Source organism: Pinus tabuliformis, chromosome 4_2, assembly GCF_031772625.1.
Source record: "Pinus tabuliformis cultivar Carrire ecotype Pingquan chromosome 4_2, CPIR1, whole genome shotgun sequence".
NCBI classification, from domain to species: Eukaryota; Viridiplantae; Streptophyta; class Pinopsida; order Pinales; family Pinaceae; genus Pinus; species Pinus tabuliformis.
Genome location: NC_142304.1, coordinates 1119217461 through 1119289549, shown reverse-complemented (window position 1 = coordinate 1119289549; position 72089 = coordinate 1119217461).

The window sequence follows — 72089 nt, the reverse complement described above, 5'->3', positions numbered from 1 at the left end:
GAGCCGAGATCACATTCCAGGTTTTCCGAATAAAATTCCGAAGGTAGATTGGTCAAGGAATCTGCCTACATTTAATGATGATGGTAAGAAGGATGCTGCTCTTCATCTAGTTAGATTTCATATGCATATTCGCAAGTTGAAGGTGGATTTTCCTGAAGATTGTTTGATGAAGGTATTCTTGGCCACTCTGGAAGGTAAAGCCCAATCATGGTATGAAAGTTTGCCGCCTGCTTGTATTTACTGTTTCAAGGGTTTTCATGCTATGTTCATTGAACGATATAAGGACTCTTATCCATCATTAAATTTAGTTCAAGACTGTTGCAAGCATGCTTATAGTTTTATTGAAAGCCTTGAGACATACTATGAAGATGATAATTTTATGGATGTTGAGATCATGGAGGCTCTGTATGAGAATCCATTTCAGCAACATGAAGAGAACCTAGTGGATACCCATCAAGATGATCAGGAAATTTTGCAGTAGAATCAAGATCAGCAGGTTGAAGATGGCCATATGGCTGAAAATGATGAAAGAGAGGGTTCTATTTCAGATCTTCCCACAGAAGAAGACAGCGTGCAGGGTAGTCAAGGTTCAATTTCAGAATGTGATGCAGTCAAGTCAGCTATTTCAGATCAACATTCAGATCATGATGACCAAGAATACCTCGTGCTGAATCCTGAAAAGGAGAATTTTGTTGTTGAGATAATAGACAACGGTATGGATTCAAATGTTCTCAGTCGTGCTGCCAGTCTGTCATTAGAACCGAGTCTTCATGAGGAGGTCATTCAGTCAGCTCATGAACAACAAGGTGAGATCTTTGCTCAAGCAAGTGAAAAAGTTTCTTTGAGTAAATTTGTGGCAGACGATGTAAATGATAATACTGTGCTTGATAATATTGAAGAATGTAATAAGGAACTTGATAATTTGGTTGTGATATCATATGAAGATGACCTACAACACATTCACACCATAGAAGAACAAAACATTCAGGATTTCCATTCAGATTCCTCTTCATATGTTTCATGTGCTGAAATGTTTTTCCAAGAAGAGATCTGCTCATCCATTTGTTCGGAGTTTTTTGAAGCTTATGAGCATACTTTTACTCAAGCACATGATGAAGGCAGATCAGAATTTGAAACAAAGGACACCTTGTTCTTTCAGCAGGAGGTGGCAGTGGCAAAACTTCATGTTTTTCAAGATCCAATGGCAGTCCTATTGCAGTCAACAGTGAAGATGATTATTGCAGTATTCAGTGATGAAGGAAAATATGGTTGACTATATTTTTGGATGCCCAGTTACCAGTATTCATTGTTGACCAGAAGATCTGATCAGGAGAATCAATCAAGAAGGCATCTGCTTGATTGGTTGCATTGGCATTTTGATATAGTTTGATGGTATATTGTTTTGTAAGAAACACAGGTGGTTGTCATCATGATTTCAAATCTTGATGGGCTGCTGCCATTCAATAAGCTTTGTAAGATCTTGTTTTAGTTAAGTCAGTCATGAGTCATTTGTGAGTCAGTTTTCAGTCATGTAGGTTTCATAATTGAGTCGGTTTGAATCAAGTTTCAGTCAATAAATGAGTCAAAGTCTTGTATTGTTTGTCAAATAATGACTCCATTGCCCAATGATGATAAAGCACTGGTCTGCTCTCCCAGAGGTCTAAGGTTCTTGGTACCTCCAAGGAGCTACCATCCCCATTGGAGCCAATGTTAGAGTCGGTCTTGTAGTCCTCCATCAGCGATCAAAGCTCTTTGCATTTGCAGAAGTAGGTGTCTCATCAGTGTCAATTTTTGCATCCCATTAGGCATGCCATAACCCTGATGGAGGAGCTGGTGTCTTTGTTCGCCTCTTGGCATTGCTGGATCAAGTCATTTCAGTCCTTAGTCACTTTCAAGCTTGTCTTGTCTTGGCTTGAGGTCAAATTCCTAGGTCTAGGGTTTTGGTCAAGTTTGTTTACAAGGTCATGTCTCTGAAGGTCAATAAGTGCTCAACAAGCCAGAGGGATGATTTTAAAGGTGTTTCTTCGCAAATTTCTATCTTGTACAGTTAATTTTCACCTTGGATTTAAAAACCCTGTTTTTAAAGCCAAGGTCATTTTTCAAATTTTTGTAAAAAGTGATGAAATTTCAAAAAGCTTCCAAGGACAGCATGTAACCCTGGCTCCCTTGCCAAGATCCCTTAGATGATATCCCTGCAAAAAGTATCGAGCAAAAGCATTAAATGAGTCAATTTCAGGACAAAGGAAACCAAAATGGTCAATTTTATAAAGTGTCAAAGAAAAACATTATAAAGTGGGTTTGGGCATGAAATTATTTCAAATCAAAGTTATAAAAGCCCAATCTCCCTCCATTTACCCTCATTGTGCATCTAACTCACTTGCAAGAGAGATTGGGCGAGGGTTGGAGCGAAATTGTGAGCAGACCAGACGCGCGATTCGTCAGACCAGGCGCGCGACCCGTCAGAGGCACGCGACCCATCAAGCGCCTTCCAGCAATGTTATTTTCTAACGGGCGCGACCCGTTGGGTGAGGCGCGCGACCCGTTAGCGCCCTCCTTACCAAATCACCTGCAAATTCATCCAAGGAGCCAACAAAATTGCTAAATTGCCTAAGGTAGGCCCTCCAACTTACAAATTGCTGCTTGTTATGGTTAAAGACATCATGAATACGTGTTTTAAAGATCTCATTGTGCAAGAGAAAAAGCTTTATATGGCTGTGGTTTAAAATTGTAAAATATGCCTAGGGTTTTATGCTATTTTAAGGTTTTTCCCTTGTAAATCATTTTTCCCATTTCCCATGTCATTTTCCTTGTCTTTCTATATAAATTTCCCTTTTAAATTTGTAAAGAAAACCTAAACCCTACCCCTTTTCCCTAAAAAATGAAAAATCAAGCCCTAACCCTACCTCTCATTATACCCATGTAAACAATGTATATAATGATGCATATGCAATGATTTTTGCAATGTTTTTTCCCTTAAATCCCTGTTTTGTATATTTATTCCCATTTCCCCTTTAAATATGTCCCTCCCCTAACATTCCCCTCGTGCTCCTTGTCCCCTTGAAACAACGTATAAATCAACATTTTACAAGGTAGAAACAACAGCACATTTTGGCCACTCTGCTCCTTAAACAATGTCAGAAACCGAAACCTATGAGCAGATTGATGACCAGGCATCAGCTTCAGAGATTGAGGTACAAAGGAGGCCTCATAAGGGTGGAAAGGGCGGTCATCATAGGTGAGAGGAGCCCACCTCTTTGACAGATTTACAAGCTTGTCCTATGGCAGTCTCATGTTTCCAGTACATGTCTTGCTATGAGTTTTGCGAGAGGATCTCTCGGATTCAGCACCACAGAGAGTTGGCTCGCCTATTTGTTTTACACTTGCATGATGGACATGTCAACCTTGCCGGGGTGGACTTTACATTGACACCCGAGATGATTGCACAGGCCACAGGGATACCTAATGTCGGAGAAGTATGGAATAAGCGCAAGGTGTTGGACAGTGTTCGTTTTGAGCCTTTCGTTAGACCAGCACTCATGAGACACTTAACGGGAGTGTTTCCCTTCAGATTTGTTAGGAGTGAGTATGCTCCCATGATGAGGCTCATCATGCTCTATTTTACCTGTGAGGGCAGATTTTCACAAGTATATTCATACCATATTCGCCTATTGATGCACTTCACACGGGTACGGATGATGAACATCCCTATTTTCTTCTATCAGAACATTGAGAGGATGGTGTCCATGATGCAGAAGAAGAGCCCGACACAGCAGTATAGGAGCCTTTACCATTATGGTTTGATTCAGATTGTGGTATTACATCAGTTGGCTCAGCAGGGCATCTCATGGGAGGAGTTCATCTCTCGTGAGCTTTTCACAGCACCACCACCGCCACATCCTGAGGTTATTCACGAGGAGGGAGGACCATCACAGCAGCATGACATCCCCGTCACTAGACATGTCAGCTCCTCACCTTTGGTTACTTATCAGAGAAGCCAGAGGGCCTTATTTGCAGCAGCTCGACGAGTACTTTCTCCACATCAGGTGGAAGGGGTCTCGCCTTCTTCATCAGCTCAGCGAGTGTTATCTCCACATCAGGTGGAAGGGGCCTCGCTTTCTTCAGCAGCACAGGAAGCATAGAGGGGCAAGCAGCCCAAGATTGATGAGGGACCATCAGGTGTTCCAGATATAAAGCTTATTGATCTTGATGTCAGTTCTCCTAGCCTAGAGTCGAAGGAGATCATTCAGCACCTTAGAGCTGAAAATGATGCATTGCAGAGGAGATTAGAGGGGGCACAATGGACAATCTCATATCTAGAGTAGCGCAACAAACAGTTGGAGGATGAGCAAGCTCTTGATGAGTTGTGGAGGATTCGTAGTGACTGCAACTTGAATCGAAGAAGACCCGGTGATCTATTGCCCGCTGAGCGAGAGTCCATGCTTATCCAGCTCAATGTTCACTTGGAGAGGCTGTTGGCTAAGGGAAACCAAGATGAAAAATTGTTGAGAAACATGAAGAACCATTATTGGGCGAGAATGCATGTGTGCAAGGCAAAGATGAAGATGTTCCAAAGGCGGTTGGCCAAGGCACAAAAAAGGAGAAAGAGGCTCGATCCCCTCCATATCTTGGCTGAGGCTTCACTGAAGGACCAAGGCACTAAATAGCCTAGACACAGCACAAATCCCAAGAAATTTTGAGCATTTTGGGTAAATTTTGGTTTTTTCAGGCAATTTACAGGTTTTCTCCATTAACGGGTCTCACCCCCCGCGCGACCCTTCATCCTGGCAACTCCGTTTTGAAAAAACTCAGAATTTCCAGATTTTTCATGAGAAGTTACATATGCTCATCCATGTCCAAGAGATTTTATGAAGTTTTGGGCCTCCAGAAAGTCAAAAAACAAGCAAAACATGACTTTCTGCCACATTTTTGAGACACAGAAAGCAGTCTTGGGAGATTGCAATTTTGGAGGGGCAAATGACCACCAAATTCAGAAATTCCAGTTGGGTTGGAAAGTAGACTCACATACCTTTCCACAAAGCCTACGCTTTCTCAATTTGGACACCTGGAAGTGCCCCAAAAGTGGTCCCAAAGGCGCGCGACCCGTCAGGCAAATTTCTCCAAATTTCAGTGTACAGCTCAGAAAAACGCAGTTTGACCCTGTTTGACTTTTTGGGGTGGATTATTATCCTCTTTGATGTAATTAATGCACTTTTATGACACTTTTACACTTATGTACCTCTTCTAGAATATTCATTCATAAAAAAGGTGAAAATTAAATGAATGAATTGGTTTCCTAGCTTATAGAGGCAAGTTGTTTTGACTACCTAGTTTGTAGTGCTTAGTTTAGAAGTGGTTGAAACAACTCCTAGGATAGTGAGCACGACCCATGGAGGCAGGGAAAGAGGTTAGATGATCTATATTATGTACTTTCTTACTCATTTTCATGGTTGGACTCTGGAGGGAAAAGCTATCATTGTATTATTCATTGTATCTCTGCAATTTTTGGCTAAGGAAGACCAGGGTTTTGCAGTGCTTTTTGGGATTCTTGTGGTTACATGTATTGATGGTGTGTTTCTCTATGTACTTGTAAGTGTGTTATGTGAATAATTTCCTTTCTTTTCCTTCTGCACATTAAACAAATGAAGTGTTAAAGTAGAATTCATGACTGTCATGCTCTGCTTTTAAGTTTGTTTAATTTCAATGTTTTCTACTGTTTAAGGAGAATTCAAAGTTATTGTTTGCTCTCCTTAGCTCCTCACCTGTCTTTCTCATCCATTCACCTCAATCTAAGGCATCAATACTGTATCCTATCTCACCCCAAAGAACCCCCTGCAGAAACTGTGTCCTATCCCCACACCCAAAATTGCCACTCCTCAATTTGCCACCAAAAACCCTAAAAATCCCAAATCAACCCTTTGATCAGTTTACTAGCCTAAAATCAGTGTTACCCTATTGGTTATCTCGCCCATTGAAGATCTTTATTGAGATAGATCAGAGAGAGCCCTCTCCCGCCCCGTAGGGCTAGCTACGAGGCTAAGTGGTTTGATGTTGCCTTGAGGTTTACCTTTCTTAGCCTGAGGTGAAATTTCAAGCGCTAACAGTCTCTATTATGATTTCACGCTCGACGCCCACAAATCGGGGAGTCTTTACAATGGAATTGGTCAATACTTGGGCTTTAAGCCCCAAAACATGACTTAGGGGGGATTCCACGCCCAATAGACCCCCAACACAAACATCGTGACTCGCCCCCGAGTCACTCTCTCGGTGCAAAGATCTTCGTGCAGAGTCCCTCCAACTCTGCTCGAACAGCTGCAAGGTTGGTAGCACAGTGAGCGGCTGCCTGTTGAATCTCCTGTACACGTTGTTTCGAGACTGCGGTCGAAACTGCTTCCTTGGATCTATTCCTACGTCCCCTGCATATTTTTATAGTCCCGCGCCTTCTTCCGGCTGCTTGGAGCGTGAAGACTGTGCTTTTGTCGATTAGTCAGATAGCCGAGCCACCTGTGTATGGCTTCAATCGACTGCCATTCACTTTGCCTTGGAAAGGTTATTCATTTAGCTTTATCAGCTGCACTGCACCTCTGTTTGTGACCTCCTTAACAACATATGATCCCGGCCAATGCATTATGAACTTTCCAAGGAATTTATCAAACTTACTATCATACAGTAACACTAAATTGTTTACCTTGAAGGTGCGAAACTTAGTATGGTGATGATGCCAGGCATTTTCGCACTACTTTTGTACCTGTTGATGGAAGCCAGCCAAGAACTGTTCCTCTTCCAGTTCTTTCAACTACGCGAGCCTCTCTTCCAGGGCTCTGTGGTCCGTCATATATGTGTAGGTCATAACCCTATACAGAAATTACCTGCATATGAATTCTAAAACATAGAAAATAAGAAATGCAAGAGCATAACACATAAAACACATATACACAGATATTTTCCCCTGGATCCCAAAACTAGGACTACCAGCTTGATTTTTCACTATGTTCCTTTCAATGTTACAATACATATTTATATATGTCGAAGCATCCAATACCATGGACCGAAAACCATCACATCCAAAACCATGTGTGGAAATCATGCACAAAACCATAGGTAGGTCTGCCCAACTTAATATAGGGTCCAAAAACAAAATTTTCCGGATGTTGTTTCGAGACCGCGGTGTTAGAACTGCTTCCCTAGATCTGTTCTTGCATCCCCTACATATTTTTATAATCCCGCACCTTCTTCTGGCTACTTGGAGCGCAAAGATTGTGCTTCTGTCGATTAGTCAGATAGTCGGGCCACTCGTGTATGGCTTCAATCGACAGCCATTCGCTTTGCCTTGGAAAGGTTCTCCATTTAGCTTTACTAGCTACACCGCGCCTCTCTCTGTGACCTCCTTAAAAACATACGTTCCCAGCCAATGCATTCTGAACTTTCCTGGGAATTTATCAAACTTATTGTCATACAGTAACACTAAATCGTTTACCTTGAAGGTGTGTAACTTAATATGGCGATCGTGCCAGGCCTTTTCACGCTACTTTTGTACTTGCTAATGGAAGCCTGCCAGGAACCGTTCCTCTTCCAGTTCTTTCAACTACACAAGCCTCTCTTCTAGGGCTTCGCGGTCTGTCATACCTGTGTAGATTTTAACCCCGTACAGAAATTACCTGCATACAAATTCTAAAACACAAAAAATAAGCAATGCGAGAGCATAACACATATACACATAGATTTTCCCCTGGATCCCAAAACCGGTACTACCAGCTTATTTTTCATTACGTTACTTTCAATGTTACAATACATATTTATATATGCCGAAGCATCCAATACTATGGACCAAAAACCATCGCATCCAAAACCATGTGTGAAAATCATGCACAAAACCATAGGTAGGTCCACCCAGCCTAATATAGGGTCCAAAACCAAAATTTTCCGGGGCACTGCCCCGAACCCCATAGATAGGGGTTACCTGCACCCCTCAAACCCCCTGTGACCCTCCTACTACGCAATCAACACAACAAAAGGGGGGCTCCACCCTCCCCCTTAAACCCCCGGTTAACTACGTGGGCTAGTCGTGAAAAGAATATAACACAACCCAACATTCTCCCACTTGTTGTTTTCTTTCCATAGGGGGCCACAAGAGAGCTTAGTCATTTATCCAACCCTGTAATGCCCATTATTTCTTATGATGTTTCTTGATCTTTTTCTTTCTCCTCTTCATAATCTATGAAAAATTAATTCTTCTCAGCACACTTATGACCTTTTGTGCATTTTCTATCACAATTGTAACAAAGCCCTTTTTCTCTTTTTTCTTCCAAATGTCGTGGTGTCACCCTTGTAGGTTGTGGAAGGCTAGGAGAAACAACACTTCCATGTTTATAGTTGTGAGGGGTAGAATTCATTGTTTCCATAATTTTGCTTTCCACTTTTCTTGCCAACCTGAATGCCTTCTCCAATGAATCAGGTTCCCAAAGATGAACTTCATGTTGAATGTTATCTTTTAAAGTCCCTGTGGAGACATCAATCCTCTGCTTCTCTGGAATATCATTTTCCCTTATATACAATTTTTGAAATTCCTCAATGTTCTCTTCCATTGAACACTTTTGTTTGAGATTTATCAATTGGCTAAAGAAGGTGTTTCTCTTTGTATCCTCATAATGTGCTATCATTTCCTTTGTGAAAATTGACCATGTGAAAAGTGGTTTATGAGAACAAAGCCCTTTATACCATAAAAATTGATTTACTTCTAAATAATTAGATGCAATACATACCTTTTGTAACAGTTGTACACGATGTAGATCAAAATATTTCTCCATCTGTAGTATCCAATTTACAGGATCCTTACCATCAAACTTCCTCATCTCGCTTTTTCTTGATTTTAAGAGCTTGATCTTGAAATGACTGTAACTCTGTAATTTCAGATCTTCTAGTTCTGAAATCATGACCTACAGTATCCCTCTGTGTCCTCTTTCCAATGCCACTACTTTGATCCAAATTGGATTCTACAAGGAAGAGTTATGCCAAATCTCCCACAGTGACCTGATTATATACTAGTTCAATAGAGCTAACTTGTACGACGTGCCACATGTCACTGTTTCGACCTTTGGATCTGAAAAATGTATACAAGAAACTACAGTCCGTCCTCGTTCTGTAACTTCTTACTAAATTTCAATCTGATGCTCAAAACAAAATTTGTGAATATTTTCCCTAGGTCACTATTTGGAATGTAATTCAGAAATCTGTAAAAAGGCCAACTTCCTCAGAGCATATCTCCACAAATATAGCGTGAAAAGCTTTGAAATTAGGACCCGAGGTTTAGAATGATTTCAACCCAAATAGTTTTTTTTTTAGCGTCTGAAACGTCACAGAAAAAAAGTTATAGCACAAATTCCACGATGACCTATTTGGAGCAGCGAAACCCTAAAATCCAAAGCTCTAATACCAAATGCTATGAAATCAACCCACAAAAAGATAGAAAAGATAGATCAATGCCTTAGAAATAAGCCTATTCGATGGGGTAACCTCCTTTACATTACACAAATGAACAATTCTTAGATGATACAAATGACAAGACCTCCTTTCTATATATAAGAGTCTAAGGGGTCATAATATAATCAAAGCTGACATAACAATAATAATGTAAGTGCACAATAATAACAATAGTGGGCTTCTATGGGGCACAATAGTAACAATATGAGGACTACATGGGTACAACAATATAATAAGGGGGTTGTACTAATAACAATAAGGGGTTACACTAGTAGTAGAGGGGCCTAACATTTTTGTCGTCTATCATATCCCTCACAAAGTGATATTGAACATCAATGTGCTTTGTCTTTGAATGATATGCAGGGTTATTTGCCAAGAAAATAGCACTTCGACTGTCATAGTTTATCGTTATAGGTCGCTGTACTAACCCCATACTTGAACACAATCTCTGCAACCAAACTGCTTCCTTGCTTGCATGAGTGTCTGCCATGTATTCTGCCTCTGTGGTTGATAATTCCATTACATATTGTTTCTTACTCATCCAACTGACTGCACCTCCAAATAGGTTAAACACATACCCACTTGTAGATCTTCTTTGATCCAGATCTCTAGCCTAGTATGCATCAACAAAGCCATGAATATCCAACACTCTATCCAATTCTAGTCTTCCTTAGTAGCACAAACCATAATCAGTAGTGCCACGTAAATACTTGAAAACCCGCTTCACTGTTATCTAGTGCTCCTTCCTTGGTTTTGACATAAACCCGCTCAATACTCCCACTGCATGTGCAATGTCTGGTCTAGTACAAACCATTGCATACATTAGGCTACCGACTGCACTTGCATATGGAACACGGGACATGTCCTCTTCCTTTTCTTGTGTCTTTGGATACTGTTCAGCAGATAACTTCACACCTACAGGAATAGAAACCTTCACCGGTTTACTATCCTGCATATTAAACCTCTGCAGTATTGTCTCGACATACTTCCTTTGGTTTAACCAAAGCTTCCTCTTTGCCCGATCTCTTTTAATTTCCATGTCCAAAATATAGTTTGCAGCACCAAGATCTTTCATGTCGAATTTGGAGGACAATTGGGTCTTCAAATCATGGATAATTTCTTTGTCATTTCCAACCAGAAACATATCATCCACATACAAGATGAGATAAATGACACGATCACCAATTAATTTAAAATACACACAGTGATCTGCTTCACTTCTGGTGAAGCCAAGTCCCCGTATAAATGTATCAAATTTCTGATATCACAGCCTTGGTGACTGTTTTAACCCATACAGAGACTTCTTCAACTTGCATACCAGTTCTTTCTTACCCTTCACTGCAAAGCCTTCAGGTTGCTTCATGTAGATTTCCTCTTCCAGATCCTTGTGAAGAAATGTTGTCTTCACATCCATTTGTTCTACCTCAAAATCAAAAGCAGCAACAACGGATAAAAGTAATCTAATAAAAGTTACCTTGGAAACAGGGGAAAAAATATCACCAAAATCAATTCCTGGCACTTGGGAATAACCTTTTTCTACCAACCAAGCTCTGTATTTCTCCAGCTTTCCCTCTGCATTTGTCTTCTTCTTGAATACCCATTCGCTGCCAATGGGTTTCCTTCCAGTCGACAACTCCGCTAGATCCCAAGGCTCATTTTTGTGCAAAGATGCCATTTCATCAACCATGGCCTCTTTTTCAGAGTTTGCCATCCTTTGAATCTACTTCTTCCTTCACAGTTCTAGGATCATCATCAGTAACAGATAAAGAAAAATTTGAACAGAAAGCAGATAGACTATACCTTTCTAGTTTCCTTCTTTCTCGAACTGATCTTCTCACACCTAGAGTTTGTGGCTCTTCATTTTATGATTCCTCCTCTGTTATAGAGTCTGATTCTTCTTCCTTAAGCTCAAACTCTATCTTCTCAGGTTCCTTTGGTTGGCCTTCATGTTTAATAACATATTTTACCTCTCTGAATACCACATCTCGGTTGTACACAACCTTCCTTGTTACTGGGTTCCAAATCTTATAACCCTGTAAACCATCCTTATACCCAATAAAGATGCACTTTTCAGATTTACTATCCAACTTGTTTCGTTTCTCCTTTGGAACATGTACATATGCATCACATCCAAATACCATCATTTGTGAAAGAGAGGGTTTCTTACTAGTCCATACCTCTTGTGGAGTCTTATCCTCCAACGCTAATGAAGGTGATCTATTGACCAGGTAACATGTTGTCTCCAGCACCTCTGCCCATAATTCTTGTCCTAACCCGACACCACTGAGCATTCTTCTTGCCCTTTCCATCAACGTCTTGTTCATTCTTTCTGCAACTCCATTTTTCTCAGGTGTGTATGGAGTATTATTTTGCCGTGCTATACCACACTTTTTACAGAATTCTTCAAATTCCTTACTACAAAACTCTCCACCGTTATCTGTCCTCAACACCTTTATCTTCTTCTCTTTCTGGTTTTCCACCAGAGCCTTAAATTCTTTAAACCTGTCAAAGACTTCAGATTTCTTCTTACGGAAATATATCCATGTATTCCTTGAGAAGTCGTCTATAAATGATACATAGTACATAGACTTACCCAGTGATGGAACCTTCACAAGTCCAAACACATCACTATGCACAAGTTCTAATATATGTTTCGCCCTTTTACCACCAGAGGAGAAACTCACCCGATTCTTCTTCCCATATACATAATATTCATAGAAATCAAAATCCAGAGAGCTATTACTCATACCTTCTACCATACCTTTACAATGAAGTATTCAAAGGCCCTTCTCTCCAGTATGTCCAAGCCTTTGATGCCATAGCATGGTCTTCTCTCCAAAGAACACTAGATTTTCTGCTCCACTTTCAGGAACCACAACATTGTTGCACCCATAAACAACAGTGCTACCTTGCAACTTGTACAGAGATCCAATTCGAACTCCCCACATCAATACCAGTGCCCCCCGAACCATCTTGCAAGTAACCTTCTCGAACACTATTTTTGCACCTGCATTAGCCAGCTTGCTTATAGAAATCAGATTTCTGGGCTAATGCAGGAATATGCAGAACACCTGGAAGTGTTCTAACCCTTCCACCTTGCAACTTCAACTTTACTTTTCTGTGAACAATGATTATAGCCTTCCTGTCATCCCCCAAGAAGACATCACCACTGTCATATTTCTCATACTCGCAGAACCACTCTCGATGGGGAGTGAAGTGAAAGGATGCACCTGAGTCAATCAACCATGCCTCATGATCAACATGTGTACTTGAAGAAGCCAAGTACACATCCCCATCTTCATCTGAGGTGGTTTTCGCCTCTACAGAAGGAGCATCATCAGATCCCTTTCCTTTATCAAGAGCTTTAGATTTACATTCCCTTTTGTAGTGCCCTTCCTTTCCGCATTTCCAGCACACCACCTTTACAAGTTTTCCTGGACATTTAGATCTCCCTCTAGATTTAGATCTCCCACTCAATGGCTTTTTTTCTTTTCTGGGGTTGTCCTTGTACAAAAAAGGCATCACCATTCTGGATCTCCATATTTTTTCATCTCATCTCCTCTGTCAGCAAGGATGAGACTATTTCACAAAACTGCAAGGCAGTTGTATTGCTACCTATTGCAATAACCAGACTATCCCACAAATCTAGTAGAGAACACAACAAACTGATGCACTTATCTTCATCTAAAATTTTAATATCAATAGATAATAACTGACCTACCACAGTATTAAATGCATTCAGATGCTCTGTCACCAAGTCTCCATCTTTCATCCTCAGGTTATACAAATTTTTTTGCAGGAACAGTTTATTCACCAGAGACTTAGATTGGTACAAAGTTCCTAACTTGTCCCACAAAGCCTTCACCATAGCTTCCCCTAATACATTCAGTAATACTAAATTTGAGACACACAATCATTTTGTTCTCTTTTCCTTCCGATCCAGCTTCTTCCATTATTCATTAGACACTCTCATTGGTTTAGTACCTGGATCTACCGCGATCCAATGATCTTTATCCACCAATAGGTCCTCCATATTGAGTTTCCACAACTCAAAACTCTGACCATTAAATTTCTCGATCTCTATCTTTCCACTGCTCGTCATCATCTTTCACCACCAGTATCGATCTCGCAGATCTCCCACTGAACAGGGTCTACCATAGGCCCAAGCGAAACCCCTCAGCAACAAAGGCATCCCTTGAAGCCAAAACAACTCCGATACCAAATGTAGGTTTTAATCCCGTACAAAAATTACATGCATACGAATTCTAAAACAAAAAAAATAAACAATGCGAGAGCATAACACATATACACAGAGATTTTCCGTTGGATCCCAAAACCGGGACTACCAGCTTGATTTTTCATTATTTCCTTTCAATGTTACAATACATATTTATATATGTCGAATAATCCAATACCATGGACCGAAAACCATTGCGTCCAAAACCATGTGCGAAAAATCATGCACAAAACCATAGGTAGGTCCGCCCAACCTAATATAGGGTCCAAAACCAAAATTTTCCGGGGCGCTACCTCGGACCCCATAGAGGGCGGTTACGTGCACTCCTCAAACCACCTGTGACCCCCCGCTATGCAATCGGTGCAATAAAGGTGGGGCTTCGCCCCCCCTCTAACCCCCTGGTTAACTACGTGGGCTAGTCGTGGAAAGAATATAACACAACCCAACAACCTGTGAGCACTGCTATCCGCAGACTAGGCACAATATACTCCATTGGCATGACAACTTCCACACCATAGACCAATCGGAAAGGTGTTTGTCCGGTCAATTTCTTGTATGTTTTCTTATAAGCCCATAATACTGCAGGAAAGTGCAGATCCCAATCAATCCATTGCGCATTGTAGACTTTGGTCAATGCAGTCTCCAGTATTTTGTTAAATGTTTCTACTGTCCCATTGGCTTGTGGGTGATATAGTGTGCTTTTCTGATGATACACCTAAAACTCTTTTGTTAGCGCACTGATTGTTTCATTCAAGAAATGTGTATCGCAATCACTCATCAAGATCTTCAGACATCCAAATCGAGTCAAACGTGTTTGAACAGAAACTTCGCAGCCATGGCGGCTGTACGATATTTGACCGGTTGCGCTTTTGCCCAACGAGTCAAGTACTCTATCGCGGTGATAATGTATCTCGCGCTTGTCTTTCCTTGAGGTTTGATAGGTCCTCCAAAGTTCGTTGCCCACTTTTCAAAGGGCTACAACGTCATTTGCGGATTCAAAGGCATATCGTCCCTCCACGATGGTTTACCTATTCTTTAACATATATCACAGGCCTTACAGTGTGATTTTTAATCCTAGTGAAGGGTTGGCCACCAAAACCCTACGCGGAGAATCTTTTGCGCAGTCGCTTGCCCTGCATAGTGTCCTCCTACATTGCCCCCATGCACTTCAGCGAGGATCTAACTTCGTTCAAATTTAGGTAAACGCCTTCGCAATATCTCATCATTGCCCATCTTATATAGGTGCCCCACAATGACAGAAAAATCAGCCACACGCGCCACCAGTTCCTTCTTCTACTGGACAGAGTATTCTTTCGGCATAGTTCCCATTGTCAAAAAGTGGATTATATCTTCAAAGTGTCCATCCACTACACACACAGCAAAGAGCTGTGCATTGATAATCCTTCTTCCAAACTAGTAGGTTCCTCTCCCATCTCAATGCGCGACAAGTGATCTGGTCCCGCATTCAGGGATCCAAAATTCATAACAACCTCAAAATCATATTCTTGGAACAATAAGATCCACCTACATATGCGCCCCCCAACACAGGCTTATTGACCAATTATTTCAGTGCGGAGTGATCTGTATACATCTTGAAGTGTCGTCCTAGCAAATAGTGTTGATATGTTTGGAGCGCATACACCATAGCCAATCCCTCGCACTCAATTGTGGAATAGTTCTTTTCTGCTTTAGACAAACTGCGGCTCATGAATGCGATAGGGTGATCTAAGCCCTCTCCACCCTCCTATGTTAGTACCGCTCCCAGCGCTATACACAACGCATCAACATGGATATGAAACTCCACATCCCATTTTGGGAAGACCAAGATTGGCACAAAGGCCAATTTCTCTTTTAGTACATCTAGGCTCTTCATGCAATCATCATTCCAGCAAAACGTGAATCCTTTTCCAACAGTTTCTCCATTGGCACGGTGATTTGGGCATAGCTTTTGATGAACTTCTTGTAGTACCCTGTATGTCCCAGGGTAGCGCGCATCTATTTGACACTTCGCGGCACTTTGAAATTCAGAATCACCGCAATCTTTACGGGGTCTACCATCAATCCCTGTTTGCAAACCACATGTCCCAATAGGTTCCCAAAGGGAATGATGAATGTACACTTCTTGAGGTTCAATTCAATTTGGTGACGTCGGAAGGTATCCAGAATCAAGTGTAATTGCGCTACATGGTGCTTAACCAATCCAAATACAGTCCAATCATCTAGATAAACCTCCAGGAACTTGTGGATATATTCTTTGAATGTTGTAACAACTGTGCAAAAAGATGGCCGACGCGTTTGGTCAGCGCCAGTATTGCAGCAAGAATGTTGTAACTCTTGGGCTGCCAACTTTACTTTTATCAACCCGGTAGTTCATAACAAACTTGGAAGCATCGATGTTGTATGCACAAGTACTAGTTCTCACTGTAGGTTTTCACTTGGTCAGCCAGTGCAAGATCACTAGGAGCTCAAGCCAACTTCTATAGATTTCAGAAAAAACCTTTATGTGTGATGAAAAGAAAGAAAGATTACTCTACAGATGCTATTCTAACTGTAGAAAGGAGAAATACTAGAATGTAAAGAAAAACCTAGTAAACCCTAATTAACAAGCTAATTCTACTTTTGCCAAGAACACTATGAAAACCATGAAAGAAATGCCATTACCTACTCAAGGAAGTAAACAACATCTAACCGTGCTATTTCTAGAAGTAAATAAGCAAAAAACCTTTTTATTTTTTTATTTTTATGTGTTTTTATGTGAATTCAACATGCATCTAATTTATTGTGTGTAAGTGTGGCAGTGAACAGGTGGCATTAGAGGGCGGTTTTGGAGCTTGGGAGGATGTAGGATGGTGTGGATGGTTCTTAGGAGGTGTTAGGTGGCCTTCTTGGGGCCTTTTCCACGCTCGGCCTTCAAAAGAAAGCATACATGAAAAACTATAGGAGGACACAGGGAAACTACAGGAGGAAAATAGGAAAACTACAGGAGGCCTATAGGAGGAGGCCGAGAGAAATTTTCGTTGTTTTGAGGGTGTGAGAGTGGGTGGAAAAGGTGGATGAAGGTTGAGATGAGGTGTTAGGGTGCCTAAGGTCTACCATGAACCACTAGGAGAGAGAAAGATGATTGGGTTTGCTCAAGGAGAGAGGAAGAAGTTCTATGGAAAATAAAGGAAACTAGGGAAGAATTGAGGTGAGGTTTGGGAGACCTATAGGGCATGGGTCAGATGGAGGCTATGATTGCTAGTAAGCTAGCCTACTGTTGGAAGAAATCTACTACATAGAAACTGACATTCAACCAAGAAAATCAAGCAGCAAATGAAATGACTGCATCCTAGGAAAACAAAGTTTTGCATAAAAATGGTCTAAACTATGATGTATGAAATGAAATGCTGAGAAATGATGCAATAAAGGAAAGCATGAAAGAGGACTATTGAAAATAAGGAAGTGAACATGGTAAAGGAGATCTAAAGCAAAGCAAAATTGAACTATCAACCTACTAAAGAGTTACAAACACTAGAAGTCCTAGGAATGAGGAAAATCTATGTTTTTGGGGCAGCAAGAGAGTCTTTGCCTCAAATCATGGTCCCAAAGGGAGGAAGAGAGGCCAAGGCACTATTTCTAGCCTTTTGAATCTTTTCTAATCACTACTTAACCTACTACAAAAAGTACAAATGGAAGTGTGGAGCACCTGGAAGGTATGCTTTTGACTAGCAAACTAGTGGTTTTTCAATAATAGTTGTAACCTTTTCTGCATTGTGAGTTCAAAGAAGATAAAGGGTTTTGATAAAATGTGCAATAATCGATAAAGGAAGCTTAAGTGCTAATGATTGACGTTTTCTATGCAGGAAGACGCGAAAACAAAGGATCAGCGATTGAAAGCAAGAAGCAAAGGGAAAATAACTACTGTCCCGCCAACAGGGAACTAGATGCGGACAAGATCAAGTAAAATTAGAGCCGAATAGCCCAAAGAAAGAAGGCAGGATACTGAGACGGAGAACGCAAGAAGGGAAAGAGAAGAATCGAACGATTAGCAAATCCCTCAGGATCCTTGATCCTGAGGGATCGCTGCTTTAAGTTATCTTTTGATTATCTAGATACCTCCGTCATTTGTTATATAAAGGCATCACGCCATTGAACGGAGGAGGACTGTCTTTGTAATTTACAATTCCAGAGCCAACTATAATTATTGAGTCTCGCTGAGACCCGACGTTGTTATACTTTTGTTGATGCAATTAATATAAAAGACTTGGTGTTCATTTCGTCTCTGCATCTGGAGTAACTTCAGGCGGTGTTCCATTGGTAGCCAAGGGCCCAGCTCCGACGGACACCTGCTTTTGTACTATTATATTGTGTGGTTTGTTTATTTCCATTATTTCAGTAATCTGATACATCTTCTATATGATATGCTATGTTTCGTTATAACTGATATCTGAATAAGTCCTTTATCTCATGTCTCTGCATTATAATAGTGGATCTATTTGAATTGCGTCTTTCAGCTATTCCTGTAGCAGAATGTTGGTATGAACGTATTGCTATCAGATCCATGTGAAATAGTATTTGTAAGACATTGAAAGCAGTATTACCTTGTTCAGGAACATAGTCGTATCACCCATTATTCTCAGATTGCTGTAGTAGTAGAGAATGTGTACATACGATTGAGAATTGCTGTTCCATTTATTCTTGCTGTTCCATTCTCTTTACTGCTGTTCCATTTCCAGATTGCTGTTCCATTTTACTTTTTGCTGCTTGATTTACCTGCCTTTGTTGTTTTAGTGTGAGAGCAGGCCTAAGGCTGTCGTGAGCCTCATCAAGACGCTGCTTAGCCCCAGACTTATAAGTCCATGCTCTGATTTCCTTTCTTTATCAGTTTCTAAAGGGATAGGTTATCGTTTCCATACCCTTGACTGATCAGCTACTTTGCGTGATTTTATCTTTTGGGTTAGTTTCGTTACAGCTTAGCATCTGTTTCCTTTCAGACCATTAGGACACTATACTACCGAGCATTACTCGGACAAACAGCCTCGGATTGAGTTACTCCTTGCAATAACAAAACGTTCCCGGATTGACTTATTAATGTAGGATAATTAGCGGTGTGAGAGACCCTAGTTACAGCTCTACATTTTGGCGCCGTTGCTGGGGAGGAGTAATAGCCATTTTCCCTTTACAGAGTAGTGCGCAAATCTGCTAGGGGGAGTTGGATTTTAAAAACGGAAGGTAAGAACCTGCGTACGGAGCACGTAAAAGCCCTGCTCCACCGTCCGCTCTCTTAGTAGAATTGCTGGTTGATAGGATTTAGTAGTTCTTAGAGTGCATGACTAAGCAGAAAAAGTTAGAAAAGAATACCAAAACCCCAGCCAAACCTGAGAAAGCCAAAGGACCGGTGACCCTTGGTCGAACGACCTTCATAGACGAAATCTACAAGAAAACTGGATCTCAGCCGTCAGTAGGCATCAAAAAGACTTATTCCAAGCAACCTACCAATTCCCTTCAGGCTACAACATCACCATCTGGAGCCTACGCTGAGGTGCAGAGTCAGACTGTTGAACAGGACTTCCAAGAAATTGAAAATCCTGTGTCTGAACGGCTGCAAGAAGGGAACTTAAGTAACCTTTGTGAAGGAGAGGGGGAAACAGGGGAAATAGAGGAACCGAAATCTCCCTCCAGGGTAATCCAGCTATTAAACAGCCCAGAGAAGGGAAGCGTAGCCAAAATTAATACTGAAAGCACCCCATTCCTTCAGATAGAAATCCCGGATAAGGGAAGTGTCATCAAGACAGCCCCTGCCAAGGCCGCCCCTTCTCAACCTAGGAACACCCTCCTAGAAATCCCGGAAGGTTACTGGCACATCTTCGATCCCATGGCGCAGAATCAGCCAAATGCCCAAACTTCTACATTGCAATACCCTATAGTAGATTCTGCTGCGAATGCCCCCATGAAGGCAATTCCTCTTCAGCACATCCCAACGTTTCACGGACTGACATCAGAGGACCCTGATGCATTCTTATTTGAATTCGATGTGTTATGTAGAGGGTATGATTACACCACTGATCCTCAGAAATTAAAGTTGTTTCCCTCTACCTTGAAGGGAGCAGCTCTGAGATGGTTTATGGGTCTAGGCGGTGGAGTCATAAACAATTGGGAGCAAATGAAAGAGTCCTTTCTCAAGAAATATCAGGATTACTGTAGGTCAAGGGAACTGAAAGATGAAATCTTCCAAATGACGACCAGACCAAATGAAACTCTAGAGGAATATGTAGAGCGCTTCCAGTATAATTTACAGAGATCCCCTTACGCATCATTACCTCTGCCTGACAATGTGTTGAAAACCGCATTAATAAGAGGTATGAAAGAAAAGTGGATCGAAACGTTGAATATCATGGGAAAAGGAGATATTTACCAAGAAAATTTTGCCGATATCATTAATTTATGTATTAGGAGTTCAAGGGGTAGCACAAGGATAAAACCAACAGAATATGATAGGTTTGTTAGAGATAACAAAATATCAACAGAAGGGGTAACACGGGTAGAACTTGGGAATTTGCTAGAAAATTTTAAAACTGATATCCTAGGGACATTAACTACTCAGCTTGATATTGTGCAGGCTAAACAAAATCAAATGGAGGCAGAGCAAAATCTGGCAATTTTTTGCCCCCGATGCAGAAAAAAACACAGCCACAAAGGATGTCCGCTAGATACAGTTCAAGCCTGTGCTATCTGTATGAAAGACCACCTTACTGAAAGTTGCCCCTCACTTCCTGGATTAAAGGCTGTATACAAAGAAGCAGAAGAAGAATAAGAACCAACATACTTTGTTAACCAACGTCGCCAATGGCAACCAAGGCAATTAGGTATGTTTTCGGATCCATCTTCTTCTTTTCAACCTCCACAATACAATGCTCAGCAATATGGTATGTGGCAAAATCAACCCACACCCCTAGTCCCGAATTGGTCATCACAACCATTTCCTTCTCCAAATCCATGGATGAATCAGACAAACCAATTCGGATGGCCAAATTTTCCCTACACCCCACCATATTGGCAGAACAATTCATACCCTCCGCAATGGATTCCCCCCACATCACAAGGTTCACCCTGGCAGACCAATTGGCCAAGATCGACATATCAGTCAACAGGAACTATTCCACTCCCTCAACCAACTCTGCCAGCCTTACAACAAAACCCCCAGTCTAATTTAAGGCCACAACTCCCAGCCCAACCCAACCCTAATCCTAATAATCGACCAGTCCAATCCATCCAAATCATAAACACATCAGAAACTGGACTTGACTTAAGGGAGTGTAATGACCTTCAGTTACGATCTGGACGTATCATAGAAACAGAGGGAGACAAAATAGGTCACATTGAAGATCAGTTACCAATAGAACAACCGCTACAACAAAAGGATGTAAATAAGGAACAGACCCCTCAACAAATAAATACATCCTCTCCTCCTTTCCCGGAACGATTAGTCATACCGCGACCACTGCAACAACCAGACTTTGACATTCTGGGAGAGTTACAAAATCTGTATATAAAAATCCCATTCCTCCAGGCCATTCAAGATATTCCCATATACGCAAAGACTATAAAAGAACTGTGCATAAAAAAATCAAGGAGGAATATAACTACTAACCCTAGAGTCCAAGTAGTTGGAACTTTATCCGACCTGTTATCAGGAAAAGAGACACCTATCAAATACGAAGATCCCGGGAACCCAATTGTAACTATCCAAATCTATGGTCAAACCCTGCCTAATGCTTTAGTCGACTTGGGAGCTGCAATCAATATTTTGACAACTTCCACTTGCCAAAAGCTTGGCATCACATCGGTAGAACCTACTTCTACCTTGTTAGAATTGGCAGATCGATCTGTAGTTCGACCCGAAGGTACTCTATATGATGTCATGGTTTCCGTAGATTCCTGGGAGTATCCAACCGATTTCCTGGTAATTAATCCAAAAACCCGACTAGATGGACATCCGCTAATATTAGGAAGACCTTGGCTTGCTACTGCCGATGCCTACATTGGTTGCCGGCAGGGAAACATGACTATAACTAAAGGACCAGATGTTAAAAATCTCGTTCTATATCCTCCAGCACAGCCAAGCCTTCCAATGATCAAAACCAATCAGTATCCTCTGTCATACCTTACTAACAATATCAGAGCCCCATTAACTGTACAAAAGGCTTTAGATTTTAAAGATCAGATAGAAGATGATGCTATCAATAACTTCATTAGTCAAACCGAATCTAGCTCTCACACACAGTGTTTTATGATAGAGGCAGCATTTGATAGTGAGCTAGAGGAAGATCCCTTAAAAGATCCACATGACCAAACAATACCAGTAACTGTTGTTGCCAATAGTAAAGTAGTGGAAATCGAACCTGGTAAGACTAAAAATATTAACGTCAACCTGACACCAGATCAAGAAATGAAGCTTGTTAGTCTGTTACAAAAATATAAGGGAGCATTTGCGTGGGATTACCCTGACATGAAGGGGATTGATCCTCAATTATGCACCCACCACATCTATATAGAGAAGGATGCAAGACCTGTGCGCTAACCACAAAGAAGACTCAACCCCCATCTAAAAGAAATAGTAAAAGCAGAACTTCAGAAACTTTTAGATGTTAATTTTATTTACCCCATCTCCGACAGTAAGTAGGTCTCTCCCCTAGTGGTGGTACCCAAGAAAAACGGGAAATGGAGGATCTGCATGGATTACAGGGAGTTAAATAAGGCCACACAGAAGGATCACTTTCCCCTCCCATTTATAGATCAAGTACTGGACACTTTAGCAGGGAAGAAATTTTTCTCTTTCCTGGATGGCTTCAGTGGATATAATGATCCGGATTTAAACAGGAACGCAATAGATTACAGAGATAACCATAGATACAGAGATGCAATAACCATAAACACATAGATGCAACGGAAATAATGCTTTATTTCATTAATGGAAAATACTGCTTACAAACAGAAATGGAAAGAAACCAGCTAGGGCGATGGTAGCTTATCTCTGAGAAGAGATGTGGCGGCTACATGCCTCTGAACTGTTCCGAACTGTCTTACAATGAGGCTCGAAGGCCTATTTATTGTTGAGAAACAATGGAAAACCCTTCACATCCCGAAACCTAACCCTAGAAGATGAAACACCAAATTGTGGGCCCCGTTTGGGTAAATTGGTACATCAATTTCCCGGGGTCGTAACTTTGGCATACTATCTCCGTTTGACGCGTACGATAGCTCGTTAGAAAGATCTACCCGAGAACTACCACTTTGGGACGGGAAACATCGGTCCATGGACCCATGTTGCCCCCAGATTCCCAAAAAAACGTCGTTTAGGGCCTCAAAACGGCTCCGGAAGTTCAGGACCCGAAAAACTGCTAAAAATAGTAAGTTGTGCTGCAATTTAGGAAACTGAAAAGACTGAAAGAGACAGTTGTGGGGGTCCAAATGGGTTGGTGGGTGGCCACCAACATCCACCTGGATCATTCCTCCCCGGTTAGGAAGCAATGGTCCCCATTGCATTGAGTTCCCCCATCTGTTGAACTTGGCCTGCAATCTCTGATGTGTCCAATAATGGTGGGAAGCATGGTCGACGATGGTCCATATTGAACACTTGGTGCAAGCAAAGGAATGGAGGAATGATGTGCTCCAAAGCATTGTTCCCCACAGCCTTGGTACTGCTGTAAGGACCATGTCGGAGTGGTCTGAACTTCTGATGGGTTCTGGTAAGGCGTTCTCTCTGCAGATGTAACCAAACTTTGTTGCCCACCTGAAACTTATGTGGTACCCCTATGGGTGAGGAGAAGTTGTTCCTGTGTTCTGTCATGACCGTATCCCTTTGTTGCTGCTGCTGCGTGTAGGAACCCTTTGCAGGGGTCATGGATGTAGCAACGATCTTCCCCTTATTTTGGGAGTGAACCAGACAAATGAATTTCCTGGTCTGTGATATGAGCTTGCTGCCTTTCTTGGTAGTGATCAAAGATGTGGCAGTAGGTGGGGCTACCTCCGGTATCCTGTATAATGAATTATCCAAAGAAATAATGACAGCACGAGGCCTTGACTCATACACAGCATGTCGCCTCCACAAGTATGGTTGGCCTAATAATACATCACAAACATCCAGTGGTGTAACATCACACAATACCTCATCTGTGAAGGGCTTGATGCTGTAGGGAAGGCGGCATTGCTGGCGACCTTTGAGATCTCGTCCTTCGTGAAGCCACCCGATACTGTACGGTTGTGGGTGTGGTGTAGTCGGTAGGACCAACCGCTTCACGACCTCTGCTGAAATGAGGTTCTTTTGGCTGCCACTGTCGACAATGAATTGTAGCGGCGAACCCTTCACCCACATCTGTGAGTGGAAAAGACGCTCCCCCTCTTCTGGATCTGCAGGGTCATTCTTTTGGATCTTGGCAGTGGCAACAGTGGCGCTGGGATCTGCATCAATGATTTGTTTCCCTTTTCCATTCCCCTTGTCGAGTTCTGGCTCAGGGTCGGAACATGCATCTGATTCGGAAGCCTTCAACTCGGCCACCAACGACTGCTTGGTCCGACACTCACTTGTGTTATGAGTGGGACTCTTGTGGAACTCACACCACTTTCCTGTGTCCTTCTTCGGCTTCGTGGTGTTGTTCTTTTCTTGTGGCTTCGACGGGTTGTCTTGGGTCACCCCGCCTTGGCTTTGTCCTTTGGGCTTCGGATTTGCAGATCCAAAGTCTCGCTTCTTTTGTTTGAACTTTTGCTCGATTTTGACAGCGTATCGGTATGCTGTGCCAAGTGAGGAGATGTTCAAGAACACCATCTCTTCCTGGATGTATCTGTGCAGGCAGCCACGGTATTTGAGTACCAGATGCAGCTCAGAATCTTTGATACCCAACTGTGTGCGAAGGGTATGAAAAATGTTTGTGAACTCCGGCACATCTTGGTCTCGTCCCTGCCGCAGTGTGGTCCATTTGATGTATTTGTCCTCATAGCTTCCGACAGGGTAGTACTGCTCCTTGATGGCATCCCGGAAGTCATTCCAAGTGGGTGCGGCTGAAAATAGTGAGCCTGTAATTTCATCCTTCTGCTCGCAGTAGGTTTCCCACCATTCCTTGACGTGGGGGGCTACTTTGAGAAGAGCGAAAACAATCTTTTCCCGACTTGAAAATTCATGAACAGAAAAATACCCATCTAGCAGATTTAACCATTTATCTACGGCATCTGCGTCTATTTGACCCTCGAATATGGGGATTTCAAAATTAACTTGTACCTTGAAGGGTGTGGCATTTCCAGAGTCGCTGTTGGAAGCCGATGCGTCGCCTCTGGGTAGCCGCTGAAGGATCTGCGCAAAGCTATCCATCATCGCGTTCCTTTGCCGCTCGAGCGCTTCTTCGAGCAAGATTTTGATAGGATCTCCTGCCCCCTCGTCTTTCTTCTCATCCGCCATGGGAGGCCGTCGGGATTTGCGAGGCTGGTCTTGCAAAGGTTCGACCAGTTCAAGCCCTAACTCCTTATATCCCGACCTCGTTGGGGACATGCAAAGAAAAACAGAGAAAAAGCAGATCGCTCTGATACCACTGATCCGGATTTAAACAGGAACGCAATAGATTACAGAGATAACCATAGATACAGAGATGCAATAACCATAAACACATAGATGCAGCGGAAATAATGCTTTATTTCATTAATGGAAAATACTGCTTACAAACAGAAATGGAAAGAAACCAGCTAGGGCGATGGTAGCTTATCTCTGAGAAGAGATGTGGCGGCTACATGCCTCTGAACTGTTCCGAACTGTCTTACAATGAGGCTCGAAGGCCTATTTATTGTTGAGAAACAATGGAAAACCCTTCACATCCCGAAACCTAACCCTAGAAGATGAAATGCCAAATTGTGGGCCCCGTTTGGGTAAATTGGTACATCAATTTCCCGGGGTCGTAACTTTGGCATACTATCTCCGTTTGACGCGTACGATAGCTCGTTAGAAAGATTTACCCGAGAACTACCACTTTGGGAAGGGCAACATGAGTCCATGGACCCATGTTGCCCCCAGATTCCCAAAAAAACGTCGTTTAGGGCCTCAAAACGGCTCCGGAAGTTCAGGACCCGAAAAACTGCTAAAAATAGTAAGTTGTGCTGCAATTTAGGAAACTGAAAAGACTGAAAGAGACAGTTGTGGGGGTCCAAATGCGTTGGTGGGTGGCCACCAACATCCACCTGGATCATTCCTCCCCCCTTAGGAAGCAATGGTCCCCATTGCTTTGAGTTCCCCCATCTGTTGAACTTGGCCTGCAATCTCTGATGTGTCCAATAATGGTGGGAAGCATGGTCGACGATGGTCCATATTGAACACTTGGTGCAAGCAAAGGAATGGAGGAATGATGTGCTCCAAATCATTGTTCCCCACAGCCTTGGTACTGCTGTAAGGACCATGTCGGAGTGGTCTGAACTTCTGATGGGTTCTGGTAAGGCGTTCTCTCTGCAGATGTAACCAAACTTTGTTGCCCACCTGAAACTTATGTGGTACCCCTGTGGGTGAGGAGAAGTTGTTCCTGTGTTCTGTCATGACCGTATCCCTTTGTTGCTGCTGCTGCGTGTAGGAACCCTTTGCAGGGGTCATGGATGTAGCAACGATCTTCCCCTTATTTTGGGAGTGAACCAGACAAATGAATTTCCTGGTCTGTGATATGAGCTTGCTGCCTTTCTTGGTAGTGATCAAAGATGTGGCAGTAGGTGGGGCTACCTCCGGTATCCTATATAATGAATTATCCAAAGAAATAATGACAGCACGAGGCCTTGACTCATACACATCATGTCGCCTCCACAAGTATGGTTGGCCTAATAATACATCACAAACATCCAGTGGTGTAACATCACACAATACCTCATCTGTGAAGGGCTTGATGCTGTAGGGAAGGCGGCATTGCTGGCGAACTTTGAGATCTCGTCCTTCGTGAAGCCACCCGATACTGTACGGCTGTGGGTGTGGTGTAGTCGGTAGGACCAACCGCTTCAAGACCTCTGCTGAAATGAGGTTCTTTTGGCTGCCACTGTCGACAATGAATTGTAGCGGCGAACCCTTCACCCACATCTGTGAGTGGAAAAGACGCTCCCCCTCTTCTGGATCTGCAGGGTCATTCTTTTGGATCTTGGCAGTGGCAACAATGGCGCTGGGATCTGCATCAATGATCTGTTTCCCTTTTCCATTCCCCTTGTCGAGTTCTGGCTCAGGGTCGGAACATGCATCTGATTCGGAAGCCTTCAACTCGGCCACCAATGACTGCTTGGTCCGACACTCACTTGTGTTATGAGTGGGACTCTTGTGGAACTCACACCACTTTCCTGTGTCCTTCTTCGGCTTCGTGGTGTTGTTCTTTTCTTGTGGCTTCGACGGGTTGTCTTGGGTCACCCCGCCTTGGCTTTGTCCTTTGGGCTTCGGATTTGTAGATCCAAAGTCTCGCTTCTTTTGTTTGAACTTTTGCTCGATTTTGACAGCGTATCGGTATGCTGTGCCAAGTGAGGAGATGTTCAAGAACACCATCTCTTCCTGGATGTATCTGTGCAGGCAGCCACGGTATTTGAGTACCAGATGCAACTCAGAATCTTTGATACCCAACTGTGTGCGAAGGGTATGAAAAATGTTTGTGAACTTCGGCACATCTTGGTCACGTCCCTGCCGCAGTGTGGTCCATTTGATGTATTTGTCCTCATAGCTTCCGACAGGGTAGTACTGCTCCTTGATGGCATCCCGGAAGTCATTCCAAGTGGGTGCGGCTGAAAATAGTGAGCCTGTAATTTCATCCTTCTGCTCGCAGTAGGTTTCCCACCAGTCCTTGACGTGGGGGCTGCTTTGAGAAGAGCGAAAACAATCTTTTCCCGACTTGAAAATTCATGAACAGAAAAATACCCATCTAGCAGATTTAACCATTTATCTACGGCATCTGCGTCTATTTGACCCTCGAATATGGGGATTTCAAAATTAACTTGTACCTTGAAGGGTGTGGCATTTCCAGAGTCGCTGTTGGAAGCCGATGCGTCGCCTCTGGGTAGCCGCTGAAGGATTTGCGCAAAGCTATCCATCATCGCGTTCCTTTGCCGCTCGAGCGCTTCTTCGAGCAAGATTTTGATAGGATCTCCTGCCCCCTCGTCTTTCTTCTCATCCGCCATGGGAGGCCGTCGGGATTTGCGAGGCTGGTCTTGCAAATGTTTGACCAGTTCAAGCCCTAACTCCTTATATCCCGACCTTGTTGGGGACATGCAAAGAAAAACAGAGAAAAAGCAGACTGCTCTGATACCACTGATCCGGATTTAAACAGGAACGCAATAGATTACAGAGATAACCATAGATACAGAGATGCAATAACCATAAACACATAGATGCAGCGGAAATAATGCTTTATTTCATTAATGGAAAATACTGCTTACAAACAGAAATGGAAAGAAACCAGCTAGGGAGATGGTAGCTTATCTCTGAGAAGAGATGTGGCGGCTACATGCCTCTGAACTGTTCCGAACTGTCTTACAATGAGACTCGAAGGCCTATTTATTTTTGAGAAACAATGGAAAACCCTTCACATCCCGAAACCTAACCCTAGAAGATGAAACGCCAAATTGTGGGCCCCGTTTGGGTAAATTGGTACATCAATTTCCCGGGGTCGTAACTTTGGCATACGATCTCCGTTTGACGCGTACGATAGCTCGTTAGAAAGATCTACCCGAGAACTACCACTTTGGGAAGGGCAACATCGGTCCATGGACCCATGTTGCCCCCAGATTCCCAAAAAAACGTCGTTTAGGGCCTTGTTACGCAGTAATTTATCACTGCCTTCCTGTCAGTCACCCTGCTGTGTCCAGAAGTCACAATCACTAAGTGTTTGATCCCTGAACTGGCTTAAAAACCCACTTTTCCAAAGTTTTGTGCATCAGCGCGTCTGTTCCTAAAATAACCGCGATGACAAGCGCCTCACAGTGTATTCCGTGCGCTGCCATCGCGGAAGAACATCACTTTTCCGCGATGACGCACAGCGCGGCTTTCCCGTGTTCTTCCGCGCTGACATGACTTGTTCAGTTATTGTTATGTGCTGACAGCGCGGCAGTCTCCATATAATCCGCGCTGATCCAGTTTGGGCGAATTTGTTCAAACAGCCAGCCTTCCAGATCTCTCCAGGCTTGGTTGTTAGCTTTGTGAATATCGACTCCCTTCTATGGCATGGCTGTTCGACCTTTTGCAACTACTCCCCTTGAAGATAAGCTCATCCTTCCACCTTTTTAGGAGACTCCTTCTCCTATATAAACTTCCACCATTACCATGAGCAACTAGTTAGAAACTAGTGGGAACTAGCTAGACTTAGCTTGGATTGTACAGAGCTTGTAGTGCTCAGATTGCTGCTATAGGTTTGGTGTGTTAGGAGTGGAAGTGATTGATTGCTTGGGGAAGTTTGTTTGTGACATTTGTGTGAGAGAGAGAGAGTTGTTTGTCTTGGGAGAACCATCCTCAAAGGTGAATGCTTGAGATACATGCTGACTGATCCCTCCTGAGAAGTTTATCGACGTCGAGAAACCATTTGCTTGGGTTACTTGTCTATTCAAGGTTCATCCACAACCCTCTTATTGATTTGCTTGAGGCTTTTCCACTGCTTGTTGCTGGTTGATTTTTAGTGTCGATTATTGAACCACTTTTTATGTTGATTCGATTTCTTCACTACCAAGCATAGATTACGATTGTTTGGATCGATCAGTTCGCTCTCGCTTCCCCCTTGTTTCAATCCTTGCTTGTCTTGCCGAGCTTAGATCACATAGCTCGTGAGGAACTCGATTTTCTCGTCGATTTGGAAATCTTTGTTGAGTGTTTTTGGGAACTTTGTGTGCTCTCATTAAGTAGTTTACTTGGTGTTCAGGTTCCTCCAAATTCCTTTAGGTGTTTTATGTCACTAAAAAGAAAACGAATTAGTAGCTTGCTTTAAAATTCGAAAAGGAAAGAACATTTCATTGATTTGCATTTTCAAAAGAGAAGTTTCCTTTCCTCGCTTTAGTTGCATTTAGCTGCTTGTTTGTTTGTATTCGTTTTGTTTAAAAAATTCTTTGCTCTCTCGTAGCTAGAATTCATCGAACGAAACGAAATTCTTTTGCATATAGATTGCATCTAAGTAATTGTGAGCGAACATACGATAGAGCTTGAAATCGAAACTTAATCTCAAGATCAACTATAAATGAACCAAATGAATCTAAAAACGCATTGGAACTAAACGCAAATATTTAGGGGTCTAGGTTAGAGACGTGTTCCGGCGTCTTAAAACATAGTCACTGTTGTTTCACATTAGGTTGGGTGATTCCTCCTTCTGTGACTCGATAGTGGTCTAATACGGACTGCGCTCCCACGTACCATCGAGTATATAGGGAGACCCCACTAGGCTTTTATCCTTTATCCATAGGAAGCCGAGTCGGCCGCCCTACAATTCGCAATGCAGTGAACACAGCATTCACGAAGATTGACCACCCGTACCCTAAAAAGTATTCTGTGGTTTTGCGAAAAGTTTGGCACACCCTCTACCTAGAATTCCAGAGCAGTCACTTTTGATCCTTTTCGGACTCCCTAAACGAAAAGGTGTCTGTGAGCGTTTTGTCACTTCGTGCTCATTAAAAATTCGAAGGAGACTGGAGTCATCTTTTCGTCCTTTTCTCGACTCTTGAAACATGAAAAGGTCAAGTCTAAGTCCAATGTCTTAAAAAATTTATTCGGCCACGATAACATCACCTGGTTAGATCTTGTGTGCGTTAGCTTGAGTAGGTTTCGTTTTCGTTTGCTATGGCAACTTTTCCGGGATTCACTAACCCAGGTTCCCCCTCTGATGGGAATCCAGGACAATTCCCTCCTCTTGGGAATGTTGGTGCTCCGTATATGGCGACGTTGTCCCTACCAGGGTTAACTGTCGGGTTGCCTGTGTGGTTGTTTTCAACCTCTTTGGTCCCTACCGTATCGGCTGTTAGTCCATCAGTCCCTCCACCTGAACAACATCATGTTGATCCTAAGGTGGATCTCTCCCCTTCGACGCCTACCTCTACGTCTTCCTCTTGTACTTCGCCTGGTGAAGGTCGCGATTCGCATAACCAGGTGGCTAAGAAGAAGAAGAGGAAGACAAAGAAGAAGAAGTCCCCTAAGGGAGAGCCTACACACACAGTTCCCCCCTCAAGTCCAGCTATCCACTCCAGTACACCTGAAGTCGGGTCACCTTCTGCTCCTCCGCGGAAGGTTAAGTTTCCCTGTAGATTATGCAGGGAGGACCATCTGCTTCGTGATTGTCCTGGCATTCCCAGGGTATTAGAAGTTTGGTCCCATGACCCGGCTCGCCCTTCATCGTCCACTGATGATCATGGCGATGCTACCTCATCAGTTGGGAATGGTAAGGAGAAAGGGAAGTTTCGAATCCCCTGTCGACTTTGTGAAGGCAAACATCCCCTTCACCTTTGTCCACTCATGGATAAAGCCTCTGCTGTGTTGGAAAGTCTTGCTGCTCCCCCGAATCCATTTCCCGCCGGTTATCAACGTCTTTCTACAATTGTAGATCGCACTCTTGTTGACAAAGAGATTGCTTCAGATTCCTCTCTTGTCCAGGCTCCTCTTCCCGAACCTGGCTGTCCCCAGCCTGTTCCAGACCTGCCGTTGGTCGGAAAGAGTGTTGATTCGAGTTCCCCCCCTCTCGAGCACTCTATTTCGGAAGAGTAAAATTCTCATGTTCTTCTCGTCTCGGCAAATCCTCCGGAGCCTGATAATGGTGTTCCCACCCCAACCTCTCCCGAGGATTCAGAGTCAGTTCTTTCCGAGCAGGGGGGCAACCATATGGTTCCCCCACCAAGTAGCTCGGTCATTTCCTTTGATTGGAGTCGTTTGACTACCCCTCCCCTTCCATCCCACGTGCCTTTCTGGGTCACCGCCTATGCTTGCAATAAGGTGCTGCCCGGCACTGTGTTAGACGAAGGAGCATCGGTTAGTCTCATGCCCGTTACTACTTGGCGAGCTTTGGGTTCCCCATCGCTTGTACTTGTCGCACCGCATCTCACCGCGTTTGATGGAGGAACGAGTCAGCCACTAGGGATCCTCCCGAAGTTCCCTATTACTTTGGGAGGCAAGACTGTCTATATAGACATCTCTGTTACCCAAGGTTCTTTAGACTTCAGTCTTCTCCTTGGTTGTGATTATGTGTATGCCATGGGAGCCCTTGTTTCTTCACTTTTCCGTGTGGTTTGCTTTCCACACGATGGACGAATAGTGACGTTCGATCAATTATCGTTCGTTCGTCCACAAGCCCCTCCGGCGCACTCATCCTTCCCTCCTGGTTTTCATCCACAAGTTGCATCTGCCTCACCGCAAATCAACTACGTGGCCACCTACCCCGTGCCCTTACCCAGCGATGACACCATCGTGCATAGTGTCCTGGGGGCATTAGGTCCTGATTTCCAAGATGTCGGCCTTCCCTCCGGCGCCACTTTCTTGGGGGCCCCCACTTCCCGTTCATTATGATGAAGTCTGGATGGAGCATAGTTCTTTTCCGGTGTCAAGCTCCTTAAAAAATGAAACTGGGTCTGGTCGGAGCATAGTTCGCTTTCCTGTGTCAAGCTCCTTAAAAAATGCAACTAGGTGTTCGAGCATAGTTCTTTTCCGGTGTCAAGCTCATTAAAACATGAAACAAGGGTTATGAGGATAGTTCTTTTACTGTGTCAACCTCATTAAAAAATGAAACAACTCCCTTTCCAAATTGAGTCTTTGATTAAGATCTCGTAAAATCCCAGTCGAGCCTTTCCAAGGTCTCAAAAGTGAACCTTCATTCCATCCACTTTGTCGAATGCAATGAAGCTTGGGGGGCATGTACCTTGATTTGCATTATTATGCTGGGGGCATGCAAACTTATAACAAGCATAGTTTTTCGTTTCAAGCTTGTGTAAACATGAAACCGAATCCAAGCAAAGTTCTCCACGGTTCAAGCTTGTGTAAAAATGAACCCATACCCGATTTACATCTTGTGATTGCCATTTTTATCCACTGAATTCTGCTAGATGAGCCTTGGTTGTTTCATTCCATTGCTACCATCTCTTTGGCCGATCATATGCTCTCACTTGGTTGTTTATCCTTTCCTGAGGAACCGCAGCGATGAGTGGTTTTATTAGCCAGCCTCTTGACCATTACATGTTTTGAGCAGTTCCACAATTGCCGGAACCAGTTGCTACCCTTTATACCACTCGTTCCTCTAGGACGAGTCACCTTTAAGCTTTTTTCTGACTCGTAAAATATGAAAAGAATGCAGAGTATTTTTCCCTTTTTGACTCGTTAAAGAGAATAAAAATGGAGGTCTGCTTTCAGCTCTTTTCTGACCGTTTAAAGATGGAAAGATTGCCGAGTTATCCCTCTTGACTCGTTAAAAGTAAAAAAGAGGCGGTCGTCTTTAAACCCTTTTCCGACCGTGTAAAAACGAAAAGATTGTCGGACCCTTGTCGTTTCCGGTTCGTTAATGGTTACGAAATGACGTGATACCGATTACTTTTTACTTTTTCAGATCGTTATCACTACTCATGAAAAGTACTCCTCGATCGTAATGATCGGGCGGTTCTTTCGAGCATAGTTTTATACTTTTTCGGGCTCGAGAGACACAACTGTACGAAAAAGGACCCCCCTGGAGTCTCCTTTTCCGCTGTCTTTTCAGACTCTCTAAACAAGAAAAGACACCGAGTTTTTCCTTTGTCAGGCTCGTTAAACACTTGATGACACCGGACATTGTCAAAATGACACTCTTCAAGCATATGCTATCCCCGTCAAACTTGTCATCCAAAAATAACCGGGGTACCTGCCAGAAATGGTGGGGAAAATGGAACAGTAATCATAGTCGTGTCGGCAGTATGTCGCTCTTGAACATGGCACTAGTCTGCATTCGTGTCTGGGTGGGGATATCTCATCTCGTTTCACATTAGCCTCCGTGGGTTTGGGTTACCCTGTTTTGACCTCTCATCTGCTCATTGCCCTGTCACCATGACCTCTGCTCATTTGATGTCAAATACTGCCAAATCCGTTACAGTGCCGCCGATATGTTCAAGAGAAGTTGACCTCTGCAGAGTTACAACCTACCCTTGACGCCTCACATACTTCTGATTCGTCACACTAATCTTCCTTTGTCTCGCGTCGATGATGTGGGAAACATTATGGCCCACCTTCGATCAAGGTTGCCTCCTGTCGACTTCAGCTCATTATCCAGGACGGTGACTTAGAGACCCCTTCCAGGTGCCTTAGAGCCTGCATGCCTCAATGGTAGGTTCTTCGTGTTCGACGCGAGGTTTTCATCATTGGCCTCCGATCGGATGATTCCGCGGGTGTTCGACGCCAACTCATTGATTCACATGCCGTGGATTGTACCTATACTACCTTGAGGACCATTGTCATTATTGGTGGCCCCTCTCGCGTCTGTTAACAGTTTTCATCATTGACTGGTAATCAGACGATGTTCATGCATGTTCGACTTCAACTCATGTATTCACGTGCTTGAACTTGTACTTTGTTCGGATTGGGATGGAGCGCAAGACCCTGGATCCTTGCTCACTGTGGTCCAGGTTGCGATTTTATGGATAATCATTACCTGACTCATTGATGGATGGCTGCGCCCATACCTGAGTCTTCATGGATGGCTGCGACCATACCTTGTCATTATTATGGTCTCTTTAGCTGGGTGGCTGCGTCCATACCATAGACCAGTCTCGCATGTCTTTTGGATGGCTGCGCCCATGCCTAGACTGCATGTATTTGATTGTCAGAGATTTTTCGGTACTTCCTGGTGGTGTTTCAGTTCGGCGTGTGTTGTAAAGCATTTCACCCCTCCCACTCTCTCGGTCTTCATGCTTTAGGGGGCATCTGTTACGTAGTAATTTATCACTGCCTTCCTGTCAGTCACCCTGCTGTGTCCAGAAGTCACAATCACTAAGTGTTTGATCCCTGAATTGGCTTAAAAACCCACTTTTCCAAAGTTTTGTGCATCAGCGCGTCTGTTCCTAAAATAACCGCGATGACAAGCGCCTCACAGTGTATTCCGTGCGCTGCCATCGCGGAAGAACATCACTTTTCCGCGATGACGCACAGCGCGGCTTTCCCGTGTTCTTCCGCGCTGACATGACTTGTTCAATTATTGTTATGTGCTGACAGCGCGGCAGTCTCCATATAATCCGCGCTGATCCAGTTTGGGCGAATTTGTTCAAACAACCAGCCTTCCAGATCTCTCCAGGCTTGGTTGTTAGCTTTGTGAATATCGACTCCCTTCTATGGCATGTCTGTTCGACCTTTTGCAACTACTCCCCTTGAAGATAAGCTCATCCTTCCACCTTTTTAGGAGACTCCTTCTCCTATATAAACTTCCACCATTACCATGAGCAGCTAGTTAGAAACTAGTGGGAACTAGCTAGACTTAGCTTGGATTGTACAAAGCTTGTAGTGCTCAGATTGCTGCTATAGGTTTGGTGTGTTAGGAGTGGAAGTGATTGATTGCTTGGGGAAGTTTGTTTGTGACATTTGTGTGAGAGAGAGAGAGTTGTTTGTCTTGGGAGAACCATCCTCAAAGGTGAATGCTTGAGATACATGCTGACTGATCCCTCCTGAGAAGTTTATCGACGTCAGAACATTTGGTTGTACTCTTCTCTATTCTGATTAATAATAGATGACTGCTATTATTGTTCCATTCTCGTTTGTTTATGCAATGGATAAATGTGAATTATGTCTTTTCTGACTGACATATAGTTACTTTTACTAGATTTCACGCTTGCGTTTGCTTTCTCTTCGTGTGTGCAGGTGTCCGTTCGCAGGGATCGCGGAGGACTGTGACCAGCTGAAGCGAAGGAGCGAAGGGAACATCTCTTCATCAAACGACAGTGCGGGAATCCAAGTAGGTGCTCCTTACCCCTTGTTTAATTGTAACTAGGAACATGCGTGGCAGCATTGTGTGATTGTTGCTAGACCCCTATTGGGCTAGTAGGGATCGCCTCTATCCGTAGAGGGGATTTACCTTTCCAACAGGCCTCAAAACGGTTCCGGAAGTTCAGGACCCGAAAAACTGCTAAAAATAGTAAGTTGTGCTGCAATTTAGGAAACTGAAAAGACTGAAAGAGATAGTTGTGGGGGTCCAAATGGGTTGGTGGGTGGCCACCAACATCCACCTGGATCATTCCTCCCCCCTTAGGAAGCAATGGTCCCCATTGCGTTGAGTTCCCCCATCTGTTGAACTTGGCCTGCAATCTCTGATGTGTCCAGTAATGGTGGGAAGCATGGTCGACGATGGTCCATATTGAACACTTGGTGCAAGCAAAGGAATGGAGGAATGATGTGCTCCAAAGCATTGTTCCCCACAACCTTGGTACTGCTGTAAGGACCATGTCGGAGTGGTCTGAACTCCTGATGGGTTCTGGTAAGGCGTTCTCTCTGCAGATGTAACCAAACTTTGTTGCCCACCTGAAACTTATGTGGTACCCCTGTGGGTGAGGAGAAGTTGTTCCTGTGTTCTGTCATGACCGTATCCCTTTGTTGCTGCTGCTGCGTGTAGGAACCCTTTGCAGGGGTCATGGATGTAGCAACGATCTTCCCCTTATTTTGGGAGTGAACAAGACAAATGAATTTCCTGGTCTGTGATATGAGCTTGGTGCCTTTCTTGGTAGTGATCAAAGATGTGGCAGTAGGCGGGGCTACCTCCGGTATCCTGTATAATGAATTATCCAAAGAAATAATGACAGCACGAGGCCTTGACTCATACACAGCATGTCGCCTCCACAAGTATGGTTGGCCTAATAATACATCACAAACATCCAGTGGTGTAACATCACACAATACCTCATCTGTGAAGGGCTTGATGCTGTAGGGAAGGCGACATTGCTGGCGAACTTTGAGATCTCGTCCTTCGTGAAGCCACCCGATACTGTACGGCTGTGGGTGTGGTGTAGTCGGTAGGTCCAACTGCTTCACGACCTCTGCTGAAATGAGGTTCTTTTGGCTGCCACTGTCGACAATGAATTGTAGCGGCGAACCCTTCACCCACATCTGTGAGTGGAAAAGACGCTCCCCCTCTTCTGGATCTGCAGGGTCATTCTTCTGGATCTTGGCAGTGGCAACAGTGGCGCTGGGATCTGCATCAATGATCTGTTTCCCTTTTCCATTCCCCTTGTCGAGTTCCGGCTCAGGGTCGGAACATGCATCTGATTCGGAAGCCTTCAACTCGGCCACCAATGACTGCTTGGTCCGACACTCACTTGTGTTATGAGTGGGACTCTTGTGGAACTCACACCACTTTTCTGTGTCCTTCTTCGGCTTTGTGGTGTTGTTCTTTTCTTGTGGCTTTGACGGGTTGTCTTGGGTCACCCCGCCTTGGCTTTGTCCTTTGGGCTTCGGATTTGCAGATCCAAAGTCTCGCTTCTTTTGTTTGAACTTTTGCTCAATTTTGACAGCGTATCGGTATGCTGTGCCAAGTGAGGAGATGTTCAAGAACACCATCTCTTCCTGGATGTATCTGTGCAGGCAGCCACGGTATTTGAGTACCAGATGCAGCTCAGAATCTTTGATACCCAACTGTGTGCGAAGGGTATGAAAAATGTTTGTGAACTCCGGCACATCTTGGTCTCGTCCCTGCCGTAGTGTGGTCCATTTGATGTATTTGTCTTCATAGCTTCCGACAGGGTAGTACTGCTCCTTGATGGCATCCCGGAAGTCATTCCAAGTGGGTGCGGCTGAAAATAGTGAGCCTGTAATTTCATCCTTCTGCTCGCAGTAGGTTTCCCACCAGTCCTTGACGTGGGGGGCTGCTTTGAGAAGAGCGAAAACAATCTTTTCCCGACTTGAAAATTCATGAACAAAAAAATACCCATCTAGCAGATTTAACCATTTATCTACGGCATCTGCGTCTATTTGACCCTCGAATATGGGGATTTCAAAATTAACTTGTACCTTGAAGGGTGTGGCATTTCCAGAGTCGCTGTTGGAAGCCGATGCGTCGCCTCTGGGTAGCCGCTGAAGGATCTGCGCAAAGCTATCCATCATCGCGTTCCTTTGCCGCTCGAGCGCTTCTTCGAGCAAGATTTTGATAGGATCTCCTGCCCCCTCGTCTTTCTTCTCATCCGCCATGGGAGGCCGTCGGGATTTGCGAGGCTGGTCTTGCAAAGGTTCGACCAGTTCAAGCCCTAACTCCTTATATCCCGACCTCGTTGGGGACATGCAAAGAAAAAAACAGAGAAAAAGCAGACCGCTCTGATACCACTGATCCGGATTTAAACAGGAACGCAATAGATTACAGAGATAACCATAGATAAAGAGATGCAATAACCATAAACACATAGATGCAGCGGAAATAATGCTTTATTTCATTAATGGAAAATACTGCTTACAAACAGAAATGGAAAGAAACCAGCTAGGGCGATGGTAGCTTATCTCTGAGAAGAGATGTGGCGGCTACATGCCTCTGAACTGTTCCGAACTGTCTTACAATGAGGCTCGAAGGCCTATTTATTGTTGAGAAAAAATGGAAAACACTTCACATCCCGAAACCTAACCCTAGAAGATGAAGCGCCAAATTGTGGGCCCCGTTTGGGTAAATTGGTACATCAATTTCCCGGGGTCGTAACTTTGGCATACGATCTCCGTTTGACGCGTACGATAGCTCGTTAGAAAGATCTACCCGAGAACTACCACTTTGGGAAGGGCAACATCGGTCCATGGACCGATGCATCGGTCCATGGACACATGTTGCCCCCAGATTCCCAAAAAAAACGTCGTTTAGGGCCTCAAAACGGCTCCGGAAGTTCAGGACCCGAAAAAATGCTAAAAATAGTAAGTTGTGCTGCAATTTAGGAAACTGAAAAGACTGAAAGAGACAGTTGTGGGGGTCCAAATGGGTTGGTGGGTGGCCACCAACATCCACCTGGATCATTCCTCCCCCCTTAGGAAGCAATGGTCCCCATTGCGTTGAGTTCCCCCATCTGTTGAACTTGGCCTGCAATCTCTGATGTGTCCAGTAATGGTGGGAAGCATGGTCGACGATGGTCCATATTGAACACTTGGTGCAAGCAAAGGAATGGAGGAATGATGTGCTCCAAAGCATTGTTCCCCACAGCCTTGGTACTGCTGTAAGGACCATGTCGGAGTGGTATGAACTTTTGATGGGTTCTGGTAAGGCGTTCTCTCTGCAGATGTAACCAAACTTTGTTGCCCACCTGAAACTTATGTGGTACCCCTATGGGTGAGGAGAAGTTGTTCCTGTGTTCTGTCATGACCGTATCCCTTTGTTGCTGCTGCTGCGTGTAGGAACCCTTTGCAGGGGTCATGGATGTAGCAACGATCTTCCCCTTATTTTGGGAGTGAACCAGACAAATGAATTTCCTGGTCTGTGATATGAGCTTGCTGCCTTTCTTGGTAGTGATCAAAGATGTGGCAGTAGGTGGGGCTACCTCCGGTATCCTGTATAATGAATTATCCAAAGAAATAATGACAGCACGAGGCCTTGACTCATACACAGCATGTCGCCTCCACAAGTATGGTTGGCCTAATAATACATCACAAACATCCAGTGGTGTAACATCACACAATACCTCATCTGTGAAGGGCTTGATGCTGTAGGGAAGGCGACATTGCTGGCGAACTTTGAGATCTCGTCCTTCGTGAAGCCACCCGATACTGTACGGCTGTGGGTGTGGTGTAGTCGGTAGGACCAACCGCTTCAAGACCTCTGCTGAAATGAGGTTCTTTTGGCTGCCACTGTCGACAATGAATTGTAGCGGCGAACCCTTCACCCACATCTGTGAGTGGAAAAGACGCTCCCCCTCTTCTAGATCTGCAGGGTCATTCTTCTGGATCTTGGCAGTGGCAACAGTTGCGCTGGGATCTGCATCAATGATCTGTTTCCCTTTGCCATTCCCCTTGTCGAGTTCTGGCTCAGGGTCGGAACATGCATCTGATTCGGAAGCCTTCAACTCGGCCACCAACGACTGCTTGGTCCGACACTCACTTGTGTTATGAGTGGGACTCTTGTGGAACTCACACCACTTTCCTGTGTCCTTCTTCGGCTTCGTGGTGTTGTTCTTTTCTTGTGGCTTCGACGGGTTGTCTTGGGTCACCCCGCCTTGGCTTTGTCCTTTGGGCTTCGGATTTGCAGATCCAAAGTCTCGCTTCTTTTGTTTGAACTTTTGCTCGATTTTGACAGCGTATCGGTATGCTGTGCCAAGTGAGGAGATGTTAAAGAACACCATCTCTTCCTGGATGTATCTGTGCAGGCAGCCACGGTATTTGAGTACCAGATGCAGCTCAGAATCTTTGATACCCAACTGTGAGCGAAGGGTATGAAAAATGTTTGTGAACTCCGGCACATCTTGGTCTCGTCCCTGCCGCAGTGTGGTCCATTTGATGTATTTTTCCTCATAGCTTCCGACAGGGTAGTACTGCTCCTTGATGGCATCCCGGAAGTCATTCCAAGTGGGTGCGGCTGAAAATAGTGAGCCTGTAATTTCATCCTTCTGCTCGCAGTAGGTTTCCCACCAGTCCTTGACGTGGGGGGCTGCTTTGAGAAGAGCGAAAACAATCTTTTCCCGACTTGAAAATTCATGAACAGAAAAATACCCATCTAGCAGATTTAACCATTTATCTACGGCATCTGCGTCTATTTGACCCTCGAATATGGGGATTTCAAAATTAACTTGTACCTTGAAGGGTGTGGCATTTCTAGAGTCGCTGTTGGAAGCCGATGCGTTGCCTCTGGGTAGCCGCTGAAGGATCTGCGCAAAGCTATCCATCATCGGGTTCCTTTGCCGCTCGAGCGCTTCTTCGAGCAAGATTTTGATAGGATCTCCTGCCCCCTCGTCTTTCTTCTCATCCGCCATGGGAGGCCGTCGGGATTTGCGAGGCTGGTCTTGCAAAGGTTCGACCAGTTCAAGCCCTAACTCCTTATATCCCGACCTCGTTGGGGACATGCAAAGAAAAACAGAGAAAAAGCAGACCGCTCTGATACCACTGATCCGGATTTAAACAGGAACGCAATAGATTACAGAGATAACCATAGATACAGAGATGCAATAACCATAAACACATAGATGCAGCGGAAATAATGCTTTATTTCATTAATGGAAAATACTGCTTACAAACAGAAATGGAAAGAAACCAGCTAGGGCGATGGTAGCTTATCTCTGAGAAGAGATGTGGCGGCTACATGCCTCTGAACTGTTCCGAACTGTCTTACAATGAGGCTCGAAGGCCTATTTATTGTTGAGAAACAATGGAAAACCCTTCACATCCCGAAACCTAACCCTCGAAGATGAAACGCCAAATTGTGGGCCCCGTTTGGGTAAATTGGTACATCAATTTCCTGGGGTCGTAACTTCGGCATACGATCTCCGTTTGACGCGTACGATAGCTCGTTAGAAAGATCTACCCGAGAACTACCACTTTGGGAAGGGCAACATCGGTCCATGGACCCATGTTGCCCCCATATTCCCAAAAAAACGTCGTTTAGGGCCTCAAAACGGCTCCGGAAGTTCAGGACCCGAAAAACTGCTAAAAATAGTAAGTTGTGCTGCAATTTAGGAAACTGAAAAGACTGAAAGAGACAGTTGTGGGGGTCCAAATGGGTTGGTGGGTGGCCACCAACATCCACCTGGATCATTCCTCCCCCCTTAGGAAGCAATGGTCCCCATTGCGTTGAGTTCCCCCATCTGTTGAACTTGGCCTGCAATCTCTGATGTGTCCAGTAATGGTGGGAAGCATGGTCGACGATGGTCCATATTGAACACTTGGTGCAAGCAAAGGAATGGAGGAATGATGTGCTCCAAAGAATTGTTCCCCACAGCCTTGGTACTGCTGTAAGGACCATGTCGGAGTGGTCTGAACTTCTGATGGGTTCTGGTAAGGCGTTCTCTCTGCAGATGTAACCAAACTTTGTTGCCCACCTGAAACTTATGTGGTACCCCTGTGGGTGAGGAGAAGTTGTTCCTGTGTTCTGTCATGACCGTATCCCTTTGTTGCTGCTGCTGCGTGTAGGAACCCTTTGCAGGGGTCATGGATGTAGCAACGATCTTCCCCTTATTTTGGGAGTGAACCAGACAAATGAATTTCCTGGTCTGTGATATGAGCTTGCTGCCTTTCTTGGTAGTGATCAAAGATGTGGCAGTAGGTGGGGCTACCTCCGGTATCCTGTATAATGAATTATCCAAAGAAATAATGACAGCACGAGGCCTTGACTCATACACAGCATGTCGCCTCCACAAGTATGGTTGGCCTAATAATACATCACAAACATCCAATGGTGTAACATCACACAATACCTCATCTGTGAAGGGCTTGATGCTGTAGGGAAGGCGACATTGCTGGCGAACTTTGAGATCTCGTCCTTCGTGAAGCCACCCGATACTGTACGGCTGTGGGTGTGGTGTAGTCGGTAGGCCCAACCGCTTCACGACCTCTGCTGAAATGAGGTTCTTTTGGCTGCCACTGTCGACAATGAATTGTAGCGGCGAACCCTTCACCCACATCTGTGAGTGGAAAAGACGCTCCCCCTCTTCTGGATCTGCAGGGTCATTCTTCTGGATCTTGGCAGTGGCAACAGTGGCGCTGGGATCTGCATCAATGATCTGTTTCCCTTTGCCATTCCCCTTGTCGAGTTCTGGCTCAGGGTCGGAACATGCATCTGATTCAGAAGCCTTCAACTCGGCCACCAACGACTGCTTGGTCCGACACTCACTTGTGTTATGAGTGGGACTCTTGTGGAACTCACACCACTTTCCTGTGTCCTTCTTCGGCTTCGTGGTGTTGTTCTTTTCTTGTGGCTTCGACGGGTTGTCTTGGGTCACCCCGCCTTGGCTTTGTCCTTTGGGCTTCGGATTTGCAGATCCAAAGTCTCGCTTCTTTTGTTTGAACTTTTGCTCGATTTTGACAGCGTATCGGTATGCTGTGCCAAGTGAGGAGATGTTCAAGAACACCATCTCTTCCTGGATGTATCTGTGCAGGCAGCCACGGTATTTGAGTACCAGATGCAGCTCAGAATCTTTGATACCCAACTGTGTGCGAAGGGTATGAAAAATGTTTGTGAACTCCGGCACATCTTGGTCTCGTCCCTGCCGCAGTGTGGTCCATTTGATGTATTTGTCCTCATAGCTTCCGACAGGGTAGTACTGCTCCTTGATGGCATCCCGGAAGTCATTCCAAGTGGGTGCAGCTGAAAATAGTGAGCCTGTAATTTCATCCTTCTGCTCGCAGTAGGTTTCCCACCAGTCCTTGACGTGGGGGGCTGCTTTGAGAAGAGCGAAAACAATCTTTTCCCGACTTGAAAATTCATGAACAGAAAAATACCCATCTAGCAGATTTAACCATTTATCTACGACATCTGCGTCTATTTGACCCTCGAATATGGGGATTTCAAAATTAACTTGTACCTTGAAGGGTGTGGCATTTCCAGAGTCGCTGTTGGAAGCTAATGCGTCGCCTCTGGGTAGCCGCTGAAGGATCTGCGCAAAGCTATCCATCATCACGTTCCTTTGCCGCTCGAGCGCTTCTTCGAGCAAGATTTTGATAGGATCTCCTGCCCCCTCGTCTTTCTTCTCATCCGCCATGGGAGGCCGTCGGGATTTGCGAGGCTGGTCTTGCAAAGGTTCGACCAGTTCAAGCCCTAACTCCTTATATCCCGACCTCGTTGGGGACATGCAAAGAAAAACAGAGAAAAAGCAGACCGCTCTGATACCACTGATCCGGATTTAAATAGGAACGCAATAGATTACAGAGATAACCATAGATACAGAGATGCAATAACCATAAACACATAGATGCAGTGGAAATAATGCTTTATTTCATTAATGGAAAATACTGCTTACAAACAGAAATGGAAAGAAACCAGCTAGGGCGATGGTAGCTTATCTCTGAGAAGAGATGTGGCGGCTACATGCCTCTGAACTGTTCCGAACTGTCTTACAATGAGGCTCGAAGGCCTATTTATTGTTTAGAAAAAATGGAAAACCCTTCACATCCCGAAACCTAACCCTAGAAGATGAAATGCCAAATTGTGGGCCCCGTTTGGGTAAATTGGTACATCAATTTCCCGGGGTCGTAACTTTGGCATACGACCTCCGTTTGACGCGTACGATAGCTCGTTAGAAAGATCTACCCGAGAACTACCACTTTGGGAAGGGGAACATCGGTCCATGGACCCATGTTGCCCCCAGATTCCCAAAAAAACATCGTTTAGGGCCTCAAAACGGCTCCGGAAGTTCAGGACCCGAAAAACTGCTAAAAATAGTAAGTTGTGCTGCAATTTAGGAAACTGAAAAGACTGAAAGAGACAGTTGTGGGGGTCCAAATGGGTTGGTGGGTGGCCACCAACATCCACCTGGATCATATAACCAAATCCAAATCGCCCCTGAAGATCAGGATAAAACTACCTTTACTTGCCCTTGCGGAACGTTTGCCTATCGAGTACTACCCTTCGGCCTATGCAATGCCCCTGCTACATTCCAAAGGGCTGTTCTCAGCATCTTTGCAGACCTAATAAATGACGGACTTGAGGTGTATATGGATGACTTCACACTGCATGGAGATGATTTTGACCCAGCTCTGGATATCCTGGAAAAAGTCCTACAACGTTGTATCGCTACCAGACTTTTCCTGAGCCATGAAAAGTGTTACATGATGATGACAGTAGGGCTCATTCTAGGGCACTACATCTCAGCAGCTGGCATCCAGGTAGACCCGGCTAAAATTCAGATTCTTTTGCTCATCCCTACTCCCACTACTCAAACAGAGGTACGCAGTTTCCTTGGATTTTCTGGGTATTACAGACGATTTATAGAACATTACTCACGTATTGCTGCACCTCTATATGCTTTGACTGGAAATGTTGATTTCTTGTGGACAAAAAAATGTTAAGGAATTGAAGAACCTGCTATCAACAGCTCCAGTCCTTCGAGGACCCAACTGGAATTCGCCATTTCAAATCTCAACTGATGCCTCGGACACAGCAATTGGTGCAGTCCTGGGACAAGAAGAGGATAAGAAGCCATATGCTATTTACTATATCAGCAAAAATTTATCCTCTACCGAACTTAATTATACTGTTACTGAAAAGGAATTCCTGGCTGTAATACATGCTGTTAACAAATTTAGACATTATATTACAGGCTATCCTGTTGTGTTATATACAGATCATTCTGCTATCAAATATTTGGCAAATAAACCTGTTACGAATGCTAGAATAACCAGGTGGTTGATCTTATTGCAGGAGTTCGACATCACAATTAAGGATCGACCTGGCAAGGAGAACCCTGTAGCTGATTTCCTCTCATGGATGCCGAAAGCAGTCGAAGCAACAGCAGTAGACGATCAATTCCCTGATGAGCACCTTTTTGCTGTTGCTGTTCGAACACCCTGGTATGCCGATGTCGCCAATTACCTCGCAGTCGGTAAGTTACCAAAACACTTAACCCCTGAGGAACGCAAGCAGATTGTTCAGAAAAGCACTCGATTTTCATGGATTGGAGGCCATTTGTTCCATACAGGGGCAGACATGCAAATCAGAAGGTGTATTCGAGAAGACGAAATCTTCGACATTCTAAAAGCTTGCCATGACGGGCCATGCGGGGGACATTTCGCTGAAAAAAGAACAGCACATAAAGTATTGCAGACCGGATACTATTGGCCTACAATCTTCAAGGATGCGAAAAAGTTTGCACAAGCTTGTGATAGCTGCCAGCGAGCAGGAAAACCTGGCCAAGCTGATGAAATGCCTCTGAGACCACAATTGGTCATTGAGCCATTCGAACGATGGGCTCTGGACTTCGTTGGGCCCATCAATCCATCATCAAATCAGAGGACATACATTCTGGTGGCGACAGACTATGTTACTAAATGGGTCGAGGCCAAATCATTACCTAGGGCTACAGAAGACTCTGTGATACAATTCTTGTTTCATTTGTTTGTACGTTATGGACTTCCGAGAGAATTAATCACCGATGGTGGACCACAATTTGTTGGAAATAAATTAGCTGCAACACTTAAGAATTACCATGTCCAACATAAGATTACTACCCCATACCATCTGCAGGCAAATGGGCAAGTAGAAAGTAGTAATAAGGTAATAGAATCAATTTTAACAAAAACCATTGCATCGCATCGGCGAGATTGGGCCGCTCGACTACCTGAGGCACTGTGGGCCTACAGAACCACATGGAGAAGCACTACAGGCTATTCACCCTATCAACTAGTGTTTGGAAAGCAGCCAATTTTCCCCATAGACTTCGAAATCCGAACGCTACGAACTGCACAGGAAGTCGGCTTAGATCTGAGTGAGGCACAAATCAACCGACTACAGCAGATTAATGAATTAGACGAAATCAGGCTCTCTGCATTACAGAATACAGCATTGATTCAACAGCAGCGGGCTAAATGGCATGATGCACTGATCAAGAATAAAGTCTTTCATGAAGGAGACTGGGCTCTGTTATACGACTCTCGGTTTCAGGATTTCCCGGGGAAACTCCAGACTCGATGGCTAGGACCATACGAAATCCAGAAGGTACACGATAATGGGACCCTCACCTTGGTCACAATTGACGGTTCTGGAGATGCATTCAAAGTAAATGGCCACCGAGTTCGCCTTTATCGAAAGCCACTCACTCGGGAATCCTTTTGTCAACAGCTGCGACAAGATACTGATATGAAAATTCTAAGAGAGGAAGCGCAATCTTCCTCACCTATAGCTTAAGAAATTTATTTCATAACTTGTACATAACATTTTGTATATATGTTTCTTTGATTTTTCTTTTCCAAGTGTTCTTGCTGTTCCTTTGCAAAAAGGAACAGCATTGGTGTGTTTCTGCTGTTCCTTTGCGAAAAGGAACAACACTGGTGTGTTTTTGTTGTTCCTTTACAAAAAGGAACAGCACTTGCGTGTCTTGCTGTTCCTTTGCGAAAAGGAACAACACTTGTGTGTTTTTTTTGTTCCTTTGCGAAAAGGAACAGCACTTGCGTGTCTTGTTGTTCCTTTGCGAAAAGGAACAACACTTGTGTGTTTTGCTGTTCCTTTGCGAAAAGGAACAGCATTTGCGTGTCTTGCCGTTCCTTTGCGAAAAGGAATAGCACTTGTGTGTTTTTGTTGTTCCTTTGCGAAAAGGAACAGCACTTGCGTGTCTTGTTGTTCCTTTGCGAAAAGAAAGATCACTTGTGTGTTTTGCTGTTCCTTTGCGAAAAGGAACAACATTTGCGTGTCTTGCTGTTCCTTTGCGAAAAGGAACAGCACTTGTGTGTTTTGCTGTTCCTTTGCGAAAAGGAACAACATTTGCGTGTCTTGTTGTTCCTTTGCGAAAAGGAACAGCACTTGTGTGTTTTTCTGTTCCTTTACGAAAAGGAACAACACTTGTGTGTCTTGTTGTTCCTTTGCGAAAAGGAATAGCACTTGTGTGTTTTGCTGTTCCTTTGCGAAAAGGAACAGCATTTGCGTGTCTTGCTGTTCCTTTGCGAAAAGGAACAGCACTTGTGTGTTTTTGCTGTTCCTTTGCGAAAAGGAACAGCACTTGCGTGTCTTGCTGTTCCTTTGCGAAAAGGAACAACACTTGTGTGTTTTGCCGTTCCTTTGCGAAAAGGAACAACATTTGCGTGTCTTGCTGTTCCTTTGCGAAAAGGAACATCACTTGTGTGTTTTGCTGTTCCTTTGCGAAAAGGAACAACATTTGCGTGTCTTGCTGTTCCTTTGCGAAAAGGAACAACACTTGTGTGTTTTGCTGTTCCTTTGCAAAAAGGAACAGCACTTGTGTGTCTTGCTGTTCCTTTGCGAAAAGGAACAACACTTGTGTGTTTTGCTGTTCCTTTGCGCAAAGGAATAGCACCTGTGTGTTTTGTTGTTCCTTTGCGAAAAGGAACAGCACTTGGATGTTTTGTTGTTTCTTTGCGAAAAGGAACAACACTTGAGCGTGTCTGCTATTCCTTGTCAAAAGGAACAGCATTTGAGTGACTTTGCTGTTCCTTTCTCAAAAAGAACAGCATTTCCAATTTTCAGTGGCTCCTCTCAAAGAAATGGTATCCTATGAATGCCATTGTCATGTTTTCGTCCTTATGGAGGATGCTTCGTGACCATGGTTTCCTCAATCTTTCAAGATACAGCAATGAACTTATGCCGTGAACATAAACCATAAGATACCGAAATCAACACATCATAAATCGCTATCACTATGAAGCCAGTATGTATAAAAGAACAGGGGGAGGGACGTGAACTTTTAATCTTCACTATCATTGTCATTTACCGGTACCATTGTTATTGGTGATCTTTATTTCCCTAAAAAATATTTTTTGATCATTACTTGGGAGTAAGAACGAATGATTTATATCTATCTGTTGGGATCGTAAGACTTCTTCCACCATTCCCCGCTCTTAAGGAGTGCGGAACCACCCTGATGTGCAAATAAACAAGAGAGATGCTCTGCAAAAGAAAACAAAAACAAAATATGAAAAGTTGTCAAATGCAGGATAGGAGGTCTCATTCAGAGCCGGCCTACCATGATCATAAGGGTGGAAGCGAATTGGCATTCCCATAATGGCCACCACACCAGGGATATGGTCCAAAAATAAATTAACAAGCAAATCTTGGAACAGGAGGTCTCATCGCGAGCCGACCTGACCACGTTTCGCGCCTACCTTGTGAATGGCATTATGACCATCTGGTCACCAAGCCAGCATAATGGCCTGCATTTTGACAAAGCACTCTGCAAAATATACACAAAGGATCATGGTTCCGGAGAGTGAGATAAACAACTCTGCCAAGGTTATGAACACCTGTTGGTAGCAGAGCTCTGTTAATGGCCTCGAAGTCGTAATATTTACACCAACAGGTATGATATTTAAATCTTTCTGTCTCTTATATCCTTCGCATGTATCATATGTCACACCCCGATATATTTATTGCATGAACATTACCACCAATCATGGCAACGGAACTGACAATGACTACTGGAGACTTCGTACAGTTGACAGACGTCCACTCCTCCGGTTCCTCATTATATCACGCAGGCTTATATAAAACGCGATCTACCTTTTTGCCTCGGTTTCGGCATTTCATTGTTCTTTTACAACATGGCATACTTTCATATGATGTACTTGATGATTGCACTCCCGACTGGCTGCTGCTCCTCTCTTTGACGGCTGTGGGCAGCCTATCAGATCGCGGGGGGGAGTAACCTCATTACTCCATGGATTATGTGGCTGCATACCATTCGGGCAAAATAATGTACAAGGAAATGGCATGATTTAACGGTATGATGCTTCCATTTCACGGAGACTGCCGTCCACGATCTCTTCTTTTTGCATGCCCGGTGTAGTCCTTTCCTAAATTGGCATCGATCATCCTTTTTGCATCGTAAATACTGCAAACAGTTGCTGTTCCATTTTTGAGCCCATTCCTGAGTTGAATCATGGGTGGAAGGACGGTCCGAAGCGAACCTCACAAGCTGACAGTCTCCGATGCTGCTCGCAAAATCCTGGAAAACGCAGGATGGTTGAATTACTTCAACCGCCTGCAAGAATCAAACGAAGCAATAGCGTTGGAATTCCTGCAGAATTTGCAGGAAAACTACTCCGTAGTAGGAGGAAAGCGGATAGAGGTTACAGAGGATATCATCGCGGAAGTCTCAGGATTACCAGCTGTTGGACCCAAATGGGGGCCGAAGAAGGAGAGATTACAAAAAGCTATGGAAACTTTCCAGGACGAAGGCCAAAGCTTGACAGTCAAAGGGAAAGGAGTTCTGCCGGCAGCACTAGGGGAACCCTGGACTGAGCTAGCGAAGACAGTACAAAGCTATATCACCTGCGAAGGGAGAAAAGACGTGGTAAGACCTCGTCATCTGAAACTCTTAGCAGTTTTAAAAGGAAAATGTTCTGTAAATCTCCCTGCACTTTTAAATTCGTTACTGCATGGCGCGGCCCAAAGCTTGAAAAAGGCCCAGCACATAGAAACAGTCGTCAGCCACCATGGGCTGATTCGGTTGATAGTAAGCCACGGTCTCACTCAACAGCGAAGCTCTTGGGAGGAATTGGTCGCAATAGTCGAAGGGGGAGCGGCTGTACCACCCCCAAAACCTGAACAATCCTCTGGCACGCCGGAACGATTAGAGAAACGCAAGAAGCCAGCAGCAGAGAAACATGCCGCTTCAAAATGGAAGCAACCTCCCGATACGCCAGAGCAACCAGAGAAACCCGCAGAACCTACTGATACTCCCGACCAACTTGAAAGGCCAAGGAAGTCAGCTCGGCTGGCCCGGATACGAGGAAGAATGGAAAGAATTAAGGGAACAACGGCCCAGCCAATTGAAATTGCGGATGAACCTCCAGAATCAGAGGGAAGACCCTCCGAAGGAAATGATGAGCAATCAGAGACCGAGACTGACCAGCCGGAAGGAGAAATTGAAAAAGGACATGAACCCTCTGAGGGAGAAGAGGCCACCAAACAGGGCAACGAAGAAGAAGAAATTGCACAGCCAGGGGGTAGCCCGTTGCAAGACCCTCCAAGTGAGGAGGAATTGGCAGCAGTTATGGCCAATATGGGAGAATATGGCCAGGACTCCAGCACAGGAGGTGTCCCCGACGGTCCCACAGAAAGAGAATTACCCGAGCAAATGCATGCAGAAGAGGCAGGGGGAGAAAACCTGCCTGGCCATGATAATGAAATGGAAGATAACAATCGGGGACAATCTGTCCCCAGGGTGCCGGAAGATATCACAGAAAACGCAAGCCTGAAAACCAAACCCTCTGCCGAAACAAGGGAAATTGCGAAATTGAGAAAGAAGCAGCAGAGGATGTTGGGCACTATAGCCAGACTTCGGCGACAAATTCAGATGCTGAAAGCTAGTCTGAGGATACAAAAGACTGCAGGGAAAAGGAAGAGGACCACGGTAACAAGAACCCCAAGGACGAGAATTCGCTTTGATCGACGAAACCCCATCAGGAGACCTACTGCCGAGGAACAATCTCCTGTTCCAAATAATAATTAGGAACAGGGTGCTGTTCCAAATGATATGGAGGAACAAACTGATGTTCCAAATAGCACGCAGGGACAGACTTCTGTTCCATCTGGCCTTGAAGAATGAATGGATATCCCAATGGAACAACAAGAGGCTCCGATGGCAGGAAGACCAAAGCAACCCTTCGTTCGCATTAAGAAGGAAACAGAAAACAAAGAAGTCCAAACAGAAGCACCACCCTCGGGCGTAATTCGGGTCCGAAGCTCAAAGCAACGTAATAAGAAGGTCCAGGTTAAACTCCCAGCCTCTACAGCTGTGTGGAAGACGGACCCAAAAACCAGAACCTTGCATAAAATGATGAAGGAAGCCCAGCAGGAAGCCGAGCAATTGCGAGAACAGACAGTCCCCAAGGAAAGATACGAAGAGCTCCAACAACAACTTCGAGACATCAGTCAGTCCGAGAGCCAGGCCTTTAAAGGATGGCAGAAGGAGCAGGAAAAGGTTGCTAAGGTAACTCGTCGATTAGATAGTGTTGTTAAGCAGATGGACACTGTGTGTTCCTTATATAATGATGTTTTGACTTGTAGGGCCCCTGCTAAAAATTATGCTTTATTTTTGCTTGAACGATATTTGAGATTAAAAATAAAAGTCGTTAGGGCAGGAGCACCTATCTACATCAACACTGTTAATGACTTTATAGACTGTTGCAAGTACTATGGAGTTAGAGTTTAGAGGTTATTATGCGAGTTCTACCTGCACAATCTTGTGCTAGACCAGGAAACTGATTTAAATCCTGGCCCTTTTGTTGGTGATATACAATTCCAAGCCTTCATCTCATTTGGGGTTAATCAGGTGAAATGGCTCAGAGTTTATAACACCTTTCAGAGACAAGAAAATAGCCTAGACTTGTGGATACGAGCTGAACCTAGAGACCCAGTGACGCTATGGAGAAAGCATAGGAGTCTCATAAGGACTCCAGGAGTCATTGAGATAATAGGGCCCATGCACGAAGACTTGATCCAAAACGGTCTGGAATATTTCCTGACTATTAAAGATCTTGCCCTCGATGCTGCAAAATTTCGATACCGGACTTCTAGTCCAAGCATCCAGCTCAGGGAACCATTCAAATATGAGAATTTTGAGCTGGCTGCCAGCCGGTTGAACCTTTATGGGGAACGGATTCTGCAAGCAGGGCCATCCTGGTTAGGGTATCGATTTCGCAGTCCAATTATTTGGCACCCTGCACCCGGATATCAGGCCTTATATGAGATACCTGCAGATCAAATAGACCAGTTCTTTGACCATCTAGTTGCTCATCACGGTTGTCGGCCTCCTCACGAGATCCCTTCTCCGGCCTATTCTCTCACTGCCTTGCACCTCAACTACAATGTTTTCATGAGGCCATGAAACAGGGTAAGCAGGGGGGTGTGTGGAGCACCTGGAAGGTATGCTTTTGACTAGCAAACTAGTGGTTTTTCAATAATAGTTGTAACCTTTTCTGCATTGTGAGTTCAAAGAAGATAAAGGGTTTTGATAAAATGTGCAATAATCGATAAAGGAAGCTTAAGTGCTAATGATTGACGTTTTCTATGCAGGAAGACGCGAAAACAAAGGATCGGCGATTGAAAGCAAGAAGCAAAGGGAAAATAACTACTGTCCCGCCAACAGGGAACCGGATGCGGACAAGATCAAGTAAAATTAGAGCCGAATAGCCCAAAGAAAGAAGGCGGGATACTGAGATGGAGAACGCAAGAAGGGAAAGAGAAGAATCGAACGATTAGCGAATCCCTCAGGATCCTTGATCCTGAGGGATCGCTGCTTTAAGTTATCTTTTGATTATCTAGATACCTCCGTCATTTGTTATATAAAGGCATCACGCCATTGAACGGAGGAGGACTGTCTTTGTAATTTTCAATTCCAGAGCCAACTGTAATTATTGAGTCTCGCTGAGACCTGACGTTGTTATACTTTTGTTGATGCAATTAATATAAAAGACTTGGTGTTCATTTCGTCTCTGCATCTGGAGTAACTTCAGGCGGTGTTCCATTGGTAGCCAAGGGCCCAGCTCCGACGGACACCTGCTTTTGTACTATTATATTGTGTGGTTTGTTTATTTCCATTATTTCAGTAATCTGATACATCTTCTATATGATATGCTATGTTTCGTTATAACTGATATCTGAATAAGTCCTTTATCTCATGTCTTTGCATTATAATAGTGGATCTATTTGAATTGCGTCTTTCAGCTATTCTTGTAGCAGAATGTTGGTATGAACGTATTGCTATCAGATCCATGTGAAATAATATTTGTAAGACATTGAAAGCAGTATTACCTTGTTCAGGAACATAGTCGTATCACCCATTATTCTCAAATTGCTGTAGTAGTAGAGAATGTGTACATACGATTGAGAATTGATGTTCCATTACTGCTGTTCCATTTATTCTTGTTGTTCCATTCTCTTTACTATTGTTCCATTTCCAGATTTCCGTTCCATTTTACTTTTCGCTGCTTGATTTACCTGCCTTTGTTGTTTTAGTGTGAGAGCAGGCCTAAGGCTGTCGTGAGCCTCAGTAAGACGCTGCTTAGCCCCAGACCTATAAGTCCATGCTCTGATTTCCTTTCTTTATCAGTTTCTAAAGGGATAGGTTATCATTTCCATACCCTTGACTAATCAGCTGCTTTGCGTGATTTTATCTTTTGGGTTAGTTTCGTTACAGCTTAGCATCTGTTTCCTTTCAGACCATTAGGACATTATACTACCGAGCATTACTCGGACAAACAACATCGGATTGAGTTACTCCTTGCAATAACAAAACGTTCCCGGATTGACTTATTAATGTAGGATAATTAGCGGTGTGAGAGACCCTAGTTACAGCTCTACAGGAAGCAAGCTACTAAATCATCAAAAGCAACCTATTCTTAATCATAAAAGAAATACATCTAACAGCAAATTAATCTACAACTGAAGTAAAGCATAAAAATAAAAGTAAAGAGAAGCTTGGATGCTTGGATTAGGCCCTAACCCAAGAGATTCAGCCCTCTGAGGTAACTTAGTGCTAGCTTAAAAAGGATTCCATCTTCATTATCAAAACAATAGCAAGATTACATGAAACTGTCAAAAAATAGTAAGCTCAAAATTTGAGAAGAGTTTACATAAGCAAAAAATCTGACCCTAGTGAGGCCCTAGGTCTCTCTACTTATACATCTGAAGCTACAAACATATTTCTTAAAATCATGGAGGCTTGGCTTCCAAAACTCGAGATAACTCTCAATCATCTTCCACTTGCTTGGCTACCTTCTAGTGCATGATTCTCCTGCTTGTACTCCGAGCTGAATGAAGGGGAATTCGAAGTGAGAAGCAATAAATGAGGGGGATTCCCTCCTATAAGTCCTCTCCTATGTCTACTTCGAGTTATTGCTATAGTTTGGCCACTAGATCCTCGACTTTTAACTCAAAATCCATCAATAATTTGCTTTAAATACATGTTAGACCACGTGGCATAATAACTAACTCGACTCACCCTATAAGCATAAATATAATCAGAAAATCATACAATAAGCTAGGAGAATGGTTGATTTGACTAGGTTGGGAAGTAAAATGAGCCCATATAATTACCCATTTATGATGCTCATCATCACCCCCTTACTGAAGGTGTTGCTCATCCTCTAAGCAACCTAGTCAATCTCTTCATCTTTTATGGCCCGGGTGGCCTCCCTAGCATTCCAGGCTTCTGATGTGGTCTGCTCATGTTCTCCATAAAATCCTGTTGTTATGTCTATTTCCTTCCATTGCTCCTTCTCTTCTTCTTCTCCTTTGCCTTCTAGCATGCCTAATAGCAGTGGAGGACTCAGTTTGAGGCCAATCTAGTCGACCTTCAGCCTTTGCATGGAGTGATTGTACATTGGCACTCTTTTCAATGCCTCCCTCAGCCTCATTGGGGAATGGTATTATTTGATCTACAAGTTGTGGGGTAGGGTGTTCCATCTTCTCATGCATGCATGCACACAGTCATCCCCAAGTAGCCTTTGCATATCTTCGAAGTGTGCAATGGCTTGTGCCTGATTGGCTAGATATTTAGGGGCAATCTGAGGGTCATTGGCAAGTAGGTTGTGTGTTCTGATGAGTGCCATAGGATCTAATGGCTCAGTTATTATCATTAATGGTTCATTTTTCTCTTTTATCAACAATATTTTCATTTCCGCTGCCCTCAATTCTTCATGGTTCATCCATGAGGCCACATCCATTAATCACAGATCCCCTAGCTTGGTGTTGGGGTCCCACACCTTCATGTCTGTGAGGGCCATGTTGTGTAGGTAGAACTCTTTCATCTTTGCTTTATCCTCTAAGGTGCTTTTGGTCACACAAATCCATGAACTTCCTGTAGTCTTGGAAAGGCATGGTGCCTCTTTGTGCCAAAGTTTTTATTTGGAATTGGAGCCATTGATTCTTCAAATAGAGGCGATAAGATTTGGCTGGTGTTCTACATTGTAATGCCTCCATGGATAAGCTAGCCATGTATCCAAATGATTCTCTTTCTCCTGCAGCTACCTCCTTAGTATTTCATTCTCATTTTCAAGGTGGCTACTTGTTATGGCTTCTCTATCTTTGAGAGCACTCAATTCCCTGCCCATTTCCCTAAGTTTGTTTTCCATATGGCCAATATCCTCAACTCCTTTGGACTTTTCTATCTGCATCCACCTATGTGTTCTCACCATCTCTTTCTCCAATTTGAAAAACATTGGAATTGCAAATGTCTGTGGGATTATCTTGCCTCCCTCAAGTAGATTGTAATAGGAGCCAAGACTAGGTTGGGGGTCAGGTTCTTGTAGCTCTTGTGCTTCCTCTTTCATCTCTGGTTGTCCTCCTACCTTTTTCTCAAGCTTTTGGGTTTTCTGTAGTTGGGACAGTGTCTCCTGTAGGACTGTTTCAGCTTCCTGTACGTCTGGTTTTGGGTACTGTAGTATTGCCTTTCCCTTCCATGTAGAAGATCTTGGAGTCCCCCTTTCATAGGTTATAGGTGTCTTGGAAGGAGATTATTTCACCTTCATAGATGGTGAATCTTCAATGGTAATGGGAATCATTAAGGAGGGCTAAGGTTTTCCTGTTTTAATTCTTCTGCTCTTCCTTGCCCTGAAATACATGGAGGTTTTCCTTTTCCTCTTCTGCTTTGGATTGACTGGTGTACTGAGGGCAGTGAGGGTAGCTTCTGCTTCTCTTTCCAAAGTTTCAGGGGACTTTTCTCCTTGCTCTGCCCTCTCTACCTCCTTTTCTCCCTCTTTTGTCTCTTTTTCTTCCTCCTGCCTTGTCCCTTCAGCTCTCTCCTCCTCTATTTCTTTTCTTTCCTCCTCCCTCTCTTGCTCTGTTATGTCACCGTTGGCTTCATCTTCTCCTCCTTGTTGTTCTTCCTCCTCATTGACAGTAGGACTGACATCATAGGTTAATGCCTTTATGTCATCCTTAGCTGTCATATTTCAGAAAAATTCCCATGCTATAAAGAGTGTAAAGGTATGGAGGGCTTCCTCTACTAGGATTTTGATTAAGCCATGGTGAGATTAATATTTGCCCTTGTAAATATGTCCACCACTTGAGGATGTGCATGGAGCCTAGTGGATTTAATGGGAACTTTTCTCATAAAACGCCTTGCATACTGCCTGTACTTCATTTTAAAAACCAAATATGGAGGTGGAGACAAAGAATTTTGAGAAAAATAGAGAAACAGAGGAGGCTGTGTTTTTTTTTTTTTGTAAACAGAAATTCATTTTATGTATTTTTACCCTCCTAAAGACTTATTTTATCCTCAAATTGAGACCAATTCCTTCATATATTGATATTCAACAGGGGGCATTCATGAACCCTACCTCTTCAGACTAAAATTTGTGCCAAAAATTGTGGTTTATCCCTTGAAAATGACTCACTGCCCCTCCTGTAGAAGCCCGCTGTCCCTCCTATAGATTTCCTGTAGGTGCTCCTGTAGAAAATGCTGAGAGAAATAATATGGAGGAAATCGATGGAGGATGGTGGTTACGAGGCTATGGGGACACAAGAAGATTGTCGTGTGGCTAAGTTACGAGGAGAAAATGAAGAAAAGGTGGTGATAATGCGCAGGGATGAGTGCTCATTACCTTTTATGGATATTTTCAGTTATGAGTTTTAAGTTTGCAAGGTGTACATTGCCCGAATTAGGACCTTTGGTCCCCACCTACTTGGTCATCATGGCCTCTCCTCGTAATCATCCCTCATTATTCCATCAGAGTTAACTCTTCCTCCCACTATCTGTCTGTTGATGCCCCGAAATTCGTTGCAACAACATCGGGGAAACCACCCGGTCCGGACCTTAGTGCAGCTCCTTTTCTGTTTGGTATAGTGGCTCCGACTGGGGATAATGGGACCAGTTTCCCAAGAATTATAAGTAAACGGGATGGATGAATGATTTACGATATAAGGTGATAATAAGTGAATAGCTAAACTATAAGAGAAATATAATAACTATAATCTAATCCCGGGATTTATCGATTCATAGAGTGCAGCGTTTGATAATCTGTGCTTAGTGGCAGGCATATAGATGACTCTAACACTAAAGCATAGATGTTTAAATCATTTAAGATTGCTCTGCATAATTAGTTATGCAGAGCGATAATAGCGAATTACTACACTTAGTCATTTATATTGTTGCTACACGCATGAGCAAGAGAGATAACAAATCACATAACATTCAATAGTGATATGAAATGAAGATTTGCTGTTATATTGCATACATGTATTCAACAATAGCAAAGATAATAACACAGCAATTCATATAATAGAAAAGAGAACAGATACAGATAATAGTACCATGTAAGCTGTTTGATCAATCCAGTATATTAATCACTATGTCGCGGTCCTTCCTTCAAACCAGAAAGCATTCCAAGCAAATGACAGTAGTGCACAATTTGCATAAAACAGCCTTCTAAGCAAAATTAAGAACCAGTGGTCGAGTTTCAAAAAAGAATATATAGACTGAAGCACAATAGTGCAAACTTCAGCCTTTAAGTCTTTTACAAAATTTTACGACCCTTTCCAAAACAATGAAAGGATCTATAAATACTATGCTAATCTAAATATCTAAATATCTAAAAACTGAAAAAGCTACTAAATTGGCATTTAACAAGTATCATCTTGTTTCCTGGTGATCTGGCAGTCGGCGGCGATGCTTCATTCAGAGGTCTCTTTGCCTTTACTCTTTCGCTGACATATCGCCAGCATTGGCTCTACTTCTGGTGGAGTATTGAGGCGTGAAGTTAGCTGAGCATCATATGTGGCATCCTGAATGTCGGAAATCAGATATCGGAGGGCATCTGTTAAACAGTTAAGAGCCGACCTTTGAGAATGTGGTTTAATCAGAAAGAGCCAGTATGCGTCGGCGGTTAAGGTATTTACTCCGGCGATTAACCGTCCTTGTTTCTCCAGATCAGGGTAATTTCTGTGCTCCAGCATGTTCGCTGTTGTTATGTTTCCAGGCGTGCACTGGGAGATCATATTTGCCAGATACAATGTGTCGTTGACCAGATTGATCATGTTGCTGGCAATCATTTTACATCTTGAGGCTGCCCTTTCCGCTTTCATTACCTGAGTGTTCCATTCCATGAAGAGTATGTCCTTGTATGGTACATGGATTTGGGACAAATTCGCCGCTTTCCCTTCTGGAGTGTCTTGCCACTCAATATATTCTGTTATATCATCTTCAGCCTGATCTAGCTTATTCCTGGCCTTCTCTATTTGCTCACATACTGCTGTAGATGTTTCACAAAGTGACTCAGCGTCAACAAGTTGTCGGCACAAGAGCTTGATCTGAGATATTAATGCGCTGTTTATTCGAGTTGCCTCTGCTCTGAAATCATCAATACTCTGGGCGCCCTTGATACCTTCGAGCTGTGCTGATAGCTGAATTATTTGCTCGTCTTTAGATTTCATCATCAGCTCATTCGATGCCTTTAACTGAGATAATGCCTCTGATAATTCTTGTGCTTTCTGAATGTCACTTTGGTCTATCCTCTGTTTTTCGATTAGCAGCTGCTGGGTTAACAAATTATTTTCTTGTTGTTGAGCCAGCAACTATTCCTCTATCTGCGCTGCCTTATTTCTTGCCTCTATCACTTCTGCCTGCAATGCATATATCTCATGATCTTTAGTCTTCAACAGAAGACTTACTTCGGATGCTTTGTCAATAGTTGCTGCCGAATAAGCTCCCGCAAATTGCGACAGCTTAGTCAGATCTTCAGAGGGATCTAATTCCCCTTTCCAGACCACATTGCCCGTGATTGTTTGCTCGGGTGAAATAGAAGGTTGATCAAGCCTTCGTCTTTTCCTAGAGCGCCTAACAACGGATCTATGCTTTGGGCTGTAGAAAATATCTAGGGGAGGAATTTCCTCCACCTGAAGATCAATTTGATCGGATGGGTCTTGAGTGATTACCTCAACATTTTGTAACATGGGTGGGCCGCTGGTTCCTTCTAGAACCTGAGAAGAAGTAGTATCGGGAGCATTACTTGTTTTAGAGGCATCTGAGTCTTTGGAGGCTTCCTTACCACTGATAATGGAATCGAATTGGTTCCATTCCTTAATCAATTCAGGATCAGTAGAGATTTGCTCACTTTGTTCTATGTGGACTTTACTCTGTTCTTTCTCTTGTTCAATCCTCTGCTGTTCCTCGAATGCCTTCTGTTGTTGCTCCTCTTGTGCTTTAAACTGCTGCTCCTCTTGTGCTTTCTGCTGCTGCTCCTCTAATTCCTTTTTCTGCCTATCTTCCAGTTCTTTCTTTGCTTTCTCTTCTTCTTCCCTCTTCCTCTGTTGTTCTAACTCTTTCTGTTTTCTTTGCTCTTGATCCTTTTGTGCCTTTTGCTGCCTTTCTATCTGCTCCCTTTTATGTTTCTCTGCCTGCAGCTTGTTTTGCCTTTCCTCCTGTTGTTTATCATACTCTTTAATTGTAACAGGAGGTAGATGTATTTGCTGCTGACCAGGCTCGCTTGAGGAGGATGTTGGGGTTGTGGATAATAAATCTAGAGGCAAAGTTTGCAACCTTTGCTTTCTAAGTTTATTAAATTCAGTTAACTCCACATCTTCGTATCTCATTGCAGCAAGTTGTTTGATTTGGCTTATTGAATCGGCACTCACGAACAGGTCGTCAAACTGATCTTATTGATGAACAACCTTTGACAGTTTGGCCTGTTCCAAGGTAATGAAAGTAGTCTTTTTTGGATCATAGAGTCTGTTTGGAATAGAAGCCAGGGATACCATTTGGAGTTTTGCTGCTTCTTTTTCTGCATGCTTGTAATTCAGCAGCGTATAAACTCCAATTCTTAAAGGAAAAGAGGGCCATCCTCTCTTTTTCTCCTCTTTGAGAGTTTGTGTGACACCCTCAGACATAATCTGGTAGGAGATTTCCCGGGCTAACAATTTATCTGGGATGTACAGAGGGAGAACGTGTGGCCTAGCCTTGCTTCCAAAAACTCTAATATAGGTAAAATGCTCTTCCCCGAACCAATGGGCTACGGCTGGTAGGTCAAAAGAAGCTTCATAGGAAATTCTTGGGATAGGTCTGTCGAAAATAGAATAGTGGACGGGCACCATGAAACCATTGCAAATTTGATACAAATGGTCTTTGTAAGAGGGTTTCCATAATTTCCGATGATACAAGTGAATGGGTGTTGGGTCATGGGTGGTCCATCTCCAACCAAGGACAGGAAACTCAGAATTAAAACACAGGGTATCCATAATGTAAGCAGAGTAATAAAAGGGTGGGATTTTTCTTTCGGTGACTCTGGTTTTGGCTCTAAACTCACGAACAGCTATGACCAATTTATCAGACAGAATAGTGGCCCAATCCATGATTGTACTATTGACGGCCGCTTCCATTAAGGGGACCATATCAATATGGATATTTGCAGAGTCATGTAATCCCCACAATCTACACATCATAATCCCAGCATAGCAATAGGGAGAAGCCAAAGAAGCATTGGAGTACTTACCCGAGATATCATGCTTGTGTTTGGCTGGATTCTGCCTCCAATCTCGCAGAGGTTCGGATGGTGATTCATTCTCTTTCGCGAACTTCTCCACAAAAGCTCTGTTATAGACTATCTCAGGTTCAGGCAAATGATACATCCGCCTCAGGTCGTCAGGCTTGAAGGACCCGAAAATCCTTCCATCCTTTGTATGAAAGGTTCTATCAGTGAGGGTAATTTCCTCAATTGCCCAACGTACCACATCAGTGTAAGGTAGGACTTGTTCTCTGGCTGCTATTCTGTGCAAAAAGGAGTCGGCCAAGTCCTTGAGAGTTGCCTCGGACTTCCTTAGTTCATCCACACTAGCCTCAGTTACTGTTTTTTCTGGTTGCTCAGCCTCTAACAAATTATATGTACCTTGCCATGTAGTGCTAGGAAGACCAGTGCATGTAGTATCTGAGATTAAGCCTTTCTTTGAAACTATAGCAGCTTGTCTTGCGACAGGTGTTGCAGTAGAACCTGCCACCTTCTTGAATTTCTTTCCCATCATGTTCAGGCTTCTCTCGGCGGTTGAATTCTACACAAGTGCAAGAGAAATCGTAACAAGGAAATAACAATGACATTCCATAACGGGATAGATATATTGCTTGAAGCGTGGTGAGATTAATTCTAAAAGTGGCTGCGGATCTAATGATTTGAGAAGGCACCGCAGATGCAATGATGGTGATTTTACAGCCTGCAGATCCATAAATGACCATTACTTAAGTTATTAAACCGAATGACCCCTTAAAGCGTGCAACAGATTTTTTCAAAGGTCTAATCGTAAATATTCGTTAAATCGAAGGGGCAAAGCTTTAAATACGCATGCATTACCTTATCCCTGTATTTAACGGCTTTTTGAAATCTGTGCTTTTGTCAAATCGGATTTAAATATAACTTTAAAGCTTTGAAATAATCACCTTTTAAGAATTCTGGTCATCATTAAGCGTCATCGCATCGCATCGGGGGTATGAGTGATATTATCATTTGGGAGAGATCTTGGCGAATGCCGATTGCGACATTGCATCATATTAGCGCGCGAACATAATCCCTAGATGTATATCAAAAGATTTACCGACTACCGATAGCGATATCACATCGCATCGGGGAAAAAGATCTGAACGTCTTATGAAAATGTATGGGATTCTCCCGACTACCGATAGCGATATCGCATCGGGTCGTGGCTTAAAACGCTTTTCATAAGAAGCAGCGCCGATAGTTGATCACCGATATTGTGTCGCATCGGGGAGAAGACATGTGCTTTTTCTGTGTGTGCATTGGCTATTGTCGATGGCCGATAGCGATATCGCATCGGAAAGGACCAAGGTAACAAGCGATCTTGCGATTGCTTTTTCGGACTTAACCAAAAACTGCTTGTTATTTGTTCGAAAAGGCTTTTACTCACAAATTCATTTGATTATCATGCCTTTTTCGAACAAATTTATTAATGCCAATTAAAATTTTTAAAAGGGACCCATTTCATATGTTAATTGTTTGTGATAAAAATGTTATGAAATGGGGGGTTGTTGTAGGGCACAACAATTGGCGATTCGTTGGTAGAACCAGTTATCTCTGAACTAATAAACATACTTACACTTTTTCCAAATAGAATCGTTATAAGGGAAAGGAAATTTCTAATATAACTAGATGTCTATTGATTCTGAATAAAACAGGCTTCTTCAGTTGACTTCCTCTTTTTATAAAGAAAATAAATGCATTTTAAGTTTTAAAATAAGTCTTTAATGGTTCATAAAGGTAAAATAGAAAACTTTTCCATATCAGCTTTTAAAATAAACTCCTCTGTCACAGGTAGAGCCTCTGCTGCCAGCAAACGTTTATACACTCGGCAGGGTTACCTTTTAACCATGTTGTTGTCCATTGTTCCATTCACTTAAGAGTGTAACTAAACAGAATGAATTCAAAAGATATTTTCACATTTTTGAATTTCACTTTCTTTTCTTCTTTACTTAAGATAAAAGCCATTGTCCTGGTTTGGTGGCCAGATAATGACAATGCCACTCACGGGTAGTAATCAAACTGAACAAGCTGGCTCGTGATGAGACCCCTTGTCTTGAAATTTCAAGCCATTACCTTGTTTGATATGCAGTTTTGGTAATGTCAGTTAAATTATTTTCCTATGAACATGGTAAGCAGGCTTGTAATAAGACCTCTTATCTTTAATCTTTTATATTTTAGAATTACACTCTGAGTAATCATAAACTTTTGGTGAATGGGATGAACAACTATCTTCTTAAGAGTATATGGATGACAGGTTGAGAGTTAAAGATGTTGAAGATGGATTAGCTCCTATTTTAATATAGATAACCTTTGGAGACCAATTTTGAAAACCCAAGATGACTCATAGAACTTTGTTCAGAGTGAGGTTTACAAAAGTTAGACTATGATCTCAGAATAAAAAGATATCTAATTTCCTAGAAATGATCTCTCTCTTAATTTAAGACCCTATTATCCAAAAGCAAATATTAATAGTGCCGTGGCGAGACAACTTTTAACTACAGCGAAAGGTCAATGGAAGATATCCCACATCCTTATTTCTACAAATCCTACAAACTATATAAAAACTATCAAACTACAAAGAGAAGGGGTTACCTCCTCAATTAAAGAATTTCTTCAAGATCAGACCATTGACAGGGAGAGAATCCCTCACCCCTGTAGATTTTGCAGTATAAAAGTGGAATGGCCTACTTTTTCACAGATCTGAAATGGTCCATGATCCAGATTTAAACAGGAACGCAACAAATTACAGAGATAACCATATACACAAAGATGCAGTGGAAATAATACTTCATTTCATTAATGGAAAATACTGACATATGCTTACAAACAGAAATGGCAATAAACTAGCTAGGGCGATGGTAGCTTATCTCTGAGAAGAGATGTGATGGCTACATGCCTCTGAACTGTATTACAATGAGGCTCGAAGGCCTATTTATTGTTGAGAAACAATGGAAAACCCTTCACATACCGAAACCTAACCCTAGAAGATGAAACGCCAAATTGTGGGCCCCGTTTGGGTAAATTGGTACATCAATTTCCCGGGGTCGTAACTTTGGCATACGATCTCCGTTTGACGTACGATAGCTCGTTAGAAAGATCTATCCGAGTACTACCACTTTGGGAGGCAACATAGGGCTCGGTCGCCCCAGAATTCCAAAAAAACGTCGTTTAGGGCCTCAAAACGGCTCCGGAAGTTCAGGACCCGAAAAACTGCTAAAAATAGTAAACTGTGCTACAATTAAGGAAACTGAAAATGCTGAGAAAGACAATGGTGGGGGTCCAGGTGGACCTGGCAGGTGGCCACCAATATCCACCTGGATCATTCCTTCCCCCTTAGGAAGCAATGGTCCCCATTGCGTTGAGCTCCTCCATGAGATGAGGAAACCTCTGCTGAACTTGTTCCCTGGTGAGCCACTTGCCCTGCTGAAGGAGTTGGCCTGCTTTGACAACTCGATACAGTTGGATATGCTGTTGGCGAGTGTTCTTGATCTGTTAGGAAACTGAAAAAGCTGAAAGAGACAGTTGTGGGGGGCCAAATGGGTTAGTGGGTGGCCACCAACATCCACCTGGATCATTCCTCCCCCCTTAGGAAGCAATGGTCCCCATTGCGTTGAGTTCCTCCATCTGCTGAACTTGTCCTGCAATCTCTGATGTGTCCAGTGATGGTGGGAAGCATGGTTGACGATGGTCCACATTGAACATTTGGTGCCAGTGAAGGAATGGAGGAATGATGTGCTCCAAAGCATTGTTCCCCATAGCCTTGGTACTGTTGTAAAGACCATGTCCGAGTGATCTGAGCTTCTGATGGGTTCTGGTAAGGCGTTCTTTCTGTCGATGCAACCAGACTTTGTTGCCCACCTGAAACTTGTGTGGTACCCATGTGGGTGAGGAGAAGTTGTTCCTGTGTTTTGTCATGACCGTATCCTTTTGCTGCTGCTGCTGCGTGGAGGAACCCTTTGTAGGAGTCATGGATGTAGCAACGATCTTCCCCTTACTTTGGGAGTGAACCAGACAGATGAATTTCCTGGTCTGTGATATGAGCTTGCTGCCTTTCTTGGTAGTAATCAAAGATGTGGCGGTAGGTGGGGCTACCTCCGGTATCCTGTATAATGAATTATTCAAAGAAATAATGACAGCACGAGGCCTGGACTCATACACAGCATGTCGCCTCCACAAGTATGGTTGGCCTAATAATACATCACAAACATCCAGAGGTGTAACATCACATAATACCTCGTCAGTGAAGGGCTTGATGCTGTAGGGAAGGCGGCACTGCTGGCGAACTTTCAGATCTCGTCCTTCGTGAAGCCACCCTATACTGTACGGCTGCGGGTGCGGTGTAGTCGGTAGGCCCAACTGCTTCACGACCTCTGCTGAAACCAGGTTCTTTTGGCTACCACTGTCGACAATGAATCGCAGTGGTGAACCCTTCACCCACATCTGTGAGTGGAAAAGACGCTCGCCTTCCTCTGGATTTTCGGGCTCATCTTTCTGGATCTTGGCGGTGGCAACAATGGCGCTGGGATCCGCATCAATGATCTGCTTCCCTTTGCCATTCCCTTTGTCGAGTTCTGGCTCAGGGTCGGAACATGCATCTGATTCGGAAGCCTTCAACTCCGCCACGAGCGACTGCTTGGTCCGACACTCACTTGTGTTATGAGTGGGACTCTTGTGGAACTCACACCACTTTCCTGTGTCCTTCTTCGGCTTCGTGGTGTTGTTCTTTTCTTGCGGCTTCGACGGGTTGTCTTGGGTCACCCCGCCTTGGCTTTGTCCTTTGGGCTTCGGATTTGCAGATGCAAAGTCTCACTTCTTCTGTTTGAACTTTTGCTCGATTTTGACAGCGTATCGGTATGCTGTGCCGAGTGAGGAGATGTTCAAGAACACCATCTCTTCCTGGATGTATCTGTGCAGACAGCCGCGGTATTTGAGTACCAGATGCAGCTCAGAATCTTTGATACCCAACTGTGTGCGAAGGGTATGAAAAATGTTTGTGAACTCTGGCACATCTTGGTCTCGTCCCTGTCGCAGTGTGGTCCATTTGATGTATTTGTCCTCATAGCTTCCGATAGGGTAGTACTGCTCCTTGATGGCATCCCGGAAGTCATTCCAAGTGGGTGCGGCTGAAAATAGTGAGCCTGTACTTTCATCCTTCTGATCGCAGTAGGTTTCCCACCAGTCCTTGACGTGGGGGGCTGCTTTGAGAAGAGCGAAAACAATCTTTTCCCGGCTCGAAAATTCATGAACAGAAAAATAACCCTCTAGCAGATTTAACCATTTATCTACGGCATCTGTGTCTATCTGACCCTCGAATATGGGGATTTCAAAATTAACTTGTACCTTAAACGGCGTGGCGTTTCCAGAGTCGCTGTTGGAAGTCGATGCGTCGCCTTTGGGTAGCCGCTGAAGGATCTGCGCAAAGCTATCCATCATTGCGTTCCTTTGCCGCTCGAGCGCTTCTTCGAGCAAGATTTTGATAGGATCTCCTGCCCCCTCGTCTTTCTTCTCATCCGCCATGGGAGGCCGTCGGGATTTGCGAGGCTGGTCTTGCAAAGGTTCGACCAGTTCAAGCCCTAACTCCTTATATCCCGACCTCGTTGGGGACATGCAAAGAAAAACAGAGAAAAAGCAGACCGCTCTGATACCACTGATCCAGATTTAAACAGGAACGCAACAAATTACAGAGATAACCATATACACAAAGATGCAGTGGAAATAATACTTCATTTCATTAATGGAAAATACTGACATATGCTTACAAACAAAAATGGCAATAAACTAGCTAGGGCGATGGTAGCTTATCTCTGAGAAGAGATGTGATGGCTACATGCCTCTGAACTGTATTACAATGAGGCTCGAAGGCCTATTTATTGTTGAGAAACAATGGAAAACCCTTCACATACCGAAACCTAACCTTAGAAGATGAAACGCCAAATTGTGGGCCCCGTTTGGGTAAATTGGTACATCAATTTCCCGGGGTCGTAACTTTGGCATACGATCTCCGTTTGACGTACGATAGCTCGTTAGAAAGATCTATCCGAGTACTACCACTTTGGGAGGCAACATAGGGCTCGGTCGCCCCAGAATTCCAAAAAAGCGTCGTTTAGGGCCTCAAAACGGCTCCGGAAGTTCAGGACCCGAAAAACTGCTAAAAATAGTAAACTGTGCTACAATTAAGGAAACTGAAAATGCTGAGAAAGACAATGGTGGGGGTCCAGGTGGACCTGGCAGGTGGCCACCAATATCCACCTGGATCATTCCTTCCCCCTTAGGAAGCAATGGTCCCCATTGCGTTGAGCTCCTCCATGAGATGAGGAAACCTCTGCTGAACTTGTTCCCTGGTGAGCCACTTGCCCTGCTGAAGGAGTTGGCCTGCTTTGACAACTCGATACAGTTGGATATGCTGTTGGCGAGTGTTCTTGATCTGTTAGGAAACTGAAAAAGCTGAAAGAGACAGTTGTGGGGGGCCAAATGGGTTAGTGGGTGGCCACCAACATCCACCTGGATCATTCCTCCCCCCTTAGGAAGCAATGGTCCCCATTGCGTTGAGTTCCTCCATCTGCTGAACTTGTCCTGCAATCTCTGATGTGTCCAGTGATGGTGGGAAGCATGGTTGACGATGGTCCACATTGAACATTTGGTGCCAGTGAAGGAATGGAGGAATGATGTGCTCCAAAGCATTGTTCCCCATAGCCTTGGTACTGTTGTAAAGACCATGTCCGAGTGATCTGAGCTTCTGATGGGTTCTGGTAAGGCGTTCTTTCTGTCGATGCAACCAGACTTTGTTGCCCACCTGAAACTTGTGTGGTACCCATGTGGGTGAGGAGAAGTTGTTCCTGTGTTTTGTCATGACCATATCCTTTTGCTGCTGCTGCTGCTGCGTGGAGGAACCCTTTGTAGGAGTCATGGATGTAGCAACGATCTTCCCCTTACTTTGGGAGTGAACCAGACAGATGAATTTCCTGGTCTGTGATATGAGCTTGCTGCCTTTCTTGGTAGTAATCAAAGATGTGGCGGTAGGTGGGGCTACCTCCGGTATCCTGTATAATGAATTATTCAAAGAAATAATGACAGCACGAGGCCTGGACTCATACACAGCATGTCGCCTCCACAAGTATGGTTGGCCTAATAATACATCACAAACATCCAGAGGTGTAACATCACATAATACCTCGTCAGTGAAGGGCTTGATGCTGTAGGGAAGGCGGCATTGCTGGCGAACTTTCAGATCTCGTCCTTCGTGAAGCCACCCTATACTGTACGGCTGCGGGTGCGGTGTAGTCGGTAGGCCCAACTGCTTCACGACCTCTGCTGAAACCAGGTTCTTTTGGCTACCACTGTCGACAATGAATCGCAGTGGTGAACCCTTCACCCACATCTGTGAGTGGAAAAGACGCTCGCCTTCCTCTGGATTTTCGGGCTCATCTTTCTGGATCTTGGCGGTGGCAACAATGGCGCTGGGATCCGCATCAATGATATGCTTCCCTTTGCCATTCCCTTTGTCGAGTTCTGGCTCAGGGTCGGAACATGCATCTGATTCGGAAGCCTTCAACTCCGCCACGAGCGACTGCTTGGTCCGACACTCACTTGTGTTATGAGTGGGACTCTTGTGGAACTCACACCACTTTCCTGTGTCCTTCTTCGGCTTCGTGGTGTTGTTCTTTTCTTGCGGCTTCGACGGGTTGTCTTGGGTCACCCCGCCTTGGCTTTGTCCTTTGGGCTTCGGATTTGCATATCCAAAGTCTCGCTTCTTCTGTTTGAACTTTTGCTCGATTTTGACAGCGTATCGGTATGCTGTGCCGAGTGAGGAGATGTTCAAGAACACCATCTCTTCCTGGATGTATCTGTGCAGGTAGCCGCGGTATTTGAGTACCAGATGCAGCTCAGAATCTTTGATACCCAACTGTGTGCGAAGGGTATGAAAAATGTTTGTGAACTCTGGCACATCTTGGTCTCGTCCCTGTCGCAGTGTGGTCCATTTGATGTATTTGTCCTCATAGCTTCCGACAGGGTAGTACTGCTCCTTGATGGCATCCCGGAAGTCATTCCAAGTGGGTGCGGCTGAAAATAGTGAGCCTGTACTTTCATCCTTCTGATCGCAGTAGGTTTCCCACCAGTCCTTGACGTGGGGGGCTGCTTTGAGAAGAGCGAAAACAATCTTTTCCCGGCTCGAAAATTCATGAACAGAAAAATAACCCTCTAGCAGATTTAACCATTTATCTACGGCATCTGTGTCTATCTGACCCTCGAATATGGGGATTTCAAAATTAACTTGTACCTTAAACGGCGTGGCGTTTCCAGAGTCGCTGTTGGAAGTCGATGCGTCGCCTCTGGGTAGCCGCTGAAGGATCTGCGCAAAGCTATCCATCATTGCGTTCCTTTGCCGCTCGAGCGCTTCTTCGAGCAAGATTTTGATAGGATCTCCTGCCCCCTCGTCTTTCTTCTCATCCGCCATGGGAGGCCGTCGGGATTTGCGAGGCTGGTCTTGCAAAGGTTCGACCAGTTCAAGCCCTAACTCCTTATATCCCGACCTCGTTGGGGACATGCAAAGAAAAACAGAGAAAAAGCAGACCGCTCTAATACCACTGATCCAGATTTAAACAGGAACGCAACAAATTACAGAGATAACCATATACACAAAGATGCAGCGGAAATAATACTTCATTTCATTAATGGAAAATACTGACATATGCTTACAAACAGAAATGGCAATAAACTAGCTAGGGCGATGGTAGCTTATCTCTGAGAAGAGATGTGATGGCTACATGCCTCTGAACTGTATTACAATGAGGCTCGAAGGCCTATTTATTGTTGAGAAACAATGGAAAACCCTTCACATACCGAAACCTAACCCTAGAAGATGAAACGCCAAATTGTGGGCCCCGTTTAGGTAAATTGGTACATCAATTTCCCGGGGTCGTAACTTTGGCATACGATCTCCGTTTGACGTACGATAGCTCGTTAGAAAGATCTATCCGAGTACTACCACTTTGGGAGGCAACATAGGGCTCGGTCGCCCCAAAATTCCAAAAAAACGTCGTTTAGGGCCTCAAAACGGCTCCGGAAGTTCAGGACCCGAAAAACTGCTAAAAATAGTAAACTGTGCTACAATTAAGGAAACTGAAAATGCTGAGAAAGACAATGGTGGGGGTCCAGGTGGACCTGGCAGGTGGCCACCAATATCCACCTGGATCATTCCTTCCCCCTTAGGAAGCAATGGTCCCCATTCCGTTGAGCTCCTCCATGAGATGAGGAAACCTCTGCTGAACTTGTTCCCTGGTGAGCCACTTGCCCTGCTGAAGGAGTTGGCCTGCTTTGACAACTCGATACAGTTGGATATGCTGTTGGCGAGTGTTCTTGATCTGTTAGGAAACTGAAAAAGCTGAAAGAGACAGTTGTGGGGGGCCAAATGGGTTAGTGGGTGGCCACCAACATCCACCTGGATCATTCCTCCCCCCTTAGGAAGCAATGGTCCCCATTGCGTTGAGTTCCTCCATCTGCTGAACTTGTCCTGCAATCTCTGATGTGTCCAGTGATGGTGGGAAGCATGGTTGACGATGGTCCACATTGAACATTTGGTGCCAGTGAAGGAATGGAGGAATGATGTGCTCCAAAGCATTGTTCCCCATAGCCTTGGTACTGTTGTAAAGACCATGTCCGAGTGATCTGAGCTTCTGATGGGTTCTGGTAAGGCGTTCTTTCTGTCGATGCAACCAGACTTTGTTGCCCACCTGAAACTTGTGTGGTACCCATGTGGGTGAGGAGAAGTTGTTCCTGTGTTTTGTCATGACCTTCTCCTTTTGCTGCTGCTGCTGCTGCGTGGAGGAACCCTTTGTAGGAGTCATGGATGTAGCAACGATCTTCCCCTTACTTTGGGAGTGAACCAGACAGATGAATTTCCTGGTCTGTGATATGAGCTTGCTGCCTTTCTTGGTAGTAATCAAAGATGTGGCAGTAGGTGGGGCTACCTCCGGTATCCTGTATAATGAATTATTCAAAGAAATAATGACAGCACGAGGCCTGGACTCATACACAGCATGTCGCCTCCACAAGTATGGTTGGCCTAATAATACATCACAAACATCCAGAGGTGTAACATCACATAATACCTCGTCAGTGAAGGGCTTGATGCTGTAGGGAAGGCGGCACTGCTGGCGAACTTTCAGATCTCGTCCTTCGTGAAGCCACCCTATACTGTACGGCTGCGGGTGCGGTGTAGTCGGTAGGCCCAACTGCTTCACGACCTCTGCTGAAACCAGGTTCTTTTGGCTACCACTGTCGACAATGAATCGCAGTGGTGAACCCTTCACCCACATCTGTGAGTGGAAAAGACGCTCGCCTTCCTCTGGATTTTCGGGCTCATCTTTCTGGATCTTGGCGGTGGCAACAATGGCGCTGGGATCCGCATCAATGATCTGCTTCCCTTTGCCATTCCCTTTGTCGAGTTCTGGCTCAGGGTCGGAACATGCATCTGATTCGGAAGCCTTCAACTCCGCCACGAGCGACTGCTTGGTCCGACACTCACTTGTGTTATGAGTGGGACTCTTGTGGAACTCACACCACTTTCCTGTGTCCTTCTTCGGCTTCGTGGTGTTGTTCTTTTCTTGCGGCTTCGACGGGTTGTCTTGGGTCACCCCGCCTTGGCTTTGTCCTTTGGGCTTCGGATTTGCAGATCCAAAGTCTCGCTTCTTCTGTTTGAACTTTTGCTCGATTTTGACAGCGTATCGGTATGCTGTGCCGAGTGAGGAGATGTTCAAGAACACCATCTCTTCCTGGATGTATCTGTGCAGGCAGCCGCGGTATTTGAGTACCAGATGCAGCTCAGAATCTTTGATACCCAACTGTGTGCGAAGGGTATGAAAAATGTTTGTGAACTCTGGCACATCTTGGTCTCGTCCCTGTCGCAGTGTGGTCCATTTGATGTATTTGTCCTCATAGCTTCCGACAGGGTAGTACTGCTCCTTGATGGCATCCCGGAAGTCATTCCAAGTGGGTGCGGCTGAAAATAGTGAGCCTGTACTTTCATCCTTCTGATCGCAGTAGGTTTCCCACCAGTCCTTGACGTGGGGGGCTGCTTTGAGAAGAGCGAAAACAATCTTTTCCCGGCTCGAAAATTCATGAACAGAAAAATAACCCTCTAGCAGATTTAACCATTTATCTACGGCATCTGTGTCTATCTGACCCTCGAATATGGGGATTTCAAAATTAACTTGTACCTTAAACGGCGTGGCGTTTCCAGAGTCGCTGTTGGAAGTCGATGCGTCGCCTCTGGGTAGCCGCTGAAGGATCTGCGCAAAGCTATCCATCATTGCGTTCCTTTGCCGCTTGAGCGCTTCTTCGAGCAAGATTTTGATAGGATCTCCTGCCCCC